This window comes from Amia ocellicauda, chromosome 7 (assembly GCF_036373705.1).
Source record: "Amia ocellicauda isolate fAmiCal2 chromosome 7, fAmiCal2.hap1, whole genome shotgun sequence".
Classification (NCBI taxonomy): domain Eukaryota; kingdom Metazoa; phylum Chordata; class Actinopteri; order Amiiformes; family Amiidae; genus Amia; species Amia ocellicauda.
Window position 1 is genome coordinate 13,212,715 of NC_089856.1, and position 70,601 is coordinate 13,283,315.

Below are 70,601 nucleotides of genomic sequence, written 5' to 3' on the forward strand. Positions count from 1 at the left end.
CATGAAGAGAGAAACAGTACCCTAGCAGTGTAACATTCCTCTTTCCCTCAGTTCCTCTCAGCAGGGAGTTTCATACTCCTGCACGGACAAAGAGGCTTGTTATCAGACCAAGAAAAACATCATAAAGAAATAAATCAAGCCCCAGATTGAGCTGGCCTTCGGTTGTCAGCTTCAGCAGACTACAACCCGCCAGTCGGACTAATCAGAAAAGACACATATGTTCACCTTCCTAAACTAAAAGGGGAACAATTCTTGCTCTGTATTTCACAAACTAACTAGTTTTAATACTTGCAACTATAAAATATAAAATAATAACATATTTTATATGAAATATTAACATGAAAAAGTATTTCAAAATGTATTTCTACACCTGTCACATACTATCACAACTCCTACATTGTACTTCAACTAACCCTAATCACTGATACTAACCAGCCTATTACCATACAAAATAATACATAATCAGTAATATATTATGCAAAACGTTCTGTGCCACATAGACAAAATATCTGCAGGTTCTTTAACATTGTGTAGAGCTTGTAGAGCCACTATACACTCACCTAAAGGATTATTAGGAACACCTGTTCAATTTCTCATTAATGCAATTATCTAACCAACCAATCACATGGCAGTTGCTTCAATGCATTTAGGGGTGTGGTCCTGGTCAAGATAATCTCCTGAACTCCAAACTGAATGTCTGAATGGGAAAGAAAGGTGATTTAAGCAATTTTGAGTGTGGCATGGTTGTTGGTGCCAGACGGGCACAATCTGCTCAGTTACTGGGATTTTCACGCACAACCATTTCTAGGGTTTACAAAGAATGGTGTGAAAAGGGAAAAACATCCAGTATGTGGCAGTCCTGTGGGCGAAAATGCCTTGTTGATGCTAGAGGTCAGAGGAGAATGGGCCGACTGATTCAAGCTGATAGAAGAGCAACTTTGACTGAAATAACCACTCGTTACAACCGAGGTATGCAGCAAAGCATTTGTGAAGCCACAACACGTACAACCTTGAGGCAGATGGGCTACAACAGCAGAAGACCCCACCGGGTACCACTCATCTCCACTACAAATAGGAAAAAGAGGCTACAATTTGCACAAACTCACCAAAATTGGACAGTTGAAGACTGGAAAAATGTTGCCTGGTCTGATGAGTCTCGATTTCTGTTGAGACATTCAGATGGTAGAGTCAGAATTTGGCATAAACAGAATGAGAACATGGATCCATCATGCCTTGTTACCACTGTGCAGGCTGGTGGTGGTGTAATGGTGTGGGGGATGTTTTCTTGGCACACTTTAGGCCCCTTAGTGCCAATTGGGCATCGTTTAAATGCCACGGCCTACCTGAGCATTGTTTCTGACCATGTCCATCCCTTTATGACCACCATGTACCCATCCTCTGATGGCTACTTGCAGCAGGATAATGCACCATGTCACAAAGGTCGAATCATTTCAAATTGGTTTCTTGAACATGACAATGAGTTCACTGTACTAAACTGGCCCCCACAGTCACCAGATCTCAACCCAATAGAGCATCTTTGGGATGTGGTGGAACGGGAGCTTCATGCCCTGGATGTGCATCCCACAAATCTTCATCAACTGCAAGATGCTATCCTATCAATATGGACCAACATTTCTAAAGATTGTTGAATCAATGCCACGTAGAATTAAGGCAGTTCTGAAGGCGAAAGGGGGTCAAACACAGTATTATTATGGTGGTCCTAATAATCCTTTAGGTGAGTGTATACTGAGATGTGTGCATGGTGACAATTGCAATTATCCTAATGCAATCGTGTTCATGAATGTGAGAGGAGTTGAATGTAAGTGTCAGCAAAATAAATACTGCCACTACCACCACTACTATTACTACTGCTCCTGCTACTACTAATGTTCCTGTACTATAAATATCAGCTTTCGCAGCACTCTGTCAGATCCTAACAGGGCCAGAATTACAGCAGATCCAGGCACCGTTATGTTTTGTGCTTGGTGTTGTTTTTTAATAGCAAAACTAAATGAGAGTGAGAGGGGGATTGAGAAAGAGAGGGAGAGAGACAACCTTCCATGATTCACAGAAAACCAATACAAAAACCTCCGATCACACAGATTGTCATTTCTCTTCTTTTTCCGTATAAATTTTATTGTATTTTTTTATTGTACAGCAGATAAAAGTTTCACTTTTTTTCATCATCATATTAATAATAATTACAATAATCATCATCATCATCATAAAAAAAACTCTTGCAAAAAAAGAAAACATTGATTGAAACAACAGAAATAATTCTGTTCAAAATTCAAAAATTCTAATCCAAAAAAAATCAAACAACAACAACAACAACAACAACAACAACAACAACAACAACATAAAACCAGAATAGGAAAATCACACGATCACATTGACTGGACTGACAGGCTGTCTCGGACCCAGTCTGTTGTTCAGAGGCAGACCAGCTTTGACCTGTGCCGCACTTACCCCTACACTTTTCTGGTCAGCTGTCTGCCAGACCCCTCTGTCCCACTCCCACTGTGCTGTCCTGGAATATTATGGGATGCACCTGTTTCAGTTTGGAAATCAAAACACCAAAAGCAGTCGTTTTCTGCCGTATGGCATTGTGTTGTACTGTACTGGGTTTTATTGCACTACACTATCTCTCCTACAGCACTTTCTATTACCAAACTGGGTCAAAGTGCACTTGACTGTACGGTGCCTGAACTGTATGAATATTTGATTACACCGCACTGTACCGAATGGCGCTGCACTGAACTATATGACCTTAACTGTACTGTACTCACCTATGCAATTCTGTATTAAGTCTGTATTACTGTGTTTGTGTCTGTGTTGTACAGATTGTACTCTGCTGTACTGCACTATGTTATAATGTATTGTGTACTGTACTGTTTTAAATTTGTGTTGTGCTATTCTGTATTCAATTTTTATTGCAGTGTGGTGTTGTGCTATACTGTATTAAATATGTATTGCTGTGTGGTGTTGTGCTGTATTTAGTCTGTATTGCTGTGTTGTGTGCTGCTCTGTGGTGTTGTATTTATCCTGTATTGGTGTGTTGTGTTGTGTTGTGTTGTTTGTGTGGTGCTGCTCAGTGACTCTGGAGGTCCAGGAGGGGAGAATCTGACCAGCACTGTGTCCTGCAGGACAGCACAGCACTGCAGCCCAGCCCAGCCCAGCCCAGCAGGACACCCCTTGAAAACCAACAGCGGGGGAAAAAAACAAAGAAAACATCAACAGCTGCTAGTCCTACTACTGCTACAACAACAACAACAGCGGCAACAACAACAACAATAACAACAACAACAACGGCGGCAACAACAAGAAATACTACAACATCTGTCTTCATTAGAAAATATCAAATGTCTTTAAAAAAAAAGTTGGCACTAGAAAAACAGAACAAAAACCCAAAACAGAAAAATAAAACGGCTGGATCCCGAGTTCATGACCCACCGCGTTGTGAGTGCTGCTGGGGAACTCGCACACACTCCATTAGGTACAGTTACAATCTTGTACATACATTGCAATAATAATAATTATAATCACCATTGTCATTATATCATAGTATTTATCTCTATATATATTTGTCTTTTTTTTCTTTTTTTTTACAATACTCTTATTTCTCCCTCTATTTTTCTCTGCTTAAATAAGACTTCAAATAGTTTCTTCAAATTGGCAGTTTGTAACTTGGGACTGGATTCAGCTGTGTCCCCGACATCCCTGTCACTGCTTATGTCACTTCCTGTTCTAACACTGCATGGCTGTAACACTGATCCTCCTCCTGCACTGCCCTGTCACACTGTCAGCTTGTGTGTCACAGCGATGGCCTCTCTGCTGCGCACTGCTTAATAGCAGCAGTGTGGGCTGCTGTGTCAACACCTGATGTTATGTATATGTAAGATAATTAGAACTTGCCAGGCAATTCAAAAGTTGGTCCCCTGTTGTTCATGATGTATTACTCTATTAATCTATTTATTTATTTATTTATGTAAAAACTAAACACATGGGAGACACAATATACCAGGTACGGACACCAATACCCCCCCCAATCGGGACAGGGACACTCATGCTAAAACGGAGTTACTGATATTTGTCTGTACACCCTCCCTATTTCTTTCTCTCTCCTACATGTCTTCCTCTGATTTCTCTCCATCTCTCTCTCTGGATTTGGCTGTCTAAGCAAGGACCCCCCCCCCCAATTTTGTCACATTTTAAGTAGATCGAGGGTGCCTCTGCCCCCCACACTCCTCTCTAAGTGCCCAGTGTGTTTGAACCTGTTTCCCGGACCAGACAGACAGGTAGGTAGGCACGTCACGTCTTGACCTTTCACCGTGTCCCTGTCGTTAGGGGTGCCCGGAGCACACCCGCCTATCCGTACTGTTGGAGGGGATGGTGGCGGGGGGCTGGACGGGCACTGGCAGTGCTGGCGTCAGTGCCCGTGTCCTGGTGGCAGCGTGCTCTTACTCCCTGGTAAAATTGCTGGCATCTGCTGTTGCATTTTCGGGAGTTGGATGCTTCCCATGTTGCTGTTGCTGCTGCTCCAGAGAAGAGTCGTCCATCCCCCCTACCCCAAGAAACTCCCGTCTCCTTCAGCCCTGTTTTAATCATGTCTAATATTTAATCATATTTAATATTTTTGACTTCATTTGTATAGTTCTGAACCAAGTTAATCAGACTAGCGGTGTAGGAATTGGTCCCTGTCACATTCTCCATTAAGGAGGTGCTTCTAACAGCTGAGCCCCCACCCCGCACTGGCTTCTCCTGCTTGTCCAGAGAAGGCTCCCCTGGGTCAGTCTGCAGGTCTGTGGTTCACTGGGCACTGGACTGCAGCATCGCCATTATAATGTCATTGTCGTATTTGTGAGCCCCCTCCTGGGTCAGCAGTCTCCTCCAGTCTCTCCAGTGTGTGGGGGTGGTGACTGGTGAGCCGGAGCCTCTCCTCTCCTCTCTTCCGTGACCATCAGCGATCGTTTGTCACAGTCCGTGCGGGAAGAGGGGAGGCGGCAAATGAAAAAAGAAAAATTCCACAATCTCCAGGCAGGATATAAAAGAAATAAAAGATAATAAATAAACGAAAGACAAAAGCAGGACAGGGAGCTCAGACCCCCTCAGCACTCTTCGTCCTGTGACGCCCTGGGCACAGGTCCACATGTCCCCCAAGACACTGACTGAGCCTGGGTACTGGCATTGAGTGTGCTGACCGCACACCGCCCATAGAGCCCCCTTGTTCCTGTCGAAGCCCATGCAAGCAGCACCCCCTCTCCAGTCCTACCTCCCCCCAGCCCACCCAGCACAGTGTTTATTTATACTGGGCTACACCTGTCAGAGCACCAGTCACCTGTCAGTCAGTCAGTCAGTCAGTGTATCAGTCAATCAGTCAATCAGTCAGTCAGTCAATCAGTCCCAAATGCTGTATCCCAGTAGCCCCTGTATCACGGATATCCTCTCTCTCTTTCTCTCCCTCCTTCCTTTGCTCCTTCTCTCTCTCCCTCTGGAGACAGGGTGGGTGGTTGGTGTCCAGCAGGGGGCAAAGAGTTCTTGTTGTGTCTGGTCTGGGGAGGGTCGTGTCGGGGTCTGGGCTTCGTTGTGGTGGGCGTGGTCACGGGAGGAGGTTAGGACACCCCCCTGCGGGAGTTGGCGCGGCTCAGGCTGGCTGTGCTGGACTTGCGGGAGAGCCCAGGTGTGGACGCGCCGGGGGGGGCCTCGTTGGGGCAGCCGTGCTGGAGCAAGATGTCGGCGCACTCCTGGCTGCCCGCCCGACGCGCCAGCGTCAGCGCTGTCTGACCCTGGGCATCCCGCACCCTCACGTCACTGCCATACTGTGAGGGCATAGACAGAGGGAGAAGGAGGGGGAGGGAGAGAGAGAACAGGAAAGGGTGAGAGGGGCGTTAGAGACAAGGAGAGAAAGATTAAATACAAATTTGGTATTTTAAAAAGAAAAATGTAATATTATTAACAATGCTCTACATTGTCACACTACTTATACCACTAATACCAATCACAGTAACAATAATGCCAACAACATACATGCCCCGCCCCCCCACACCCCTCTAGTGACACCCACCCAGACAAGCAGCTGCGTCATGACCACGTCGGGCAGCTGGCAGGAGACGTGCAACGCGGAGCGGGGGGGTGGGGGCTGCCCGGGCGCTGGGGGTGGCAGGGGGGCATTGATCTCCTCCTTGGTGCCGTGAGCCAAGAGCAGCAGCAGCCCTGGGAGGTCCCTCTCTGTCACTGCAGTGACCAGCCGGGCCCCCAGCCCAGGCCCCACCCCTCCGTCGGTGGTAGGTAGTGGAGCTACAAACAGACGCTGCTCGTACTTTGCCCGGATCCAGGCCTCCCTCTCCTCCCTGAAGAGAGAGAGAGAGAGAGTGAGATGTAGAGAAGGGGGGAAGGGGGAAGGGGGGAGAGGGAGAGGGAGAGAGAGGGAGAGGTGGATTGATAAGTTTATATCTGTTGATGTTTCTGTGCTCACTGTGACAGAGAAAGACAGACAGAAAGAGAGACAGAGAATGACAGACACATGCTTTACTTACATTTCAGTGCCAGATTAAAACAAAATAATAATACTCCCTCAGCCACCCAGGCCCCTTCCCTTTCCCCTCCCCCATTCTGCCTCTGCCCCTCCCTCTTCGTCCTCACCGCGAGGCGTCAGGCGTGGGCTTGGTGCGGCCCTGAGTGCTGCTCTCCCAGATGCTGTTGGCCAGGCTGTTGCCGATGGCCGTCAACACCAGGGTGAGCTCACGGGGCCAGTCGTCCAGGTCCAGCGAGCGCACACGGGACAGGTGGGTGCCCAGGTTGCGGTGGATTCCCGAGCACTCGATGCAGATCAGAGCCCCCAGGTTCAGGCTGGCCCAGGTCGGGTCTAAGAGGGAAGAGAGGGAAGGGAGAGAGAGGGAAGGGGTCAGTGCATTGAGACAGACATCAAAAAGATGGAACACACATGAGGTCAGTGTGTGCAAGGAAAAGTGAGAGAGTAAGAGAGAGACTGTGTTTGTTCAGTGTGAGGGATCAGGATAAGGGGGTGACTCACTGGGCGCCCCACAGTCCACACAGAAGCCGTTGCCCTTGGCGTTGCGAATGGCCTTCAGGGCCACAGCTTCACTCTGGCTGTCCCTCCGCGCCTATAGACAAATACATACAATTAAATCATTTGAATATCAATCACCCTTATCATACTCCTTAATGCTCCATACCTTCTACCCCCAACTCACTGATAGCCCCACCCACCCCTCACTCAGTCGTAACCTTCCAGCTCTACCAGTACCACAAACTCTGTTTGCAGTAGGCCGTGGCAGAAGCCTGGGACTCGCCTTGTTCTTGCTGCTCTCGCAGGACTGCAGGCTGGCCAGGATCTGGCTCTCGATGGCCTGGACCCAGGAGTCGCGTTCCTCTAGGCTGGGTGCCTCGAAGTGCCAGGTCTGCCCCGAGCTGGACACTATCATGAAGTCAAAGTTCTCCTCCTCTGTACGGGGACACGCAGAGGGGGGACATGCAGAGAGGGGGCACATAGGAACACACAGAGGGAGACACAGGAAGAGTCCAGTCAGTCTCAGACCTACAATGCTGTAGTCACTGGATGTAACTGTAACTGATTACTTAGGATGAGGCACTTTGCCCCTAAGGAAACATGCAGTCACATGCATACACACTAGCATTAGAAAAAAAAAAATCCAGACTGTGTTATTGGACTTAGGGGTGTAAAGTACAGGGTGGACAGACAGACAGACAGACAGACAGACAGACAGACAGGCAGCATGCTGAGCCAGTGCCAGCCACTGTTACCTGTCTTGTAAATGCTTCTCAGACTACCAAAGCTCTTTAATTTCCACATTTTGCGCTTGGCTGCAATTGGATGGATATTTTTGGAGTTTCCGGGGGAAGCAAGAGGGAAGAATGAGGGAGGAGAAAAACAATAATCAGAAATACAAGAAGAAAGAAAAAGACAGAGGGAGTGGGGGGGTAAGAGAGAGAGAGAGGATAGGCAGAGCAGAGAAATAAGGAGGTTAGTGAAGCCCCCAAATTTGCAATTCACAAAGGAGAGGAAGAGAGAGAGATAAAGGGAGAATCTTATGTGACCGCAGGCCCTCCTGTGTTTTCATGCCTTCTCCCATCTCTGATCTCTGATTGGCTCCTGCCCCTGTCCTAGGTCTTCCCTGATCGGCTGCTCACCCTCGGCCTGCCCCTGTATCGTGTCGCCCTTCACATTCATGCTCTTCTTCCTGCGGTGCTTCTTCCTGTCAATCATCGGGGAGGGCGGGGCGTGGTCCTTCACCGAGGTGGGGCTGGCCACGCCCTCGGAGGCTGAGTCTGCAGTGAGGGAGCGAGAGAGTGGGAGAACAGAGAGAGGGATTGATGGAGGACAAACAGAGCAGTGTGACAATTGTGGGTTACAGTGGAGTGTTGGGGGGTTTCCATAGTGACCATGTTGGGGGCTGTCGTGGTGACAGTGCACAGTGAGGGGACAGGGGGACGGGTGGAAGGAGCTCTGTTTCCATGGTGACAGACTGTGAAGATGTCGGCTATGCATACCCACGCTCTGCGCTTTGCTGGACAGGGAGGACGGGCAGCGCTGGACACTCCGCTCTGACCGCGGGGACACGCGTCCAGACTGCTCCTCCACAGGGAGCAGGGAGCTGGGGAACAGGCCAGCTAGGAGGATGGAGAGAGAAGGAGAGGTAACTCAGTATGAATACAGCACAGAACTGTACGGCCACACAGCCACAGAGCATTACATCACAACACTACACACTACAGTAGGGCCTGACAGATATATCACCGATAGAGAGAACACCGATATTATCGGCCGATATTGGCCTTTTACAGAAATATCTGTATCGGCACATATTCCACTGATAACACACTGATATATTTTCTCAAACTATTGGCTACATATTTTTAGTATATTACCATAAGATCCTTCCTCAGACTTCAGACAATAAATACACACATTTTTATTTGTTTTTACAGTTGTTATTATAATTATTTACCATTCTTTTTTAACATAGTTATGGTGCTTTAGTTTTCGCTGGAAGCTTTCGACTTCACACTGATTCTCAGCACAGCAGCGCCGCACACACACTACTGAGCGCCGTGGTGAAACAAACACACACACATTGAGAAACATTGGGCTCATAAACCAATAAACATGTGTTTTACTAAAACACTCATAACCAATAGAAAGTGTTTTTGAAAGCTGTGTTGTATTTGAGTATCCATGGTTTTGATTATTGTTTGTTTTCGTCATGACTGAAGATTGCCGTATACTATGGCATATATGCGCATTTTTACTGAAAAGTTAATTAAATCGCTTTTCAAAATTCACAACAGCAATTAAAATAAAGAGAAACAGTAAATGTTTGCTGAAAATGTTGACTGGATATCAGCAAACAAAAACTGTCTACAAATGACAAGCAAGCTCAGATCACAGTAAAACATCTAAAGAAAATCTCAGACAATGTTGGATAAAACTGAAACTATATGATATTTATAAAACTATTTCAAATACTACATCATGTTTTGGCTTGTGAACCTGAGAGAACCTGATGTGTGTAAAATGCTAATATAAGCTAGACCAGCACTTAACACTATCTTATTATTTGTTCTAATGTATAGAACATGCATATTTAAATATTTTTATTTTATTCTCCCTTATTCTAATGTATTTAATTAATTTTTACAGTATTTGATTTGTGGTTGTTATTTATGATGAAAATTAATGTTAAGTTTATTATGTAAAAATGTACAAATGTTGCCTTCAGTGCATATTTCACACAATTTCCCTCTGACAGGGAGAGATTTGAGGGATCCATGTTTGAAATTTTCTTTTGTGCATGTTAACAAACAAAAATCTGCAGGTATATCGGTAATCTGAAATTTCTGCTTCCCAGTTATCGGTATCGGTATCAGACCCAAAAAACCTGTATCGGTCGGGCTCTACACTAGAGCACAACTGTGTGTGAGTGTGTGTATAGTGCAGTGCTAGGGCAGTTGAGGGGGGTCTCTCCTCACCTGAGCTGGCCCCATCCCCCCCCGTTCCCCCCATGTCCCGGACCAGCCCATTGAGGCCGGGGGAGGGGCCGCAGGGGGTGATGGCGCGAGGGGGGCGTTTCCCGGGTACTTTGACCGTCGTGCGCAGCAGGTCAATCTCCTTCCCATGGGCGTTCTGCATGTAGTCCTGCCAGGGAGAGGTCAGAGGTCAGAGGTCACACAAACAAACACACAAAATAAGGTTAGAAGTTAAGGGTCTCATAAGACAGGAGTGGCCTAATGGTCAAAGGTTGAGAGTATGTAAGATGTGTGTGTGTGCATATGTGCTCACGATGTGTCTTTGCCGTGTTATGGTAATGTTCAGTACCAGATCAGGACACCAGGGGGCAATGAAACTGCAACAGAAAGGTGTACTTGTGGAATAACGCACATTTTGGTCTGCGTTGTGTTGTTAGTGCTGTTGTGTCGTGAGCCTATCAGTATTGCATTGAGGCTGCTGTTGTTGCTGTGTAAGTGACCTAGTTTTGTGAGTTTGGCGGTGCCATGGCCGCGTGAGTGTTGTGCGGTGAGTATGAGGTGGTGGCTGCGTGGCGAGTTGTGCGTGTTGTGTAGCCAGGGCACTGCACTCACATGGACGCTGGGGTGGTAGGACAGCAGTCCGTTGTTGGACAGGGTGACGTACTTCTTCTTCCACTCTTTGTTCAGGGAGTTCCCACTGCGCTTCAGCAACACGCTCTACACACACACACACACGTACATATACACACAAACACGGACACACACACAAAAAGATATTGTCATAAGGACAAAACAATATATTGTCCTTATCTATATTGATATATTTGTTTCTTTATTTATTCCTTTGCAAATGAACAAGCAGTTATTGTAGTTGTAGTAGAGAGGCTATTTGAGGGGCTGCTGGAGGGGAAGGAGGGATGACTGTCCGACCTCTGACTGACCCCTGGCTCACCTGCTTGATGGGGATGGCGCGGCCACTGCCGATATCACCCTTGCTGTCTGAACTCCTCTTCTCTGAGTCGCTGCCTCGCCGGTTCTGAGACTGATAGAGCGAAAGAGGGAGGGGGAGAAAGAGAGAGAAAGAATGAGGGAGAGAGGAAATAAGTGATTACTGACAGAAATTGAGAGAGAGACAGAAACACAGATACACAGACAGAGGGACAAAGACAGGTAGAGAGCAAATATAGACCCAGAGACGCACACAGAAATAAACAGACACACACACATCGGAACACAGCTCTTGTTAACCATGCCAATCAAGCCACTTTGAACCTGAACTTCAGAGAGAGAGAGAGAGAGAGAGAGAGAGAGAGAGAGAGAGAGAGAGAGAGAGAGAGAGACTGACCGTGAAGAGGGATGTGCGTCGGCGGGGGGGGCGGTGCAGGGACCCTGGGGTGGAGGACCCCGGCCCTCCCTCGCCTGCCCTCAGCTCACGGTGACTGACCACTGGGGTGGACGGCAGGGAGGAGGAGTAGTCACTGCTTTGACCTCCATTACTGGCCTGAGGAGAGAGAGAGAAAGAAAGAAAGAGAGATAGAGGGAGAGGGGGTAGGGAGAGAGGGAGGTTGGGAGAGAGAGAGGGGGAAATAGGGCAATAGGCAGAGGGAGAGAGGGTAGGGAGAGAGGAAGCGGAAGGGAGGGAGGGATTAGTTCCAATAAGGGAAACAAGTAAGAGATATTGTCATTAACCCTACAAGTGTGTTCAGGTGTGTCTACAGGTGTGTGGCACTGTGTCTACAAGTGTGTGCCGCTGTGTTCAGGTGTGCTTACCTGTCCAGGGAAGGGCCCGGACACGGGCGTGGAGCCACCAGAGTGGCTGGGTGAGTTGGGCAGAGACTTACAGGCCAGAAGGGCATTCTGCTTCTTCACCATGAACATCTTCTGAGCGGCTGGAGAGGGAGAGGAAGAGGGAAAGATAGTGAAAAGAGAGAGCAAGGATAGTCAGCACTGAGAGACTGATGTCACCGGTGGTGATGAAGGGCACCCCCCATCCCTCCCCAGTCCCAGAAATAATACAAAAGTGGACAGCCTTCAATGGCAGCAGGGCCCTCAAACTGTCACAACGCCCCCCCCACTCCAAAATGATATGTGAGGGAAGCGAGGGCACTGAAGAAGAAGCCGCTCACCCTCTGAGAAGACCCTGTCTACATTCAGCCCGTAAGTGGAGCAGGTCTCATAGTACGCACAGCGCCGCACATCGGTACACAGCTGCCTTGCGCGGGCGTCATCAATCACACGCGGGTTCGAGGCGCTGATCTTGTCTGGAGGAGAGAGGAGGGAGAAGAAGGAGAGAGGAAGAAGGAAGGGAGGAGAGCGAGGAGGGATAAGGTTACACTACCTACAACCTAGTACCTAGTAGTGCAGTGTGTAGGTTACACTGTGCTAAGGGACCTCTTTCTCTCTCTCTCTCTCTCTCTCTCTCTCTCACACACACTCACTCTCTCTATCAGGCACAATCTTCTCCGTCACACACTCCCCCTTCCCCCTGCTCACCCTGTGTGCCCACCACTATGACAGGGAGGTCAGTGGAGTTGCGGAAGGTGACCAGCTGACTGTAGTTCTTGTACACCTCCTGGAAGCTGCTCTCGTTCTCCAGGCTGTACACCAGCAGCACCGCGTCCACCCAGCTGCAGAACTGCACACAAAAATGTGAGGGAGAGGCAGTGAAGAGAGAGGGAGGGATAGAGAGAGGGGTACAAGGAAGAGAGGTGTCACAATGCTACTGCTTCTCCTGTACTGTAGCTCCTGTCAGGCAACTCTCACTGTATTGTTGCTCACTATACGTAGCTCAGAGCTGCCTGTTGCAATGTGCCACCTTCTGGACTCCAGTGCAATTGAGTCACACGGGACAACACAGTCAGAACCAACTACTATTACTAATAATAATAATATTGGCTTACCTGGGCATCGGGAAGGCCGGGCTCCTCCCTAATCAGCAACAAGTGACTCTGTCCCTCCACTAATACCTCCTTCTTATACCTGCCCCCTGAGAGAGAGAAAGATGAAGAGAGAGATAAGGGGGTGGGATTGATAGTTTAATTACATTACACTCTGCTACAACTCGGTAGCAGAGTAGTGCAGTGTGTAGAGTGCAGTGTAGTACAGTAGTGCAGTGTGCCGTACCCTCAGCGGACTCCGTTGACAGGTAGCTCCCAGTGATGTATCTGTGCACCAGTGCTGACTTCCCACTGCGCAGACTGCCCAGCACTCCCTGTGCACACACAGAGATAGGTTACTGAATACACTGAGCACACAAACACAGATAGCCACTGTATATTCAAATTCAAATTCAAATTCAAATGGGCTTTATTGGCATGACAAGTTTACACTTGTGTGGCCAAAGCATTTACAGATACAGTAAAAAGAACAGAAAATTACAGAGAGAGAGAGAGAGATGAAGGGAAGGAGGGAGATAGGGATGGAAGGAGGGAGGGATGAGTGTTTCTTACCAGTCTGAGCTCTGGTATGGAGCGATTCAGGGTCCATTCTTGACTGTTCGCACAAGCGGCTGCAAAGAGAGAGAGAGGGGGAGAGGATGGAGAGATTGAGGGGGGTTGTTACTGTATGCTGTCCAGAGCTCAGGGCTGTACCTCAGAGTTTCCCGTCCACCTACTGAACTCAAGAGTTTGTGTGGCACGGCTCATTTTAAACTTTATAACACTGACTCACAGACACACAGGAACAAACAGTGCAGCCCTGCAATCTGAGCTGAACAGTCTTGAGCTGGCATTTTCCCATCAGCCCTAGTGCTGGCACCTTGACACAGTAGCAGGGCTCCCCATATGCACCTGTGCATTGGCACAGATGGTGTCAGGAAGGTGGGCAGAGAGAGAGAGAGAGAGAGGAGAAGAAGGAGAAGGTGTGTAAATGAATGCTGGACCCCTGTGCGGTGCCAGGGACCCTCTGCTGACTGGCATAGAGCCAGCTTCATTACCAGATCAGTGCCTGAGCAGAGGCATACACACACAAACACAAACACACATTCACATATACACACACCCCCCTCCCCCTGGCACAGCAGCGCCGAGACACCAGGACAGAGGGCCGCCAACCTCCTGTCAACAACATGCCAATCTTGTGCCAACCTCGTGCCAACCTCCAGGTGCCCGAGACCTGCTGACATGGCTTCACAGACCTGCCCTGCCCAAGCGCTATCACTCTATCGCTCCATCGCTTTATCACTCTCTCATCTCTCTCTCTCCTTCTATTGACTGTGGAGAGAGAGAGAGAGAGAGAGATTGCATTATTGCTGTTACTATTGAACAGCTGTATCACTGTTGTGTCTTAGTGTGTTGTTTTCATTTCTGTTGGACTATAACCTGTTTGTCTCTGTTTGTAGCTTTGGCAGTACTGCTAATGTGAGTAACGCTAAAATGTAATTTTTAACTGAAATTAATTCAGAGGGAGAGGGAGAGAGATGGAGAGAGGGGGAGAGAGGGAAAGGGAGATTGATAAGTTTATATCTGTTGATGTTTCTGTGCTCACTGTGGTGTCTTATACTCCACTCCGCCTTTGACATTGCCAAAAAAAACCTCCAATCTACAGAAGCAATTATCCACTTTTGCAAATGGAGAGAGAGACAGATAGAGAAGGAAGGATGGAGAAAGATAGAGAGAGAGGGAGAGTACTGTGTGATTGCGTGACTGTAAATAAGAATAGAGACAGAATGGTGGGGGAGGGAGGGGAAGAGAATGGGATGAGAGAGGGAGAGAGGGAGGGAAGAGGGGAAGAGGGCGAGAGGGGAAGGTGATGGGGGGAGCTGTGTGCTCTGTGTTCATATTTGAATAATCCGCGTTGGCAAAACACTCCATTTGTGTCACGGCAATAAAGCGTTTTTTGAATTAAACTGAATTGACTCAAGAGAGAGTGAGAGAAAGTGCAAGAGAGAGAGAGAGAGAGAGAGAGAGATGAGAGATGAGAGATGATGTCTGTAACTTTTCTTTCATTTACACACACACACACACACACACATACAAACACTCATGGACTGGCAAATTAAAATAGAACAAAACAACAAAAAAATTAAGCTACAAATAGCTCAAAATATACATATTGTCTATGCAGTGAGCGACCAAACTGGCAACACTGCCAATACAGTAAAAGAGAGATGAGGCAAGGATGGAGAGATTAAAAAAGGAGGAGAGAAAGAGGGGGGTGTTCAATCAAGAGATAATGACATGGACTAAATCAAGAGAAAGAAAGAGAAAAAGAGAGAAAAACGATTATTGCAGAGAGAGGAAGAGAGGGAGGGGGTGGGATAAGATAGAGAAAAAGAGAGCAGAGACATGGAGTAATTGACGATTGGAGACAGAGACAGAGAGCGAGAGCGAGAAAGAGAGAGAGTGTTTTGTTCATTAGAGGAACAGCCTCTGTAATGCAGTGCAATTTAGTTTGATGCTGTTTAATTCAGGTGGTTTCTGGCCCATGGGTGGGTGGTGAACTGCTGCAGTGGCCAGTCCAGTTCCAAGTGCCCCGACCAGTACAACCCTCCCACACCTGCCTGTAGACATCCCTACTGCTCCCCAGTGCACCCAATCACCACCTTGGAATTCACCAGGCCACACCCCTGCTCCGGCAAACCCACCAATGGGAGTCCCCCCTCACACACTGTTGCCATGCCAACGGCGAGGAAATGCCCCGGCCTCCTGGTTCCATTTGTCCACAGAGCCCAAAGCAGCATGGCAAAAAGGGGGGAGGCCAAAGGGCACTGACAAACACCCATGCCCTTCACACCCTTTCTTTCTGTCTCTCGAATTCAAATTCTTCAAATTCAAATAAAGGGAAAAAATCACAATACCAAAAAAAAAAAAGATATTTTTCTAAATCAACAATCCGTTCCCATCTCCCCTCTTCCCAATGATGGTGTGCTGAAGGCAGGCAGGGGGTCTCTAACCAGTGACTGCCAGACACATTTTGCTGCTAGACTGGAGGTCCGCTCCTCCTCTCCAAGTAGGATGGGGATTTTATTGTGGTCAGACAGGTTCAATTCTGGTGTTTGATTTTAAAATGTAGGCAGGTATATCTTCCATTTGTGTTTGTATCCGGAGCAGGACAACTTCCCTTATCTCACAGTGGAGGCCCAGCCTGTGCTCTCTGGCTGCCCAGGACTTCATGTGTCGATTGTGGCTGCTCTCTTCTGGATTGGAATAATTAATGGGAAAACTCCCAGTTCAGCTCTGCACATACTATTTGAGGTGTTTCTCTCTCTTTCTCTCTCTCTCTCTCTGTCTCACAACTGTGCCAGACCCAAACACCAGTCTATGTTATACATAGACTCCTGCGGTGACACTGTACTGGTCTGTTGTACACAAGGTGACTTTGGTGACTGAAGCCCCCCTCTCTCTCTGTATATAGTGGAGTTACCAGACCCAGGTCCTTCTGGCCAGTCAGTGACTCTGAAGCTATCCAATCCAGTCCAGTCAATGACTCCGCAGCAGGATAGTCCAGTCCAGTCCAGTTCAGTCCAGCCCAGTGCCAAAGCTCACCCCGACTTGTAAATTACTTTGGGAATAAAAGTGTCTAAGCTGCTGATTGTAGAGCACAGAAGGCCTTTAATAACAGAGGGGAGGTAGCAGCAGAGTCAGAGGGAGAGTGCAGCGAGGTTTGCTGTCTCACACACACACACACGCACACACGTATCAGAGCTCGACCTCCACTGACCTTAATAACAGAAGTCACACTGTTACCACACAACACAGACTCAAATGCCTCCTCTGTCTGCCTCTCTCCCTCTTCCTTTCAATCTCCACACACACACACACACAGTCCCCTCTCAGTCAGGCAGGACCGGCAGGAAAGAGAAGAGAGAAGGGGGAGGTGAAAGAGACAGAGAGAGAGGGAGGGAGACCAGCATAAATATCAGGGGGAAGAGGGGAGAGAGAGGAGGAGAGGGGAAATGGAGAAAGATAGGGTGAAGACCAGAGAGAGAGAGAGGGATAGGGAGAGAGTGGTCCAGGGGGAGGATGCTATCTATGTTACAGCCTGACACAGAGCAATTTAATTATGGATAATGTTTATAGAACATTTGTTACAGACCCCAAATCGTCAATAATGCAGGAAACCCACACAGAAACTCACAGGCATTAACACTGCCTAAACTCGCCGTATAGACCCTGTCCTGGTACACACTGTACCAGGCCATATACCCTGAATACAGAGACACACACACACAGGTACACACAGATACAAACAGATACAGACACACACACAAACAGATATGCACATACACGCACACACACTGTGTTTCAGTTCCAAGGCCGGCTCTGAGTCACACTCAGCCGAGGCACGACACACAAACTCCCCGAATGCAGAATAGAGAGAGAGAGAGAAAGAGAGAGAGAAGGAGGGAGAGATGAAAAGAAAATGGAATGCAGAGCAGGAGAGGGAGAGATGACTGCTTCAGGCTTTTATCTCAAGAAAAACCTGCCAACCCCCCTCTCACTTTGTCCCTGCATCTCCATCTCTCCATCTCTCTCTCTCTCTCCCTATTCCACCCTCTCCCCATCTCACCTTCTCCTCCATCTCTCCATCTCTCCCTCACATACTCTTTCCCTCCATCTCTCTCTTCCCCCCCCCCTCCATCTCTCTCTCTCTCTTTCCCACCTCCTCCCACCCGAGCATCATTCACTCTTCAGCAGGGTCCTCTCACAGCACTCACTGTCACCATGACAACCTCTCATCCAGCAACAGCCACTCCAGCACACAGAACCACACACTGCACTCCCTCTCCCTCTCTCCTTCTCTCTCTCCCTCTCTCTCTCTCTCTTTCTCCGTCATTCTCCAGTCAGCTCTGTTCCTGTCCAGCAGTTTCTCCATTTTCATTGCTGGAGATACGGACAAAGGACTCTTTTTTTGGAGAGTTGTAAAAAGTAAAGGGGCTTTATTTATCATTTGTCAGTTAGCCAGCACTGTACATCCATAGCAACTTCACAGAGATCAATAGGCAAGCTGTGTGTTGACATCCACAACTTTATAGTGCTGGACTGGACTGTCCTGCTGCAGAGTCACTGACTGGACTGGACTGACCTGTTGTAGAGTCACTGACTGGACTGGACTCATCTGAAGGTTCAGTCCAGTACAGTCCAATGCAGTGAGTTAGAGGCTGGGTTTAAGATTAGGATTAAGGTTAGAGCCCGGACAGGGTTAGGTTTAGGCTCAGTCATTTAGGATTTGACTTCTGTTGTATTGTTGTTTTTGTTTAATTTTCTAACACGCAGTCATACAGACTACATTTTGACAGTATCAGCATCGTCCCCCGTCGCCCCCTCAGAGCCACAGCAGAGCAGGCGAGCTGCTGGCTTCAATTATTAATTCAGCACTTATTCCTGACAAGTTACTCAGCAGTTTAAGCAGATTTAACCAGAGGTGCATCACGGTCCACCGCGGCGAGGACGGCGTCCCCTATTTTAAAACAATAAGCACTATTTCTGTCTCCCCCCTGCCCCCCTTCCTTCCTGGAGGCAACGTTTCAAGTTTTAAAGCCTGAAAAAGAAAAACTATCAATGTGCCCACGAAATCAAAAAGGGAGAGAGGGAGAGAGGGAGAGGGGCACACATTTTAATGACAATGACAGAGGCTGCTGCAAGGCACTCTCTCTACACTTCTAAGATGGGATCAGGAGACTGTGTGTGTATGTGTGTGAGTGTTTGAGAGTGTCTGTGTGTGTGTCAGTGTCTGTGCACTTGGACTCACTTTTCCCAGTATCACAGAATCTCTGTGACGGACAGATTGTTGGGGACACCTGACCTGAGGAAGCAGGCTGTGAACTCTGACCTCTCACCCCCATCCCCCCAGACAGCTCCTGGCACACTCCACTGAGCTCTTTCACACAACCTCATTGAAGTCATTAGTAGCCCTGGGCAGTTGCAGCTGCTAAAAACTTATCCAGAGCCCTTGTTTGCAGAAGAAATTTAACACAACACTGTGTGATATTTCTCAGGCTTGAGAAAAGGTTGATCACTCGCTGTCTTGTGCCTCTGAAATCTGCAGGAACTGGCCCCGAGTGAACTGGACACATATAAAAGAAACTCTTCCCAGTCCCTGCTCTGTGATTCACATTGACGCAAACTGGACTGAGGCCTACAAAATAACAACTTCAACAACGGCAACGACAAAGACACCGATACAATTAAATGAAACACGTAACTCAAAAATGACTGTAAAGCGAGCAGTCGTGACAGGAATGTTTTACGAATCGACGTGCGGTGTCTGGAGGGAGGAGAGGAATGGATGGATCACCCGGCAGCAGACCGAGGGAGCGAAGGAGGGAGAATGAGTGAACAGAGAGAAAGGCAGACAGGCAGGCAGGCAGGGTCCTTTCAGAGCAGAGGTTCAAAGAGGGGGTGGTATGAGAGGGAGGCGACATCCAAATCCTAAGAAAAGGGTCCAGGAGATGATAAGTTGTGGGGGGGGCTGTCAGGGGTATGATGATATGATGAGATGGGATGGTGTTTTGGAGGTGGGGGGTCATGCTTACCTTCCTCTTCGCTGGACTCCCTCTGCACGTAGCCATGGAGGGGGGGCCCTGGGGGGGTGGTAGGGGCCGGTGTGCTCTTGGTGAAAATCCCACTGATGAACTTGAGCATTTTACGGTCGCGGGTGGCGGAGGCAGGGCGCTGAGGGTGGTGGAGGGTGGCAGAGCTGGCTGGAGGCAGCAGGGAGCCGGGGGGGAGGGGTGCGTCAGGGCCCCCCCGGCGTAGGTCCTGGGAGAGAGAGTGCAGATCGCTGTTGTCCAGGGTGCGGCTCTTGCCCGTGCGAGGGGGCTTGGGCTGTAGGCTGCCGGGGGCGGGCAGAGAGGCCGAGCTGGTCTTCAGACGCTCCCCCCGGGGGCTGCCCCCACCCCCCCGTGCCCCCATCCCTCCACCTACCACCACACCCCTTGGCTTTGGCTTCCACTCATTTTCTGGCCAGGACAGGCGAGAGGGGGCAGTGGCGGCTGCTGCTGCTACTGCTGCTGGGGGAGGGGCTCCCTTTAGCCCCTTGTCCTTGCGTTCCAGTGTTCTCGTGGTGGTAGCTGTGGGATCCTTCCCTTCCCTGCGACCCACTCCCACTCCCTGCCCCCGCAGCAGTGCTCCTGGACGCGCCCCCCCGACCCGCACTGGGATCTGGCAGCGGGAAGGCGTCCTTGGAGGCTCTGATGCCACCTCCCTCACTCCCACCCCTTCTCTTCCTCCTCCTCCTCCCCGGGACGGCTCTGACTCCCAGGATGTGTCTTCCCCAGATGCAGTGCTGTCCCCTTCCGCCAGCCCACCAACACACCCCCTGCCAACATCCAGCCCCCAGTCCTCCTCCTCTAGCTGCTTGTCCGGGGGTCTGTCCCAGATGGCCGTCTGGTCTTTCCCCCCTCCTTCCCTGGGCTTGGGGCGCCCCTGTTGTGCTGCACCACCCCAGTCCTTACTGCGCGGGGAATATCTGTGCAAGGCAGCTCTCTCCGTCTCCCTCTCCCTCTGTCTCGGCCTGCTGTCTGGCTTCGCTTTGTCCCTTTTCCTCTGCTTATGCCTCTCCTCTGACTCCTCTATCTCTGTGTCCTCCTCTTCCTCTTCCTCCTCAGGCTGGGCATGGGGGGGCCTGCCCTCCAGCCCCTCTGTCCCCGGCCCGGGGCTGCCAAGTTGGGAGGTCCTGGTTCCATCGTCGGGCACAGCCTCGACCTTCACCAGGGTGAGGGAGATGAGGTAGGTGGTGCGGCGCTGCAGTGTGGCGGCTCGACTCATGGGCTCCAGATTCAGGGGACACACCATAGACGTCTGCCGCTGGGGTAGGGTGGCCAGACCAGAGCACAGGGTTAGAGCGGTCGGGCTGTAGGCCTCTGCAGAGCTAGGTAGAGTGGTTGGGCTGTAGACTGCTGGAGCCAGGCTGGACCATAGACGTCTGCAACTGCTTAAAGAGGCTAGGACCACGGACAGCAACAGTCCAGGGTGGAGCGGTCACTCTGTAGATGGTGTAGGGTAGAGGTAGAGTGGCCCAACCATAGAAAGTGAATGTCAAGGTAGAGTGGCTGTAGGCGAGTACTCCAAGGTAATCTGGTTTGAATGCAGACAGATCAATCTAGGCAAAGAGGGTGGTCACCAAAGACCACAGACGGCTAGAGCTGGGGTTGGACGGATGGACCATAGTCAGTGATGAATTTAGTGGAGGTAAGGGGTGACTCAGGGGATGGTGGGACAGGCGATGTGTGGGAAGAGTGCCAGCTGGAAGACTGGGAACAGCGCATGGGCTCTCTGCCTCAGGGGTCAAAGGTCACCACAAACCAGACAAGGATTTCCTCCAGGAAGTGTCCGGGTATCATTATATGTCCGTATCGAAAGTCCAGTGGGTCACACACACACGCGCACACACACGGAAAAAAACACGGAGGAATAGAACTAAATCAATACAGCAGAACAAGCAAGGAAACAAGGCAACAGAGAGAGAGTGGGAGAGAGAGAGAGAGAAAAAAATGGAGGGAGCATGAATACCTGCCCCCTCCTTTCCCTCTCCTCCTCCTCCTCTTCTGTTTTTCCCAGGAAAGAGAAAAAGAAAAAGGAAAAAAAAAGGGGAGCGCTTTAAACAGGAGAGGCGCTGCTATCCTTCTCCTCCTCCTGCCAGCCTGCCCTTCCCTTCATTCCTGCCCTCCTCCTGTCTGTGTCTCCCTCTCTCTCGCTCTCTCGTTCACGGCGTGGGGTGCATCCTCTCCCCCTCTCTATTGCCTCACTCCCCTGTCTCTCCTCTCTCCGCACACTGTATTGTAGCTCCTTGCAGGATGGGCCGGGACCATAGTCAGGACTCTGTAAACGCAAGCGGCCGCAGACTGGAAACTGTATTGATTTGTTTGTTTATTTATGTATTCATTTAATGTTATTTATTTATTTCACTTCTGCATTGTCTTCAGTCTCCCACACCTCAGCGGCAAAGGGTTGTTTGGTATTTATGCTTCCTCCCAGAGAGTCAGAATCAACAGCCAAAATCTTTGTTTATTATTTATTTGTTTCGTTTTGCTTTGCCACCCTGGCCGTCTCCGGTTTCTGACGATCTTTTTAAGTTTTTTTTCTTCTTCTACCTCTCCTTTCACATTTTTCCTCTTTGCTCCAGCATCTATCACCCCCCCCCCCACCCCCCCACCTCTTCCGCTCCCCCTTCCCTACCTCTGGGCTTCTCTCGCTGTCTTTGTGCCTCTCTTGCCCGCCTGCCTGCCCGCCTGCCTGCCTGCCTGCCTGCCTGCCTGCCTGCCTGCCTGCCTGCCTGCCTGCCTGAGTTGTAATCCACCAGAGAACGAGCTGCGAACGAATGAGACGAAAGGTGCAGGGAAACGAATTAAAAAAAAGAATCCAGACTGAAACAACGCAGCCCCTGCCAGGAACAGCCCTACTGCCTCGCAGAACGAGTCCCCGCCGTTCAGTAGGATGTTTGCGTGTTTGAATTAAAAAAAAGACAAATAACAGTAACAATCAACAAGCACAACAATCCTGTTCTTCTCCTCCTTCTCCTCCTCCTCTTGTTGTTCCTTTCCTTCTTTTCTTGTGTATTTTGTTTTTATTCCCAGTGCAGGTCGGGGCTCAGCCAAATCCCAGTGTGAACGGAAGGAATCAGTGATCAATGGATCAGTCACAGCTAGCGTAAGAGACACAGCCGCCCTCTCTCTCTCTCTCTCTCTCTCTCTCTCCCTCTCTTGCGCGCGCGATTGCTCTCTCTCTCCCTCTCTCTCGCTCTCTCTCTTTTTCTGTAGGATGGGGAAGTGAGAGCAGCTTGGGAAAGATGCAGGAGGAGGAGGAGGAGGAGGAGAGAAGTGAGGGCCGTCACCAGAAAAAAGGAGAAGAAGAAGAAAAAGGAGGAGGAGGAGGAGGTAGGGGACAGTGGAAGCGACAGACTGAAGGAAAACAGGAAAGATGCACAGCCCCAGACTCTTGTTGCGCACTCGATATCTCCAGTGTCAGTGTGAGGGAATTAGCAAGTCAATATGAACAGACTGTCAGCAAGACTGGGTTGGCTACCCCCCCCCACCACATCCATTCCTCCCAAGCCCTCCCTCCTTCCTTCTACACACACTCTCCCCACTGATAATAACACTGCCTCTTAGATCCTTGCATGCACACACACATGCAAACACAGACACAGATATGGACACGGACACGGATTCAGATCTGGACACACACACACACACACACACACACACCCTCCCCCCTCCTCTCCTCTGCTCAGCTATGGAAGGAGCAAGAAGCCAACAAGCCAGGGGAAACAAGAGAGAGATGAAATCAAAGGGGAAGGCAGATCAGTATGTTGCTGCCAGACTCTCTCCCCACTCTCTCTGCCTTTCTACCTCTCCCTCTACCTCTCCCTCTCTCTGTGAGTGTGTGACTCTCCTGCTCTCTCTGTAGCTTACATCCTACCCAACAGGGCACAGGAAAAGAAAAAAGAAACACTCCTCCTTCTCTCTCTCTCTCTCCCTCTCTCTCTCTCCGTCTTGCTCTCACGAGGCAGTCTCCAGGCAGTCCTGCTCTCTCTCTCTCTCTCTCTCTCTCTCTCTCTCTCTCTCACTGGCTTGGGAGGACAGGGAGGAGAAAAGGGGGAGGGAGGGAGGCAGGGAAGGAGAGAGAGAAAGGGGAGGGTGGCAGTGATGCACAGAAGGACAGAGAGGGAAGCCCCCCTGCGTGACATGGAAAGAGAGAGAGAGAGAGAGAGAGGGAACAGTGTGTACATGAAATGACATGAACAAAAGCAGAGGCAAGGAGAGAGAGAGATAGAGAGGTGAGAGAAAGGGAGAGAGGAGGGAGGGGGGGGTGCGTCCTCTCCTTCTCCACACCAGCAGCCTCAGTCAGTGACAGCCACACATCTCCTGGCTCAGTGCGAATCCGACAGGCTGCTGTTACCAGGGCAATGGGATCCTCAACACGCTGTCAGCTCACACGTCCTCCCCTGCTCTTCCCTCCGTTCTCTCTCTATGCACCTCTGCCTCTCTTTCTCCCTCTTTCTCTCTATCCCTTCCTCTCCTCAACCTCCCATTATCCACCTCATCTCCTCCTCCTCCCCCCTCTCTCTCTCTCTCTTTCTCTCTCATTAGTGTTAGAGATAGTTCCAAGAACAGACATGGCCCGAGTTGCAGAGTGAGTGGCATCACAGTTATAGTTACAGTGTGAGCTGTAGTCACGGTTACCGGCTGCGTGTCGTGTGTTCCAGCAGCTGTTCTCAGCGCTGACGGGATTATCCCGCTACGGACACCCCCAGAAAACTGGGAACATGCCCGCCCCCCGGCTGCGATTACCCACTCTCTCCCACACACACAGATACACACACACAGTCAATCGTTACACACTCTGATACACATACACAGACACATCAATACACATACACTTATACAAATACAAAGACACACCGATACACATACACTTCCACCCCCCCAGTCATCTCTCCATTCTCCATCCCCCCTTCATCTCTCCAATCACACTAGCAAGGGCATCTCTCTCTTTCTCTCTCTCTCTCTCTCTCTCTACTGCTTTTAGTTTTATTTTTCTTTCCAGTCGTTCTGTTGCTTTTTTGAAGATGGGTTCCGGGGGCGTTCGACATCCTACCCCCCCACTCTCTCTCTCTCTCTCTCTCTCTCTCTTTCTCTCACTCAGAAACACGTCTCAAAGGCGACCTACTTATCCCGCACTCATCTCTTTCCTTTCCTTTTCTTTTTTCAATTCTGTTTGTTTTATTTCTGCCTGGTTGCCCTGTTCCTTCCTGCATCTGAATCTCAGAGTTGGATCCAAAAAAGCTTGCCTTAACTTTCAAGAGACAGTATTACGGAGTTAGAATCAATACAAGTGCAGCGTATATTTATTATAGAAAGAAAATGTGAAGGAATTAGACTAGGGCACTATTTGGCAGATGAACTGAGAATCACTGGCTTCTACGGCCACCACTACGATTACAACTACAGTACTCCTACTGCTGCTGCTGCTAATAATGACAGTGGTTGGTGACTGTGACAGCGCAGGGTCTGTCTGCACAATAACAAAGGGATTCCAGAAGTATTCCGGCAGCATTCCCCACATTCCCAGCATTCCCCACATTCTGACGTCTTCCGTACATTTCCAGGGGACGAAGAACAAAAATGGAAGCTGCACCGAGGTGTATCAGTGGGATGTCAGTGTATCAGTCAGTCAGTCCGTCAGTGTATCAGTCAGTTATTCAGTCAGTGCGTTAGAGCTGAGAGATGGAGGGAGTGAGGGAAGGAGGAGAGAAAACGAGGAGAGGGAGGGAGGCTGCAGTAATTAGGTCATCTTTCGTTACAGGATTAGTCTCGTAAATAATGAGCTGAGGGCTCCCAGTGCGGGGGCTGGGGGTTGGGGGGGTGCGCCTGTGCACGGCGAATCGTGATTAGACACAGGGCTTCACAACACTCAACCCCCCCTGCAATAAACACTGTGCACAGACCAGACCCACTCTCACTCGCTGCTCCTGGTGCCTGGCTATTAATATTATTAATAATACTGTATCCAAAGAAGTATCTCCCATATCTTGGATATCAAACACACTTTCAATAGTAATCGAATTTGGTATCATCATTCTCACACTTGGCAAAGCATGCTGGGAAGGGTTGGTGGGAATGGTTATACTGACTGATACACTGGCACTGCAGAGCACGAAAAGTAAACAAAGACATAAGAAATACAGGCTGTTTGACCTCTGACACTGCCCTCACACCCCAGGCGTCTGGCGGAGTGTAACTGACGAGCTATTAATATCCCATATGGGGGGGGCAGCGTGACAGAGCGGGGAGTGGGGGGGGGTTGGGTTGAGGCCTGAAGCTGGCTACAGCCCCTCATTTGCAATTCAAATAGCATGACAGCACTGGACATGCAGACACACGATGGGAGAGCACTGGCTGTACAGGAGAGTGGTCTAGGACTGGGAGGGAGGAAGAAAGAGGGAGATACAGAGAGAGAGAGAGAGAGAGAGAGAGAGCTTTAAAGCTATTTAACTTTTAACTTTTATATCTTATTGTAATTATTCTATTATCTTTACTGTATCTGCAAATGCTTTGGGACCACTGGTGTAAACTTGTCATGCCAATAAAGTTAATTTTGAATTTGAATTTGAATTTGAGAGATCTAGAGAGGAAGGAAGAACAAGACAAACAGACTAAGGTGGGGGGAGGAAAAGGTAAAGAGCAAGAGAGAGAGAGTGAGAGAGAGAGAGCGAGGGAGGGCTGGAAGTGAAGGGGGGCAGCGGGAAGGAGCAGGAAGTGGTTTGAGGGAGGCTGCTCTGAGTGGTAGACAGGAAGCAGCACCACACAGCAGGCACATGGGCGGGCTGTCGCCACGGCAACCCACACAGCCCGGCAACGGCAACTGCGGTCGCAGCAACGATTAGGTGATGTGATATATAGCGCCTTTCAGCGCGGCCAAAGATTACTTTGTAAAGTTGTTTCACAGAGTTAAGAATATTAGAAAATATTCAACGTATTAATTTATTTATTTATTTTCACAAATTAACAGTATCTGAGAATACTCACAAAGAGTTGAAAGATAAATAAAACAATATATTAAATAATGAATAATAATGATAAAAATGTAAGCCCTCTCTTGTCACAATGCACACAGGGGTACACATGCCCCACGTCCAGGGGAAGGATCAGACCTTAACTACAGGTTCACTACAGATTTGAGAACAAGTGCTGCTGTCTCCGGCCTCAGCGCCTTTGTGAAACTGCAGCTCTGCCCACAAGCCAGACTGTGACAGGATGTGAGGGGTCGGGCCTGTTGCGCTGACAAACACCTCACGCTAACAACATAAAGGTCTGATTTGCAAAGTACCATTGCATGACTACTCTCCCAGTGTCGCTGGGCTGGGATCCAGGGAGGATTAGGGGAGCGTTTGCCTACCCACTGTTTGTGAGTCGAATTGACACCCATCTGAGTTGGTCTCTCGCTGACACGGGATCTGAGTGGGGGACTGAGGGAACAGTCTGCCTGGAGCCTCTCCTTCACTGCTCACAGCCCCCTACCTGCACAACAGGCTTAGCACATTCCACACAGCCCAGCCTCCCCAGGGCAGATGGGGGACTGTGGGAAATTGAATTTTTTTTATTGTTATTATTGCACTGCACAGTGTAGGTCTGCGTATGATGGGGACTACATCAAGGCCCAGGTGTCTTCCGGTGGAGAGGAATTGTGTGTCCCACTAGTTTAGGGTGTCACTCATGTGCCCCCGTTTTAGTATGGGGTCTACAGCTGGGCTGGGTGACTCTGCCCTCAAGGGGTTAATGGGCCCCTCCTGTCAATTAGTGACTGGTTGATGATTCCAATCAATTAAGCAATTAGGACCCTGAGGTGCAATTAAAAATCAGAAATCGCTGTGGACCTCCAGGACTAGAACAACGCAAGACAATCTAATCCAGTACAACACAACACAACACAACACAATCTAATCCAGTACCCACCAGTTTCAGATGCTGGGTGTAGAGCGCCCAAGTTTCACATCCATACAGTGGAGGACATACACACTGCCTGATAGACAGAAACTTTGGTATGAAGGAGCAGATTGTTGTTATTAAAGACTCTTTCTTAATCGTCCCAAAGAGGAAGAGGCTTGTTTGATTCTATACTGGATGTCCTGGTTGATGGTATAGTCCAGTACAGCACAAAGCAACACAACGCAATCTAATTCACTACAGCACAACACAACACATCATAATAAAGTACAGCTCCACATAACACAACCAAATCCAACATAACACAACACAAATCCAGTACAGCACAGCAGAACACACAATACAATGTGCTAGCTAGTAAATAAAGCTGCAGGATGTGGAGCAGGTGGCCTTAAAACAGGTGGAAAGGTGAGCGGCATAACTGACGAAGCACTACACCCCAGAATGCAATGCAACTCAGCACAACAGAAACCTCAGACATGTCACTGACCATCGCTGAGTGCCTGAGACAATCACAGGTCTTGCACGGATAAATACAGAAAGTTTCCTGTGTCAATCCAAAGTGCAAGAATCACAGCTACCGATACCATAGAGACATGTGAACATCAATCCCTGATATACATACAGCTGGTTTCTTTTTCCTCACTGCATTTAGAGAACGCACTGCATTGTACTGCACTGTGCTGTACTGTGCCTAGAACTGGATTGTGCTGTGTTATAGTTTAATTTATTGCCCTGTATTGTGTTGCGCTGTTCATGTTGTATTACACTGTATTGTAATGCATTGCACTATAAGGCATCGCATGCTATTGTAGGCCTACATGTCTGTATATTTTTGTTGGTGCCTGTGTGCACGTCTCTCTCGCACTCTCTTGGTGCTCAGACACGTACAGGAAACACACAAGTCAGATATCATCGTGTCTCAGGACCTTGCGTGGCCGCAGTCTCTCCAGCTCACCACTGACACGCACAGCTGCCAGGGCTCAGTCTGCAGCCACAACATGTACCACACACGGGGGTTTTGATTTTTGCTATAAAACACTGACAAATACATAAGATCAATAAAGTTTAATTTTCCCATGAGTTGCGGATTGAGAGTGATACAGATGAAGGCGGGCAGTAGTACAGACCGGGGTAAGACCACACACAGTAACGTGCAGGTGGGGTAAAACGTTGTTTGAAGGGGAAAGAGAGACGGCCCTGATTCCTGACAAACAACGGTAAAAACAACAACAATAACAAAGTTATTGACAGTGACAGTAACAGTGACAGCTAGGAGATGGAGTCTCAGTCCCAGTTCTAAATACACTAAAAATAGGCATTTCTCCAGCATTTACGTAGCGTCTTGATATCAGAAGCTGTCTGCTGTGCTCTGTCCCCCAGGGAGCCCAGGCGCTGGGGTCTGTCACAGTGCCGTCAGTCTCAAGATACAGCTGTGCCTTTCAACGTGATCTGATCAACACAGAGCCCCATCAATTACAATAATAATAATAATAATAATAATAATAATAATAATAATACTCTATATGTGACAATGTACTGTTCTCTTTCAGGATCTTTAATATGTTATATATAATTTGGTTCAGACAATTACTAACTTCCAACAGCTTTTGTGCTAGATAGACGAAGGTTCATACAGTAATTCTACATCAAACAGCAGTTGCTTGTGTTTTGTTTATTTATTTGTTTGTTTGTTTTTTTACCTGATAATCATCAGTAATTATCAATTTATAACCGACGAAAAATGCCACACAGACCAATGGGATTGTGATAACATTATACTACATGGCTCCAAGCAAAGTTCAGGCTGCAACACTGGTGTCCCTCCAACAGTGAAGTGTAGTGTACACACAATACACATACAATACATCTATACATACAACATACACAATACACACTTAACATTCATATATACACTACATGGCCAAAGTTCCAAACTGCCTCTGGAGGCAACACCAGCACAAGTACTGTTGTCGGGAGCTTCATTAAATGGGTTTCCGTGGCCGAGCAGCCGCACACAAGCCTAAGATCACCATGCGCAATGTCAAGCGTCGGCTGGAGTGGTGTAAAGCTCGCCGCCATTGGACTCTGAAGCAGTGGAAATGTGTTCTCTGGAGTAATTAATTAAGCTTCACCATCTGGCAGTCCGAATCTGGGTTTGACGGATGCCAGGAGAACACTACCTGCCCGAATGCATAGTGCCAACTGTAAAGTTTGGTGGAGGAGGAATAATGGTCTGGGGCTGCTTTTCATGGTTAGGGCCTCTTAGTTCCGCTGAAGGGAACTCATAATTCTACAGCATACAATGACATTCTAGATGATTTTGCACTTCCGACTGTGGCAACAGTTTGGGGAAGGCACTTTCCTGATTCAGCATGACAATGCCTGCGTGCACAAAGTGAGGTCCATACAGAAATGGTTTGTCGAGATTGGTGTGGAAGAACTTGACTGGCCTGCACAGAGCCCTGACCTCAACCCCATCAGACACCTTTGGCATGAACTGGAACGCCGACTGTGAGCTGGGCCTGATCGCCCAACATCAGTGTCCGACCTCATTAATGTTCTTGTGGCTGAATGGAAGCAAATCCCCACAGCAATGTTCCAACATCTAGTGGGAAGCCTTCCCAGAAACGTTGAGGCTGTTAAAGCAGTAAAGGGGGGACCAACTCCATATTAATGCCCATGATTTTGGAATGACACGTGTCCTTCTGGTCATGTAGTGTACATTGATACATACAATACACATACACACTCATACACACATATCGCTAGAGATTTTAATCTCCATTTATCATTATTATTTCCGTTTGGACAATCACAACAATCAGTGGTGTAACCTGTAACCTATGTAACCCTGCATCCTTTGACCCTGCAGCCTATGAGGAACACAAATACAGCATGGAAGTCTCTGGAGCCCTGCATTGTCACCAGGTAAAAGGTGCTCTCTCTCTCTATCTCTCTCTCTCTCTCTCTCTCTCTGAAAAAACTTGTTGCTATGGAGACACTTCCTTCCTGAGCTCCACCGCTCTCTCTCTGAGCTCCTTTCGAAAAGCTCTCTGTGAGACAGCAAAAGACAGACAGACAGACAGACAGAGAGAGAGAGAGATGCCCTCCATTTCCCAACACAGCCTGTTAAAGTCAGTCAGTCAGTCAGTCAGTCAATCCATCTGTCCATTCGTCTGTCTGTCAGTCAGTCAGTGTGTCAGTCAGGGGTCTAACCGAGGGGGCATTAACTTCTGTCACTCAGTCAATCAGTCAGTCAGTGTGTCTGGCATTCAGAAAGTCTGTGTGTTTGTCAGTCAGTGTCTCCGACAGTCAGTCAGTGAGGTGGTTAGTCAGTGTTGTTTGCGCTCACACGCAGTTCTCTGTTTCATATCTGCAGTCAGGCAAATTCACCGCAAAAAACGCATATCCTGCTACTGTAGTAATCCGCCTGTTTTTTTGGCAACGTCGCCATGCTGTCAATCAGCAAGCTTTGACGTTGAACTATTTTTTTAAAGCATGGATGTGCAATTGCAAACTTAAAACACTTGTATTTCTGTTATTATGATCATGATACCACAAATCTTAAACATCTTCTGCAGTAAAGGTCAGGGTTTTGCTGTTTGAGCTATACGTCAAGAAGCAAAAAGAAGCGACAGTCAATGATGCACTGTCCCTCCCTCTTCCTCTTCCTCTCCCTGTCTCTCTCTGTCAGGACTCAAGACATGGCCGTCTATACGTGGATCCATCTCAGCCGACTCTCACTCACACGGCCTGCTTAATCAAAGTGCGAAGAATGGAGGATTAATTCAAACAGAAAAAAAAAGATGAAAGGGGAGAAAGGAAGAAAAAAGAACAGAAAAGCACCCGAGAGATACCGACAAACCGAAAATAACTCCATCCTGTTGCTGCTCGGAAATTTGAAAGTCCGTGGGTTGCTCGCTGCACAAGCATGGGAGCCCTTAGAGAAATAGCGTGCTCCCCAACCCCCCACTGTGATTATTATGATGCTTATTATTAATGCAACAAATGTAACAAACATTAGCATAACATAACATGACGGCACCTGTGTTTAATGAAGTGCAGAACCGTGCACTTCAGAGAGTTGCAACCCCGATTGCACAGACAGACAGAAAAGTGCTGCCACTGGTACACCGCTTGCAGACCCCGACAGCCTTTGGGGGGTCGGCTGTCGGGGTCTGCAAGCGGTGTACCAGTGGCAGCACTTTTCCACTTCTCTGTCTCGCACCTGTTCCGACCAGAGCAGAGGAGAGCGGTGCATAGGACACACGCACACACAGAAGCTTACTTTGCACGCTGAGCAGGTAGAGTTTGAGGCCGCTGCGCAGTTGCGGGTCCGACACCCGCTCCAGCTGCTTGAACAGCTTGTTGATGTTGTTCTTCACGCCCTCGTGCCGCCTGACCTCCGCGCGGATGGCGCTGGAGTGCGCGAGCTTGGTCCCACTGCTGCTCATCTTCTCACGAGGACCGACCTGGGGCCCTGACACCCATCCCTCTCGCCCTCTCCACCCCCCTCTCTCTGCTTCAATCTACAGCTTTACACTTCCAAACGTCTTTGAAGTTGAGCATGAATAGGTGTGTGTGTATATATATATGAAAATATATAAGTAGGGTTGCAAATCGACCTCCTCCCCCCAGAAAAGAAACAGGTTAATTAAATAACGTACTCCGTGAGTTCAAAAAAGTTTCTCAGCATTTTCTTTTCTGTCAGTTTCCTCTCTGTATCTGTGACTCCACTTCCTGATTTTTAAGTAATGAAAAAAAAATTTCTCTCTCTCTCAGACAAGATCTCACACCTGATTGGGGCGCTGACGTCACAGTGGGTTCCTCGGAACGCGGGTTAGGTGGAAGTCGAATTTGGAACGTCGGGCTCCGCTGTGGGAGTCGGTTTTGGGGGCCCCGCTGGTTGGAAAAAGAACTAACTCGGGTCTGGCGCTGACGTGTTGATTCAGATTCAGGGTGTGTGGCATCAACACCCTGAAATGCATACATCAGTTAAAGGAAAGGCTGCTGTATTTAACGCTGTGCAATCATTAAGGAGAGCTGTGCAACGGAACACTACAGGAGACGAGTTAGGCTTGCCAGACGTGTTTTCGATGTCCACAAACGGAAAGGGGTTTAACCACAATATCAATATTATTTTAGAATCAGCAGGTAACGCCAGCAGGTGAAAAATGATTAACTAGAAGTGGAAAGAAGAGAAAAATTAACTCACTTTATATATATATATATATATATATATATATATATATATATATATATATATACACTCACCTAAAGGATTATTAGGAACACCTGTTCAATTTCTCATTAATGCAATTATCTAACCAACCAATCACATGGCAGTTGCTTCAATGCATTTAGGGGTGTGGTCCTGGTCAAGACAATCTCCTGAACTCCAAACTGAATGTCTGAATGGGAAAGAAAGGTGATTTAAGCAATTTTGAGCGTGGCATGGTTGTTGGTGCCAGACGGGCCGGTCTGAGTATTTCACAATCTGCTCAGTTACTGGGATTTTCACGCACAACCATTTCTAGGGTTTACAAAGAATGGTGTGAAAAGGGAAAAACATCCAGTATGCGGCAGTCCTGTGGGCGAAAATGCCTTGTTGATGCTAGAGGTCAGAGGAGAATGGGCCGACTGATTCAAGCTGATAGAAGAGCAACTTTGACTGAAATAACCACTCGTTACAACCGAGGTATGCAGCAAAGCATTTGTGAAGCCACAACACGTACAACCTTGAGGCAGATGGGCTACAACAGCAGAAGACCCCACCGGGTACCACTCATCTCCACTACAAATAGGAAAAAGAGGCTACAATTTGCACAAGCTCACCAAAATTGGACAGTTGAAGACTGGAAAAATGTTGCCTGGTCTGATGAGTCTCGATTTCTGTTGAGACATTCAGATGGTAGAGTCAGAATTTGGCGTAAACAGAATGAGAACATGGATCCATCATGCCTTGTTACCACTGTGCAGGCTGCTGGTGGTGGTGTAATGGTGTGGGGGATGTTTTCTTGGCACACTTTAGGCCTCTTAGTGCCAATTGGGCATCGTTTAAATGCCACGGCCTACCTGAGCATTGTTTCTGACCATGTCCATCCCTTTATGACCACCATGTACCCATCCTCTGATGGCTACTTCCAGCAGGATAATGCACCATGTCACAAAGGTCCAATCATTTCAAATTGGTTTCTTGAACATGACAATGAGTTCACTGTACTAAACTGGCCCCCACAGTCACCAGATCTCAACCCAATAGAGCATCTTTGGGATGTGGTGGAACGGGAGCTTCGTGCCCTGGATGTGCATCCCACAAATCTCCATCAACTGCAAGATGCTATCCTATCAATATGGGCCAACATTTCTAAAGAATGCTTTCAGCACCTTGTTGAATCAATGTCACGTAGAATTAAGGCAGTTCTGAAGGCGAAAGGGGGTCAAACACAGTATTAGTATGGTGTTCCTAATAATCCTTTAGGTGAGTGTATATATATATATATATATATATATATATATATATATATATATATATATATATATATATATATATATATATTTCTCTTAATATCAAGGGTTATGTATGGCTTTACCGCCATCAGTATTTTGCCAATTATTATTATTATTATTATTATTATTATTATTATTATTATTATTATTATTAGGTAGCAACGAGTTTGGGAACTGCCTATTGACACATGTATTTTGCCACAGATCAACAGGGAAGCCACGGGGCCCTGCACTGCTGTATTGCCGGCAGAGAGAGGCTTTGCACTGTGACTGACGTGTCCGATAACGCGTCGCATCTCTTCCTATTCTGAACCGGAGCGCTCGAGGAAATGTCACACGAGTGGGCGAACACGGCGCTCTGTCGCCCCCTGGTGGACGTGATGCGGAACTGCGTCTCGAACAATGAAAGGGTTCGAGCTTCGCAACGCTTTGTCGAATCAGATTCTCTTTGCTAGATTTGATTGGGTATTCGATTTGCGTTCTGTGTCCAGGCAATTCAGACAAGGTGTTAGGAAGTAAACCGAAAATATCAAAATTGTTTATAAAATAGCAGCATACTTTACATTATAGACAATCTGAATATCCCGTGTGTTCACCAGAAGCATGATTTCATTTTCGTTATATATATGTCAAAGGGTTTAAGCCTGGTTAGTGAAAGTAAAAATGTTACAGAAACCGCGGACGACACAAAGACGCGGGTAAAGGTGTCTGCTTGGAATAACAAGCAAAGATGGAAAAAATATGCATCCGAGAACAAACAAAAATATGTGGCGTCACTGAAAAAGTGAAAATGTTAAAATGAACAGATCAAAGCTGGACAAAGGAAGTTGTCAAATAGACCTCAAGAGATGAAAAAAGACATAGAAGACAACCACACAAAAGATGAGAAGATTAAATAATAAAGTTCGCATTCGTGTGATGGAAAAGAGAAGAGGAAGATTGAAACAAGTGGACACATCTTGAGGAGGCTTTCATCAAGCAGTGAACTGATGATGAAGATGACGATATATACTGTATATACATATCATCACCCTATATCGACCCACTGGATTAAGGCCTTCTCAAGATGTTTCCACTTGCTTCAATCTACACCTTCTCTTTTCCAACACATGCCTGCAAACTTTATTATTTAATTTTCCCATTTTTATGTGGTCTTCCTACAGTTCTTATATACAAATAATAAAATGAATGAATGTGCTTAATGCACAAAAAGGGTTTCGTGTAAATCCCTTGTGCAGGTGTGTAGAAAGAACCCACAATGCACTATATGTATGTATGTGTTTTAAATGATTGATTTGCATCTATATATTTTTCATATATCATGTTTCTATTTTTCTCCTTCGACATGCAGGTCCCATTAAACCAGCGTGTTCACGAATTTTCAATGTGACCTTATCACACTCAGACACCAGTGCAGCCCCAGGCCCATCAAACCCACAACCTCCCGCCCATCGCTATGATTGACGCTCCACGCCCACCCAATGAGCATGAGAAGTAGCGGATTCAACCAAAGCTGACGCGAGAGTCTCCTAACCCCCGCAGCATGTTACAGCCAATCGTAGCCCTTCACACTTATAAATGACACCTCTCTTATCCAATCAGCCTGGCTCTCACCCCACTTCCTTTGTGACGATCTGACCACAGCGCCACGGACCAATCAGAGTGCGGAAAGCTCCCGGACGTGGAGGTGGTGCAGGTGCTGGTGTTGGGGGGGGATGTAGGACGATGACGACATCGATGTCGCCTAGAAGGAAATCCCGTTTTTAGATTTAAAGAGACAGCGCCTCGCTCTTGGACGGCCGGGGTTGAGCGCTCGAACCGAAGCTAAAATAGATACAATCGAGCCAACAAGTTCTGCTGCGTTATTATCCAGACTAGTGCCAAGATGGTGTGCGGCGGATTTACGTGTTCAAAGAACGCCTTGTGTTCGCTGAACGTGGTATACGTGGTGAGTTTGAATTACTATAAGGGTCTGTTCTTTGCCTGCCCGTGTGTGTGTTGTTGTATTCGGCATCAGTGTCCGCTGCACAACACGGCCAGCTCTTTGTCTACACGGAGATCATACACAGCCTTGTGCTTTTACTCCGTCCTGCAATATAATATACAGAGAGGCGGCCGAAAGGGAGCGACATTCCCTATACGGATAATGATACAATGTAATGTCTTTTCAAAGCGGTTTCGTTGTTGTTATTTTGTGATGAGCAAATGTTGTCCTTGTTGTAAATCTTTTTTTTTTTTTTATCTTCGCACTGCGTGGTTGGGTGTTGATGATTACGAGTTTGATGGCGGTTTATTATGCATTTCCCCACCACACACTTGAATGGGACAGGCCGCAGCCCTACTGTTCCCCTTGTGTTTTTGTAACCCTGTGTCAGACGGGGGTGACGTCATAATGGATGCGAGACCTGGGGGAAGAGCAGGGGTCCAGACACCCCATGTCCAGACCAAGCCCCGTTACCCACACCACTAATTGTGCAATTGTGCGGTTTTTCGTGGTGGTCTCGCATTAGAAAGACTGAAGTACGTGTGTGTGTATAGTATTGTGTATTTCGCCCAAGTTGTGTATGAACACCGTCTGGCTCCGATTACTTTGTTTTTTTACCACCTTTGCTTGACTCGTAAGGGTTGATCACGCACAGGAAGTACAGATAACGGTGTCGTGTCTGATTCGCCACGCCGGTGCTGTCAGTGTCTTAGCTGGGCCAGCTGTCACTCAGTCACTCAGTCACAAAGCTCCTTGTGTGATGGTACCTCTGCTTCTAGACTTTGCAGTTCATATGACTGCACACACTATCGGTCATCTTGGATTAGTCACCCAAAGTAATAACAACACTGTCGTGCGTTTAATAGGTAATGATGGAAGTGCATGACGTGTCTGTGCATGATCATGGCCTGTTTGAAAGACCTGGCTTACCTGTACTTTGACAGGTCTGCTTTTCACAGACCCAAGCACGTGTAACAGAGTCCAGGGGTCGCTTGGTGCTAGTTAATAATGAACTGCGGCCCCTTTTCTTTTGTCTGTAATGAGTGTGTGTCAGAGAGAGTTTTATTGTTAAACTTTAACCCCCATCCACCTCCATCACACCACAATGTAACACAATGAATCCTAACATCGGGCCCCAGATACAGTTTCCAGTTTATTTGTTTGTTTTGGGTAGGTTTTGTAGGCACAGAGGTGTGAGGCTAAGATGATAGTCAGTGAGTGAGTGTGTGTGTCAATTAAGATTTCTGCCATCATGACTTTTCCATTTTTATGTCGTATTAATGACCCATTTACTTCTTTCTTTTTGTTTTTGCTTTGAATGTGTGGAGTAGGTTGTGATTAACATGGATTCCTACTTTGAAGTGTCACGATTTTATTGCATTAAAACATGCAATGTGAAAGCCGAGAGAGGATCTGAATACTTCTGCAAGGTGCTATATATATACCATAATTTCTAGATTCTCGCATCCGGTCTGTGAAACTGTAGTGCTGACTAGGCATTCACAGATGATGGCTCTGCAGAACACCACCCCATTTTGGAATAAGTGAGGGATTTCCATTTGTCTCTTTGTTTTTTTTTGTTTTTCCTTAGTTCTCTTTTAGGGCATTTCCAGATCAGATGACCCAAGTGTTGTGAATTGTCAGCAGGTCTTGATCAGGAACACGTGAAGCACCAGGTCAAATAAACCAAACATGTCAGGTGACCAGTCCAGTGTACTGTACTGCACCTGTACCCTTTAAACCAGGAGTTGTGTACCCCATATTGTACGCACTGCCCCCTGACTCCCGTGACTGCACACACCCTGGTTCAGAGACACAATATGAAAGCTGAGGATTTGTTTCTGTTTCTGTTTATATTATTATTATGATTCTTGAAATATAGACACTGTTTCAAATCCTCATTCCTTAATCCTTTGTCTGCTCAAGTCCTTTATGTCACTCAGCATGTTCTCTCTGTGTCTGAGTCCCGTTTTTCAGAAAAAGAGGAGCGGGCCTGAGAGAGTCGGTGCTTGTGTGCATGTGTGTGCGAGTGCTGGTGTTTGTCCAAGGTGCTTTCTGTTCACGCCTGTTCTCCATCCCTGCTTGTGCCCTTGGGTCCCTGTGGCCCTTGCTGTTCCCAGTGTGTGGCACGGAGAGCGCAGATAGTTGTGCTGGTGTAGACCATGCCGGTGATTCCAGTTGTTCTTGAGGTGCCCTGCCACTACACTGCGCCAGGACGGAAGCACAGGAAGAGGAAGAAGAAGAGGAGGAGGAGGAGCAGAAGCAGAAGTTGAACAAACTGAAAACGGAACAGGGCAGCTAAACAATGAGACTTTCAGATCTTTAAGTGGCTTCTCCTACAGTTCTGCATCTTTCTCTCTCTCTCTCATAGCTCTCTCCCCATCACCATAGAGTTCTACTGTCTCTTTCTCACCCGGTGTCTATTATAATGTATATGCAGTGAGAGTATATTGTGTGTGTGTGCGTGTCTTTGTGTGTTTATTGTATGGTGTATCGTACTACACTGGAGAGTAAGACACAGTCTCTCTTTCTCTCCGTCAAATGCAAATTCAAAACAAGCTTTATTACAGGTGTTGCCCAAGCGTTTACGGACACAGTAAAGAAAGTAAACGGAAAGTAAAAAATATATTTTTTAATACCTCTCTCCCTCTCCCTCCATCTCTTAGCTGGTGGGTCTGCTCCTGATCGGCGTGGCAGCCTGGGGGAAGGGCTTTGGCATCGTGTCCAGCATCCACATCATCGGGGGCGTGATCGCAGTGGGCGTGTTCCTGCTGCTCATCGCCATCGTTGGCCTAATCGGGGCCCTTAACCACCACCAGGTCATGCTGTTCTTTGTATCCTTCACCTGGGCAGTGGGCCGAGGGAACTGCAGAGGAGTCACTGTCTCATGGGCGGGGAAGGGGTTGGGGTGGTTTGTTCAGTGGGGGACTGCAGCGGAAAGGCTGTGTGTGTGTCCATTTTTTCGTTTATTTTTTCTTTCCTTAACCCCTCCCAGTACATGGTAATCCTTTTCCTCGTCTTCCTCATTCAGTTTGGGGTGTCCTGCTCCTGCCTGGCCATTAACCGCGAGCAGCAGGTTGGTCAGCAGCCGCCCGTCATCCTGTTGCACTCTGTCACTCAGCGTGTGTGTGCAAGTGTGCACGCCGCTATGTCAGATCACAGTTTGTGTGTGTGTGTGTGTGTGTGTGTGTGTATGCGCGCGTGCGCCACTATGTCGGGTCACTGTGTGTGTGCGTGTGCCACTCTGTCGGTCACAGTGCAGTGTCTGTGTGCGTGTCTCTCTGTTGGTCACAGTGCAATGTGTGTTGTGTGCAGGAGAAGCTGCTGAACGCCTCATGGGGTTTGATGGGTAACGAGACGCGCCGGGACCTGGAGACGCGGCTGAACTGCTGTGGGCTGCTGAACGTGACCCGCAGCCGCGCGCAGTTCAACAGCGACGTGTTTACCTGCAACGCGGTGAGACCTGGGGACACTGGGTATATTGTTGTGATACCCAAGTAGATGTACACACAGGCCAATTTTAGGAGAAGTGGCGGGCCATTAGCAAGGGCACATAATGAATAAATAAATGATCAGCTTTCAACATAAGTTAGAGTTTCTATCTTTTAACCATTTATAAATCAATTAACATTCTCGCCTATTTTTGTGACTGATGCAGATTTATTGGTCTGGCATATTAAACACAAAGGTTTTGCATTGAAATGAGGCATAATACAAAATATGATCCTCAGTCCAATGTGGATTTAAAGATCGGGTGTCTCTGTCCTCTGTGCAACGTTCACTCCCACTCGCAGTTATTTGTGGCCCCATTTTCATAACCGATGGGGAAAAAAAATGGGTGTCGCCTTAACTTAAGAACTTTAGATCCAGGGGTCTGTTGCATAAACCTAGACTAAGTCTTTGTCTTAGTATAATAAGTTCTTATACAATAGACACTCAGTTAAAACGGTTGCATAAAACACTTTCCTTTGACTGGTCTTAGTCAATCCACAAAGCATTCTGAGAAGACACTTGAAGAAAAAAAAAAAAAAAAAACACGGTGGATGCTTCTCTAAAATGATGACGATCCCATTTCACAGTAACTGAAAATCTGTGATCATTATGGGAATATAATGCAGAAAAATCTATACTCTTGGGAATATTTTCTGAAACTTGCACTGAGGCACTCAAACACAAAGCATGTGATAAAATTACAAAAAAGTTAACCGCATCAACCTGCTGTGTGCACGGTCTGTATAAGATGTACAGATATGCTAAAACAAATATTTAAGAGGAAACCTCAGTATACTGGAGGAGGACCACCCTCAAAACATACACGGCGCACAGGATTATTTGGGGAGGAGTCTTTTTTGGGGGATTGCCAGTGGGCGGGACAGCTAAGTATGTCAGCCAATGGGAGGCTCTGCCTGTCAGAATCAGTGACAGTGCCATAGTCTCAGGCAATCAATGAACAGATAGACTTTGGCATACAAATGAAGACAGACTTGCACTGTCAAATTAAGACTATGCAACCGACCCCAGGAGGTTACTCACTCACTCACTCAGTCATAGGTTATTAATAGGTAGCGCATCACTGTGTGTGAATTTGATTATAAAGATCTATACATGTTTTTTTTTGGTGAGGTGAGCTAGTGGGCCACCTACTGAGTATCACTGGTATATTGGGTACATTGGATATACATACTGGTTATACTGGAATACTGGGTACACACAGTACATACCAGACTTTTTCACATTTTGTTGTTACAACCTGAATTTTTGATGGATTCAAATGGGATTTGATTTACAAAACCTGCTCTACACTTTGAAGAGGTGAGATAATTGTTATTGGGAAACAACAGTTAATTAAAAAAAAAAAAAAAGTATTCGTTAGATAAGTCAATACTTTGTAGAACCACCTTTGGCAGCAGTTAAAGCTGTGAGTCTTTTGGAGTAAGTCTCTACCAGGTTTGTACATCTGGATTGTGCAATATTCTTCTTAGTTAAATTGTTCAAGCTCGGTCACGTTGGATGGGGATCGTAGGTGGACACCAATCTCCAAGTCTTGTCAAAGATTCACAATCAGATTGAAGTCTGGGTTTTTACTGGTAGGACATTCACTTTCTTGTTCTTAAGCCACTCCAGTGTCAATGTGGGTGTGTGCTTTGGGTCATTGTCCTCCTGAAAGGTTAATCTCTTGCAGCAGGTGTCTGCCTTATTTAGCTTCACTCAGTTTGCCCTCTACGCTGATAAGCTTCCCAGTCCCGGCTGCTGGAAAGCATCACCATAACATGATGCTGCCACCGCCACCCTAAAGAGATGGGTGTATTTCATCTGAAGTTATGTAACCACTTTTGGACTCCATTCAATGTATTCTGTGAATCCTGAAGGCAGTTGGTTACACCTGATCTTATTTAGGAGTGTTATATAAAATGGGGTGAATACTTCTCATAGCCACTGTATATTAGATTCACTGTGTATACTGGGTGTGATTCACTGGGTATACCCCCCACCTCTCTGTCTCTGTCTGTAGACCTGTAAGAAGACTGGAGCCTGTCCCAGCTGTGGGGAGTTGATGCTACAACACTCCACAGAGGCCCTGCAGATCCTGGGGGGCGTCGGCCTGTTCTTCAGCTTCACGGAGGTCAGTCCGTCACTCATACCCCGTTTCCACTGTCCACGCTTAGGTGCTCCTTGGACTGTCAATTTTTGTGATATCTAACAGATAGGGTGACCAGATTTTTAGAGTAGAAGTGAAGTAGAAACGGGGACAAATTACATCACTTTTTTTTTTTTTTTTAAGTTTCCACATATCTAGTTTCCTTTTTTTTTTTTTTTTTTTGAGCAGCGCATTTACAAAAATAATGTGTGTATGACTCCCTGTTGTCCATGTATTATTGCTGTGGGAGAATTAAGCTGAATTGCATTATTAAAACCCCCACATAAACTTAAGCAATTACAGTAAGTGTTGCTATTCACATCTATAACATTGTGTGCTGTATCAACTTATTTCCTATGGGTTCCTTTAAAAAATATACCTTGTCCTGAGACTGTTATCAATGGATTAGATAGTGGTTATATTAATTAATTGTATTAATTATTCAATGTAGTGATTTATTTATGCTGTCTGTAACTTTAAGAAACATCTGCCTGTCATTTGTCAAATTTGCGTTGGTTTCTCAGGCAACTGGAAGTCTCTGTGTGCACAAACCATCTATACTAGCATCTAAACCTGGCCAGTGGAAACAGGGCATGAGTCAGTCGTGCTTGAATTGAAGGAGGATTGTTTTTGTTCTGTTTCTGAACGTTTTGTCTCCACCTGTTTCAGATCCTGGGTGTGTGGCTGGCTGTGCGCTACAGGAACCAGAAAGATCCCAGAGCCAACCCCAGTGCCTTCCTATAGTGACACACACACACACACACACACACACACACACACACACACATACACACATACACACACACATTTCAATCACTCTATAGAAAAAAATACAAGGTACAAAGACTGAGAGCAGTAGGCCCAAACATGTAAGCACACACTCGCACTCTCAAGTTCACAGTTGTGCTCTCACATGTGCACACACACACACACACACTTGCTCACTGTTAGAGACGCACTCTCAGACACATGCGTGCACTCCTACTCACACACTGTCACTTACTGTTAGACACATGCAGACATGCGCACAATCTGTTAGACAGGGACACACTTGCACACTGTCACTCACTGTTAGACACACAGACACATGCACACAATATGTTAGACGTACACACCCTCACTGTTAGACATGCACACACACTGCCACTTTCACACTCGCATACTGTCACACCGTTAAACGTGTGCACACACACACACACACACAATGCCGGGTCCCTGCCCTGCTGGTTTTCCCTCATGTATGACAGGACGGCTCTTTCCTAGAAGTGAGGAGTTCGCACACTGGCCGCCTCTGCCCGTGCTGCTTCGGTGGGTGGGTGGGGGGGGGGTTGTCTGAGGTAGCGCGGGGGGGGTGCATTCACCCTGTGTGTCAACAGCCAAGTGAGGACAGCTTGGCAGGGACAAGGAGAGGGAGAGGGAAATAGATACACACTGAGACAGCCACCCTTCTATTCCACCCCACATTGTGTCAAAATGAAGGCTCGTCACTGATTATCCTGCAGCAATCCAGTCCAGTCAGTGACTCTACAGCAGTAGCCCCAGTATACAGTCCAGTCCAGTTAGTGACTCTGCAGAAGTAGCCCCAGTCTCCAGTCTAGTTGCACATGCTGTAATTCACCTGCTGTCTTTGAATGTGGAGCGACTGTGCTGGACCAGGATGACAACGGCTGAATGCTGGGACTTGTCCAGAACGCACAGCCCCCCAGAAGAGAAATGCACGATTCTGCAGAGCCCAGTGCCACGACGGGGGGAGGAATGCGTAGAAAAAGAGAACACTATCTAAGGAAAATCAAATCAGATGGCCTTCGAAGGGTTAGAGAATCCAGGAATCCTGCGGACTCAGATCTTCTGTCTCTGGCTGCGATAGACTAACCTGCCATCTCCAGACCCCTTATCCTTCTTATTGTCATTATGAATATTATTGTTGTTATCATGATTGTGGCTATTTTTATTTTTATTGTTTTTGCCAAATTTTGGGTCACACCCTTTCTCAAGATGGATTTTTTTTTTTTTTTTGTCTGAAATATAAATGTGCTAAAGTGTTTTTTCTGTTGTTATTATTTGAGAAAATGTATTCTAATTCAGAGAATCAAGTTCTAGAATTAAACAGCTTCCTCTTGGAGTTGGTTTAATCTCATACCCATTAGCTGCTTAATTGAGTCAATTAGCGAGGTTTCATAGGTCCCCGTTCCCCCAGTATGCAGTGATTGAAGACTCAGAGACAGACTTGTCACCTGCAGGAATCACTTACTCCCTTTCCACTGTCCACGCTGAGGTGCACCTCGGCCTGACCGTGCCGTACTGTACACCTAACCATGGCTGCCTGTGTTTGCATTGCATTTTGGTTGTGAATGTGAGACACCAAAGGTCAAACCGCTTTCAAGCAAAACATACTTTTACATACAAAACACACAGGGTTTGTTAGCATCTTTAACCTTTTTGTATTGTATTTTTAGTTTATTTTGTCACAGTGCACTGTATTGCAATGCAGTCCTTTCTCCAGCAGGCATTCTGTGATCCAACCATTTTTAAATGTCTTACTGCTCCAAGCAACTGATCCTGTGTGGCACTGTACGACTGTATATTAATAACTGCTCTAATTTAATCTTCCCAAGGTAAATACATATTCTGTCTTGAGAAAAATCACCTCTCTTGCATTGAGAGCGGCCACCATTATTGCAGTTACAATTTCAAAACGCAATGGCGTTATATCTGGCTGCGTAAGGGGACATAATGGTACATCCCCCAGAACAGTTAGAGCCTTGGTGGGTGTGAATTACATTGGAAATGCCTGTGTACATTGGGCCACATTGGAAATGCCTGGACTCAAACGGACAGGCCGAGGTGCACCTAAACTTGGCCAATGGAGATGGGGCACCTCTTTCGCTCTCCCTCCAGGAACGGAGTGGGCCACAACAGACTGAACCAGCCCTGAATTGACACACAGTTCTGGGTACAATCTCTGCCCACCAGCACAGCTGTGCTTCACACCATCACACAAAAATACTTCTTCTTCATGTGTCTTTCCACACACACAACATGTCAACCCCCTCCCCCCCAAAAAATATTCCAGATCAAAAGACACAGTCGACAAAAGTCACCATCCACACATATCAGTCCAAGCCTCTGAGAACCCCCCCTTCAAATGCTGGTGAGGAAACAAAAAATGACAATAGTAAGAGAATAACTAAATAAAATGTTTTTTATTTGTTATGGTTTATTAGTTTACAAATATATATACTGGTATTTATGTAATATATATTAAAATACTAATGATAAGTATAATGCCCACCAGTCATTCTTACTCCCTGAACAGCTGGTTGGCTTAGGGTGACGGCAGCAACTGTGTGCATGTATGTGTGCGACTGTATGTGTCTGTGCGAGTGCGACTGTGTACAGTCCACAATGTCACAATGGTCCCAATTCCGAGCCCCCCCCCCCCGACTCACTTCCACAAACAGCTCAGCTCCACACACTCACCCCCCCACCAGAAAGGCACCTTGTACAGAGACAGCATCATCATTTAGCTAGCACCGAAGAGTCTGAAAATTAAAATGACCGTCCTCTCATCAACTATTTACTGGGGATGTGGGGAGCTTACAAAAAAGCGATGTGTCCAACACACAAGATGACTCCCTGTCCCCTCAAACCCACCACGCCCCGTGCACTCAGCCCTCCTGGAAGTAGGGGTGCTCCAGAGCCTTCAGAGCAGAGATCCTCGCCAGGGGGTTAAAGTTCAACATCTCCTGTGGGAACAGCAAAGATACAGGGTGTTTAGACATGCACACAAATTTACACCCCCTTTCACAATTTTAACATTTTTGTTAAAATGCACTCAAATAGATCTTACCATTTATCTACACATTCTACCCCACAACTTTCAAGTGGAAAAAAATATTATAGAAACCTGTAGAAACATTGTACCCTTCAGTAAAACCCCATCTCTACAAATGAGTAATTGTATATAAAAATAAGGTGAAGTCACCCAGGATAGTTTGCCACCCCCCATAATAGAGAGAGAGAGACTGTTAGAAAGAAACATGGACAGGTACACAGGACTAGACAGGCAGTTAGACTTATATTAGGCAGAACTAGACAGACAACGCTACGTTGTGGCCCTTCGCCCTCCTCACCAGCAGCAGGTTCGCCCCCTCCTGGCTGATCTCGGGCACGCAATTGTTGATGGGCTTGGGGGGGCGGGGCTTGAAGGCCTGGCGTTTCAGTGTCACATCTGTGGGCCACATCTCCTCCGGCGGCAAGCCAATCACACTGCACAAGGGAGGGGGAGGGCGGGGAGAAGAGAGAAAATGTCAGCCATTTTAAAGCGTGAAGTATCAACTACCCAATCACGGTACAAAGAAAAAAAAGTGTCCACCAATCAATCAGTTACTGAGGAATCCTATCAGGTGATCACAATTGTGGTGCAGGTCACAGTTTATTTTATTTTTAATGCAATTTGTTTATGCCACACGAAAACAGATTAGTGTCTCAGTCACTCACTCAAATATCTTCCCCAGCTGGTCCACCTCAGAGTTGCCATCAAACAATGGCCTAGAGAAGGAGGGGGAGGGGGAGAGAGAGATCAAACAAGGGAAAGATTTTAGACAGGCTTTCCACACACTCATGTTACAGGATGACTGCAAAATGACACTGTTCAACCCACAGGGAGTGTTCAGGGCCCTGGATTAACCTTGCAGCTGTGACAGTTGACATGGCACATGAGAGATAAGATGCAGGGCTCTCTGGCCTCTTTATCTCAGTGCCACACAGAGCCTGTGAAGAGGAGGACCGCAGTGCCACAGCAAACCACAGGGTGGCAGCGGTCAGCCATGGCTCAGTATCGCAGCACACTACAACGCCCCTTTTCCACTGGCACATCCGACCCGAAGCCTGAACCAAGCGGGAACCAAACCGAGCTGGCCTGGTTCGGGTCGGGTGTCTTCCACTGCACTACACGAGCCGAGGTCAATGACGACACGCGCTGCGGACGTTGAGAGTTGTGTGCCTGACACTGAAAGACAGGCGTATTTTTCGGATGACAATAGAGGATCTTGAAAGTGTAGTTGTTCTCGGAATTGTTTTAATTATTTTTGGCAAATGGAAGTGAAAAACCAATGACGCGCCGACTAGAAAAAATTAACTCCTCCCCCTGGCCAGTACTAGGCAAGGAGTAGAGCCAGCTAAAATTACCAGTGGGTGATGTGCCACACCGCTCCGGGCTGGTTCCGGGTCGGGTCGGGTATGCCAGTGGAAAAGGGGTACAAAACAGCCCGACACAAACTCTAGTGATCCCTGAGAGCACAGCCTCCCTGGAGCCCCCAGACACACAGACTCTCCCCTCTCATCCGCTCCCTTTCCACCTCTGCCTCCATCTACCTCTCCTTCCCACTCCCTCTCTCTCTCCCACCTCCTCCCCTTCCAACCCCAGACACCTCTCCCTCTCTCCTCCAACCCGGCCCCAGCTCCTCCTCCCCAGACTCACTTGCGGCGGAACATCTCGGCGAAGATGCAGCCGGAGCTCCAGATGTCAACGGGCGTGGCGTAGGAGCAGTGCAGCAGCACCTCAGGGGCACGATACCACAGCGTCACCACCTGGGGGGGCGACAGAGAGGACAAGAGGGGGTGAGGATGCAGATAAGGACAGTGTTTGCATGTACCATTTTCGAGCACCCACTGGGTTTACACATGCATGTATACTCTGTGTGTGCGAGCAGTGCAGGCGTGCTCTCACCACGGGTGTGAGTGCCATGTGGCAGCTATAGATGCGCGCCAGGCCGAAGTCCGCGAGCTTCACCTGCCCGCGGCTCGTCACCAGGATGTTCTCGGGCTTCAGGTCGCGGTGCAGCACACGGTTCGAGTGCAGGAAGGCCAGCCCACACAGCAGCTGCTTCATCAGGTCCTGCAGGGAGGGGCAGAGATCAACAGTGCGTGTGTGAAAGAGCACTGGAATATGGGGGCAGTACAGAGAGTGAGTGAGTGAGTGAGTGAGTGAGTGTGTGTGTGTGTGTGTGTGTGTGTGTGCAGCGAGTGTGACGGTGGGTGGGGGGGTTGCAGGTGTACCTGGATGTGGTCAGCAGGAAGGCCGGGTGGGGGGGCCTTGTCCAGGTAGGTCTTGAGGTCCTGGTCCACGTGCTCAAACACCAGCGTCACCTTTGTCTCCTGGTCCGTCCGCAGCGTGGCGCACACATCCATCAGCCTGGGGTCAAGGGTCAAGGGTCAAAACACCTCCATACTACTCAACTACAAGCAAAGCTCCTAGACTGACACTGCTCATCTAGAGGGAGGGAGGGAGAGAGAGTATGATGAAAAGAGGGAGGGATGGAGCAAGGAACGGAGACAGAGAATAAACGAGAGTGCAAGTGCTCTAGAGAAAGGACCAAGTGAGGGAGGGGGGCCAAACACAGTGAGGGGAATTAAGAGAAGGACAGAATGAAGGATGGAGGGAGTGGATTTGAGAGAGAGAGAGAGAGAGAGGGAGAGAGAGGATGGATGAAGTGAGAAGGTATAAAGACAGAGGGGGAGAGAGACGGGCAGAGTGATCATTGGTGCCGCTTGCGCCGGGCCTCACTTGACGATGTTGGGGTGGTCGAACTGCTCCAGCCGCTTGAGCAGGGCCACCTCCCTGACGGTGGACAGCGGGAGTCCATCCTGGTCTGTCTGCACTCGCACGCTCTTCAGGGCCACGAACTGACCACTCTGCCGGTCGCGTGCCTTGTACACCGTCCCGTACGCCCCGCCCCCGATCTCCGCCACCGGCTCGTACTGCACCACACCCTCATGAGCCATCTGCAGCAGACAGAGACAAATAAATGGACACAATTAGAATTTCAATTACTTAAATTAGACACTCTCACACAAAGACTTCCCTCCCACAGCATAGGCGCCTGAGACCAGTCTATGGCCCCACTCACTCTCTCACTCTCTCCAGCTACAGGACTCTGAAAGAATTCTCCCGGGAGGAGGAGGGGGCGAGGAATCTGACCTCAAATCCAGCTAGACAGGAACTCAGTCAACACTGCATTCCTGAGGACAGAGAGACAGCCACTGACACCCTGCCGGGACAGAGAAACAGAGAGAATGAGAGGAGGGCACATACATTCAGAGCAGCAGTACAGGAGAGTCCAGTCCAGTCAGTGACAGTCCAGTAACTGTAACTCACGTCTTATTTAATCGACCAGTCTCTTTGGCTGAACACCTCAGCTAAAACTGATTACTGTTACCAATTATAATTACATATACAGAAAAAGCAATGATTTAAGCTTGAATCTGGATTCGATTAAGTCTCTTTAGGTTGAAAGACTCTTTAGCAAAAACTCCTATGGAGAATGTTGGGGAAGATTGTGTAAGCTTATTCTGTTCTAATGAATGCCTCTAATTTATTTGTATTTATTTGACATGCGCCTGGAGAATAATACTAACAGGACTTTACCCGATACGTGGGTTGTCATTACAAACTGCTTATATATAGGCCACAGATAATTTGTCTAAATAAAGTAGTTATTTAATAAAATAAACATTGAGTGGGGGATCAGGGGAGGGAGACCACATGGTGATTAAGAACACGTCTTCGCAACAGTCAAGACTACCATTTCACAAAAGCATTATTGACACTGGGGCCAGTTTTTTCGGGAGGGCTGGCAGATGTTACCAGACACACAGACACACAGACAGACAGACAGGCCTAAGTGTGAGAAGGAAGAACAAGGTCCGAGAGAGAATCGCTGGGCGAGGCAGTAAGTGCAGAATTGGCAGAGAAAAAAATACGGCGTTGACGTACAACGGGAAACTGGAACCGATAGCTCGATTAATGTGTTGGTGTTCAACGAACGATTTTTTTGTATAATCAAAGTAGAATAGTATGTATAAGTTTATACGTCCCAAGCTCTAGGTCTGCAGTTTAATCAATATATCCCTGACAATGGCATGGCTTTATTTATTGTGTCATTCTGTCAGATTAATTCATTACCCCCCACCTCCCCATACTTCTTCCTCCTCGCCCTAACTATTGCCTTCCTTTGGGTTAAAAAGTCGCTGCTCTGGGAGAAGAAGAGGAAAGGAGGAAAAGATCAGAGACGCCGACCGAGCGGAAGCGCTTCCCGCAACACGTGGTGCACAGAGCGCGAGCGGTCTCTTTGTTAATTATCCCCGAAAGCTTAATTACAGCCGGGGAAAGTGGGCTACAGGATGTGGCTAAAATGCCTGGGCACAGTGTCTGACCAACCCACGGGATCCGGGAGAGTCCGTAGCCTGGTCGCGATTGTTTCTGGTATAATCAAGTCGCTTATTTATTTGTGCATTCGATTATTTAGGAGACTGTGCAACCATGTTGCCCCAGCGCTCACTCGGGAAACAGACACAGGCAGTGACTCGCAGGAGCTGATATGAAATGAAAACGAGACAAGAACAAACTTCTCAGTTCATCACAAGTGCTCTCTCCCTTTCTCTCTCTCGTTCCCTCTTCCTCAGCAGCCTTTCTTCTCGCGTGTTTTTCTACGTAAAAGACGATTGCTAATCAACTATAAAAACTGTCAAATATGTGTAGCTAACACTTCGTTTCTCCCCGCTCTCTATAGCAAAACATGGCGTTATTCAGACAAGACGCTTTTCACTCAAGCTTATCCGCTACACATATCATAGGACTTGTTTTTTCCTATATCTGACCAAGAGCAACCCCCGAACCGAGTTCAATAAAACTCTCGTCACTTACCACGTTGCTCCTCGTCGCGACAAGTTAAATCATTTTCACAACAATGATCCGCCGTGCGTTTATATGTTAGCATCCGGGTCTTTTTAGCATGCTTTCTCTTTTATATTATTATTATTATTATTACAAAAAGACTTTGGTTAAAAGTTTGGCCCGACTTCACTTTTTGCAAAACACCCCCACAGAACCATTGACTGAGCAATCCCGCACCAGCTTCCTGTCCACCAACACGAAGGAACGCCCCGTTACCCGTCTAAACCAATCGGATTTTAGAATAAGGGGCGTACGCCCGCCCACCGACCAAGGCACCGCCCACGTGTGAGCTATTCAATATATATATATATATATGGTACTTCGACCTGGCTTTTCACTCAAAGTACTTATTTGTATTATTATTAATTTATTATAATTATTAGGAGTAGAAGTAGTATAATGCATGAAAATACAAGTTACGCAACATGTTCCTGTACTCTCAAACTGAATATTCTGCGGCATACATGAAAAGTACCACAGCCGTAAACAGCGAGATATCCAGTGTCACTAACAGACATATATCATGCACATCGTGCGGGTTTACATGCATGTACAGATGATCAATGTGCGCTGCTTCAGTGCAGACTGCAGCTCTTCCGGCCCTGGCGCGCGTCTCAGCACGCCCCTCCCCCGCGGGCGCGAGCCGCGCTGTGATTGGCGGACAGCTCTGTTGCTAGGCTCGCGCGCTGCTCTGCCGCGAGAACCTCCTGCATTCCGGAGTTTGGGCCAGACTGGGCGCCACACTCACTGTGCTGCTGTGTGCACCGTGGTACCCTGTCATGCTGTGCAATATCCTGTATCTGTACCACACAGCACAGTGAGCAAAGTGTCAATACACCTGCACTACAATAAAATAAATACTGCAATGCACTGAAACACACAATCAGCACACTGTAATGCATATACATACAGAGCTGCATATTGGCTGTAGCAACTAACTCTGCTAACTAACGCTAACACAAAAAATTACACCAAACTGTAATATAGGTTAGCACCATTAGTCTGACACAGCAGCATTACCCTGGAGCCAGGCAGCCCAGCGTGAAACAGGACAGGCCCTTCTGAATGACACAGCCCAGTCTGGCCCAGTCCTGCAGGGGCTGCCGTGCCTTCTCGCCCTGCTTGGCTTATCTAAGCTTTGACTTGGCTGTTCAAAATTAATCGCTGACCACAACCTCTTTCTTCTCAGGTCTCACTCAGCTTCCAGTCACAACCTGCCAATCACACCTGCGTTGTGTTGGCACCCTCAACCTCCCCCAACCGGTTCCAATCCAGTCTTGTCAGGAGCACCATAAAGCCCATCAGAGTGCAGTGTAATTAGATTGTTTTTATTTTTGTTACAAAGAGAGCAGGAATACAGGTGTGCCTCTGTGGCCCGAGTCCCCCTGCGCTCCGTTTTACAAGCTGTGTAAGTTTTACTGCAGCAGGAAGACAAGCAGTTTCCCTCTGGATTTGATGTTAAAATCACACTGCCATGCTCACAACCCAGGCTCCTAATCGAGTCGAGGGTGTTACAACTGTTAATAAGCAGAGGTGGAGGGGGTAGGCAGCTTGTAAAACCTGACACGGCACATCGGGAGAGCGACAGGCTGCCCCAAAGCGCCAACTAACACAGACAGGGAGAGGGGAGGTTATCAATGAATGCTGGCCGTGGGTGTCGGATGGTTTGCATGTCTGAGAGGAGGCTTCTGGGGGGGGGGATAGAATGAGACAGGGGTTGGGAGGGGTAAGACAAGGAAGTAAGGCCAGGGGTAGAGTGATGGAGGGGGTGGGTTAAGCAAGAGGATTGCATTCAAAATAGCTTTTGATCTTGTATTTGATTTTATTTATTGATTGATTGGTATCCAGTCTCAGAAGCCCTGGGTGGAAGGGCTGGAGCAGCAGCTATCTTTGAGGGGGGAAGACCCCACTGACACACAGACAGGCAGCCACACACACACACACAGGGAGACTGACAAACGGGAATTTCCAGAGGAATTTTATTTTGTTCCCTCTCTCGTTGGTATCTAATTACAGCCCTGTGTGTGTGTCTGTGTGGTTGAATCCAGAGCTGTGATTAAGACGGAGGGGGGGAGGGGTAATTAGGAACACATGTGAAGAGTCTCAGACCATGGGGGGTGGAGGAGAGGAGGGCAAGGCCATGAAGGAAAGGAGTTTTCAAATCCCTTTCCTTTTTAATTTATATTTTCCCCAAAGCTGTCCCATTAATACATGGTGTTTGTACAGCATCAGGCTTTTCAGACAAAGGAGCAGCACAGAGAGCAAATAAACTAGAAAGTAATTTTAACCTTATTTATTATTATTATTATTATTATTATTATTATTATTATTATTATTATTATTATTATCTTATTATGAATAATAATAACAATAATAATTATTATTATCTTATTCGCAGGTGCCTCATTACCCAGCGATGATTTGCAAGCTGTCACAAAATAAAAACATTACACAAAGACACTTTTAGAAAAGAGCAAAGAGTACAGGATATAATATCTATATATTCTGTGACAGCTGTAAGAAGCCCTGGGAAAGGGTGGCAGGTGCTAAACAATAAACAAATCCTAATTTAAATACATTAGACTAAAGCCAAGCAGTAAATACAGGGACAGACCAAATCAGGCCATCGACCTGCCGGCGAAACACGCATTACAAACCCGTACCCTGTCATGGTTTGATTTATAAGTAGTAGGCAGTGGCTTCTGGGAATAAATTAAAACGCAGTAGGATACAGGTTTGTACTTTTGTGATTTGCAGGGAGGTCAAAGTTTGGATTTGGTCTGCCCCATAGTCAGGCCTCAGTTAAAGAATTAAGCAGAGCTGTAGTGGAAGGTACAGCAGTGGGAGCAGAGCAGGGGTAATTAATAACCAATAGAGGCGCAGTGACAGTTATGCACAGCCCATGTCATTTTCAAGGCAATGTTTATGACTTCCTCCTGAATAATGGCCCACAAAATATAACCATGAACATTTCTGACATACAAAATAACCTCCCCTCAAAATATGCTGTTCCTCAGACCATTGATATCAAGCTGTGAAGGATCCTGTGATTCGATTTTTTCAGGCAGTTTCCATTTTTTTATAGATATTTATTTGATTTCTTGTTTGTTTATTAACAATATGACAGACTTAGTTTCTAAAGACACTTGCTCCACAGTCCTGAACAGTAAGATACAATATCTCAGTTATTTTATATTAGCTACAGCATTTCTTGCCAAATATAATAACACTCACTATGTTTAATAATAATAATGGTACTGCTACTACGACTAATAATTATAACAGTAATAATAACTAAGATTAAAATATCTGTAGATTCTTTGACTTTGCATATGACTACTTTTTGCATAACAATGGTAATGTGCAGGTTAATTTCAGTGAAAGCTCGTTATTGAAGCAGTATAATTTAGGTTAGGATTAGTATGAGTGATTGTATGTAAAATTAAGTTAGTTGTGGTATAGTAGCAGGTATGTTCATGATATTATGTAAGTTAGTATAAGTAGATGCATATTATGATTAATAACATTAGTAGCAGCAGTAGTATATTGAATTATTGTCATCATTTAATTATAATAATAATTATTAGTAGTAGCAGTACTGATCATACTGTGAAATAGCCAACAAGAGTAATTAAGCTTTTTCTGCATCATAACCCCTATATAATAAGCAAATACAAGCTTCCTTAATAAGGAAAAGATAACACTAGAAAGCCAAACAGTGTCATATGGGAACAAGAAATGTCCGGACCATGGGCCCAATATGTGGCTGTGACACTTTTGTCCCCTACAGGATTGTAGTGTGGTGCACTTTGGTAAAAATATAGTAAGGCATACTGTGGTGTAGCATGGTAAACATGTGATAAAGCACCATAGCACAAATATGGTAATATGTGGTAAAGTGATAACATTGTGATAGAAATGTAGTAAAATCATATAAAAAAATGTAAAAACATGGTAAAATACGAACACCACCCTGTCTCATACAAACACTCTCCCCTGCCCCCTATGAACACCCATCTGTTCCCTACTACGAACCCCCCTGTTCTGGCCAGTAGAATTGCAGATTGGGTGTGTGGTTCTGGTTCCTGATTTACAGGTTTTAGTCATTGTGCCTCAAGTTCCAGTTTTAGTGTGTAAATATTTTGGGAAGAAATGTAAGGCCCAGGATGGTTCAGCAGCCACTATTGTCTGTATACACACACACACACACTCACATAGCTACATACTTAGTGTACATGTTCTCTGGGTGGCTGTCCAGTTTTCGGCCTGCCCATCTTGCCCTGTCCTGGCAGTCTGGCTGTGCTGGCCGTATTGGCTGGGAGAGGCTTCAGCAAGTCTCCCTGCCTGAGGAGGCCATCTGTCCCCCAGCTCCCCCCCACCTCTTGCTGCAGCCGGAACAGTGGGCAATGGAGGCAGAGCTGCCCGGCCCAGTTGGTAGAGACTGCCTTGTAATTCAGACTCGGATGCCTGAGTGGCTATGTTACGCCTCCTTTTATCCAAACACACACACACAAACACACACACACACACACACAGACATACACACTACACATACACCACTCCCACACAGACACACACAACAAACAAACACACACACACTCACATACACACATACAGTGTTTCTCAGTGTATCATCGTCTCTCAGTGTTTCAGTGTCTCTCAGTGTCTCAGTGTTTCAGTGTCACAGTGTGTCACTGTGTCAGTGTCTGAGTGTCTTAGTGTGTCAGTGTGTCAGTGTCTCTGTGTCTCAGTGTCTGATTGCTTCTCTCTGTTAATAATTCAATCTCCCAAAGGCCTCATCTGTAAGGCTCAGTGTTCAGTGATTAGTTTGGCCTTTGCTCCCTGTCTCTCTGACACCTCTCTCATTACTCTCTCTCTCTCTCTCTCTCTCTCTCTCTCTCTCTCTCTCTCTCTCTCTCTCTCTCTCTCTCTCCCTCTCTCACTCTGGCCCTGGAGGTCACTGACACACTCTCCTCTGCTTGGAAAGCCTCTCTTTTATTATTATGAAGTTCTCGTTCTTCTCCTGCCTCCTCTTCTTTGCATTTTTTTTTCATTTTGTGATTTAAAGGGAGAGGGGAGATGGAGGGATGTATTGAATCCTATCTCATCTTCTGCTCCAGGTTGAGAGAGGCAGCTACAGACGCTTATAATTAAATGAGTCTAATTGGCATTACCCTGAACAGACATCTGAATTTTATTTGGTTTATTATAGCCTAATATGACTACTGCTACTACTACTACTAATAATAATAAAAGTACATTCATTATTATTATTATTAGTAGTATTGTTATTATGTCTTAGCAGGCACTCTTATCCAGGGTGAATTACAATTTACACAATAAACATTTTAAAGCATTACAAAAGCGCTAACAATGCATCAGTATGGGAGCATAAGGAAGCAGAGTTTAATAAAGTGCAGAAATGCAAGAGTGCTCAGCAACCCAGGAGATCAAGCTGCTGTATTACAGGTACAATCTGAATAAACGTCAGTCAGTGTATCAGTCAGTCCCTCAGTGTAGAAGTCGCTCTACCACTCAGACCTGTTTCTTTGTTCCAAAAAAATCAAAGTCAATAAAAAAAGTGATAGTATTGTTTTTTATAGATACACAGATAGCTAGTTCGTATTTCAACTTTTCCCCACGGCCGTTTGCTGGACTATAAAACGGGAAAGCAGCTAAGGATTTATGGGAGAGCTCGTTTCAGCACCTCGGACAGCGCTAGTGGCCACTGCCGGGGAACCAGCTGCCCCATTAAACCACGCAGCGCGGCAGAGCGCATCATTCCTGGAACCAGTGACAAGGCGTCTGGCGTCATACTGACGTTTAAAGAGCTGTTTTAGTTCATGTATTTGTTTGATTGTTTATTTCAAGTTTCCAAAACAACAGTGCGACACTGTGTGAGTGTAAGTGAGCGTGTGTATATTTGTATATGTGCGAGTTGGCATGTGTGTGAGTGAGTGTGCGTTTGTGCGTGTCTGTGTGTGTATGTGTGAGAGTGTGTGTGTGTGTGTGGTGACACGTTTTTGTAGCTTTTACATTGTGGGTGTAGGATACTGTCTTTCTTACCCGCACAGATAGATGTGTTCATTCTCACTTATTTACCACTGTGTATCTCGGAGCGCATCTAAAGTAACTGAAGTAGGTGCCGGCTCGCAATGGAACGAAACGGCATCGATTTTCAAACCAGCACAGAACGGGAGAGGGGGGGGGGCGAGAGCAGCGGGCGATGGCGAACGGATTGAAGCCAGTGTCAAATATGCTGACGCAGGAGAGGGAGAGAGAGAGAGAGAGAGAGAGCGGGGGGGGGGGGGGGGGGGTGAGTATGTGGTGTGTCTGTAAAAGTGAGAGATGGAGAGACAGAGAGGGGGATAGCGACAAAGAGAAACATGACATTAAGATTCAGAGTGAGAAAAGAGATGAACTAGAGAGAGCGAAAGAGAAAGAGAGGGGGACAAAAATAGAGAGAAAGAGAGGAGGTCCATTTGGTCCATTCGGAATGTAATGCCTCATATTAACCCTCCACAAGCACGGAATGAAATATTGATTCATGAGTTAATTGATTAATTAATAATTTACTAATTATCCAAGGGGGAGTTTTTAACGAACTCCCCGCGGGATTTGTGAGACAACTTCCTACCTCGTTATGTTGTTTTATCCTCGGGAGGAAGAGAAAAGGAGAAGTGCGGAGGAGCGCAAGCCAGGAAAACGAGGGAGAAGAAAACAGACGGGTACGTTTTTTGTTCTGTCTCTTGGCTTTGGTGAGGATGATATCAGAGTCAGACACAGGCTGGACTGTACAGTGACTGAACGGATTGCACACACACACACACACACACTACTCTAGCACCGGCACAGAGAGACACACACACGCAGACAGACTGAGACCAGAGTCTACATCACTGGAAACGGACACAAAGGCCTAACTAATGGAGTAGCTAAACTTTTTTCAGCGGGTAAATAAATGTCAAATTTCGTGAATTAACTTTTCCAGTGGTCTTCAAGCAGGGATTTGTATTCAGTTTTACACGAATTTCAGACTCGGACATGAGATGCAATACGATGCACACACCAGTTTAGTTTTATGATCATCGGCATGAACACGTGATACTAGGATATTCCTCTACTGAGATGTGTTACCCGCCCGTATACAAATATCTATTGGTAAATCGCTGATAGATGATATTAATAATAATACTAGCCAGCAGCGAGTCAGACTGTCATTCAGACAGCCGTCAGTCAGTCATCTTAAAACTGCAATAACACGTTTGCTATGGAGAGTCATATGCAGGTTGAAGACAAAAATGTGCCCCACAAACTCTGACTCACAAAACAAGTTTTTCTCAAATCTACATCTAAATGCTGAATATGAATGTTTAATATAATTGTTTAAAACGAAATCTGAAATCTAGGGGGTTGTAAACTCAAATTTTAGCTAACCTGCAATGATTTCCGCCTATTGTCGGCCCTCTCAGGCCAATGGAGGCGTAGTATGCGGCCGAGTTGACCATGTCTTCACACTACACTATAGTCTACTGTACGGTACCAAGGTGTCGTACGTGAGAAAATGCATCCCTGGCCCATATAGTCCCCACTTACTTACCACCACATCTCTGGTCTATGTTGGTTAGCTTTCAAAGCAGTGGCGCAGCTTGACCATCTAACCGTCTGCAACACGTTGCCTACCAATCATCAACTTAAGGACGTACTTTACGCATGCCCGAAACTCGCCCAATTTGAGTACAGACGCACATATAGTGTGTAAAGACGTGTGTGTGTGTGTTTAGGTGTATGTCACAGGCACGGTCTTCAGCTCCTGTTCGTATTTCCCGGTGTACAGGGGCTCGACCACGTGTGCGCACGTCACTCGGAGCTCGGCACCACGGAGAGCGGCGTCCGGCAATGCGCAGCGGATCGGCGGAGCTCCGGCACGGCGAGCGCGACAGAGGGAGGCAAAAGAGCACCACATTCCGGGGAGAGCGAAATAATATAGACATATATTTATACATCCATTAACCGAGCAGCTACCAGCACCTGTAAACGCCTAAATTAGCATGCTGTACCGGAAGAAGAGGCCACATTCGCCCATTGTCAAAGTCATCCATTTCAATCAGGGAACGCCGCCGCTTCCAGCAGCACCCTTATTTTTGTTGTGATCCGTATTGTTTTAAATTGTCATTTTTTTGACTAAATTCTTCATCGTCAGTTTTTTTCGGTCTCCTTTAACAGCTGCGTGCAGATGGAAACCAGTGCATCATGCTTCTCTGCTAAAGGATATTGCTGAAGGTTTTTTTTTTTTTTTTTTTTTCCTTGGGTGCAACATCTTTTCCCGTTGCATGTTGTGCAGGATCATTGCAGGAGAGAAGAGAGAGAGAGAGAGAGGGGGAGAGAGAGGGGGGGGGTTGGAATCAGGATGGATACGCGATGGAAAAAAGAGATGTGTTTTCAAACCCATTTTCGCAGTCGTATCCGATACAATGTAACGCGATGCACAGCAGCCGGATTCTAGATTCCATTTCTTGGGGAGGTGAAATGGACAGTTACTATTACTGCTACTACTGCTACTACTACTACGAATACTAAGCATAACAATAATGATGATAATAACAATGATTCATAAGAATTTAACAACGAGAGAAGCGGGATGCTGCTGAGGAGTCAACCCACAAATTGAGACCCGATTTGAATTGCGTCCGGATCCACCAGTTCCTCCAATTTGTAATAATAATAATCATCATCATTATTATTATTATTATTATTATTATTATTATTATTATTATTATTATTATTATTAATAATAATAATAATTTGTCCTCGTCTCTTGTCCCTATGGATCTTAACACTGGAGAGTGATAGAAAGATATGGCTTATTGGAACTCGTATTGATAACGTGGTGTCTTTTATTTTATTTCATGTATTTATTAATTTATTTTTATTTTCTGTCTGTGGTATTCGCTCTCTCTTCCCCCCTCTCTCTCTCTCTCTCTCTCTCTCTCTCTCTCTCTCTCTCTCTCTCTCTCTCTCTCTCTCGTTTTTGCTTCTTAGTGCAGAACATTTAACAGGCAATAGATTCTTAAAATATGTGTCATAAGAACCTTGTTCACAATAATAATAGTAATAACAATAATCATTATTATATGAATAATAATAAACAAGGCTCTGCATATTATTTGACATAATATACAATATACTTAACTACCGTGTCGTATCATACCATATAATGTAAATCTGACTCTTAAAATATTAATCAGATAGTTGTTGATACAGCTTGGTGTCTGCCGGGGGGGGGGTGGGGGGTATTGGTTCCAGGCGTTTACGTTAACATTGTGCACAATACCATTACAATGTATTTATTTCTGGTTTCGGATTGGAGACCGGTAAGATATACGATAGGGGGTTCTGGCCGGGTGTGAGACACAGCTTGTATCTGCAGTTCAGACATCAGCACATGCCCCGTACCTTCCACAGAAGCCACAGACCCTCGGGAAACGTGTCCTGTTATTAATAATACTACTACGAATTATAATCGGTTTTAATGGTCCGCAGCCCCGCTTTTATTGTTTTGTTTTCTTTATTTAGTGTCTTGGTGTTTGTTTGTGTATGTCTACACTGATGTCAGTGTGCATAGGCGTTTTGTTCCATTTATTTTAACCATAACCCCCCACCCCCACCCCTTAATTCCCTACCCCCCATACCCCTTCTCACACACACACACACATACACCATTTGTTATTTCTAGGTGTCTCATCAATTCTCCAGATTCCATATACTACTACTACTACTACTACTACTACTACTACTACTACTATTAATAATAATAATAATAATAATAATAATAATAATAATAATAATAATAATAATAATATACAGAAGCACAGTTCCTGTAGCCGGACTGTCATGCTCCCAGTTGCTCCAGTCCCCTCCAATACCTACCCAACGGTACATTTTACTCTCTAAGTCGCATCCCCCAAACACGCATGTAAATGATGTTTAAGTACCGGATCCGCATGTTTTTCAACGAGCTCAAAGTTCTGGTTTTGATGCGGTCCGGTTCCAGACGGGCGGAGCCGGACATCGACGTAGATCGGCGGACCAGCATGCGAGGGCTCGGGGTGGGCGGCTGCGGGTGGCCGCCGTTCACCGACTGCTCTTCGAGGGACGACGAGGAGGAGTACTACGGCACAGACCCCCGGCCCCGGAGCCTGGCCTTCGAGGAGAAGGATGGCAAACTGCAGGGCGGCCTGGACGGGGTGTCTCTCTCCAGCAGCACCGAGAGCGGGATGAGGACGCCGCAGTGCCGGATCTGCTTTCAGGGACCCGAGCAGGTCAGTGCTTTTGACAAATCCTAACCGCCACCAAAAGATCCATCCCATTATCTTGCCTCTCTGCGACGCGCACGATGGCCAGCTCATATATTTATTTATCTCTGTATTTATTTGCTAATTGCATTGGGGATGTGTGGCGGTAGAGATGTACATAGTCTAAGCAGATTTTTTGAATTAAACCCATGTCTGTGTGTATTACTGTTGTTCTTCTAATGGTGTGTTGGTGTTTTTCACACGCGTGTCTGTGTTTCAGTAGGTGTAAATGGCAGTGCTATTGTGCTACAGGAAGAAGAGACGAGACTATTGCTCTCTCTCTCTCTCTCTCGTCTTTTTCTGCTCCGACACGTTAGCAAATCACTACCATACCCCCCCATAATTATTATTATTCATAGGCCTATTATTATTACTTGTATTATTGTTTAATTATATAGCAATAGTTATAAAACAGGTAGATCTGCAACCCGTTGTGTGTTATTGTCAATTCGGGCAGCTACAGCAGCAGCAGTGGCAGCAGTGGCTAGTATAAGCAAACATCTGGCGGTGGACTTCTGCACGTTCGTCTGTCGTCGTCCCCCCACCCCGCAAAACTGCCAGACTTCAATTATTCCAAAGCCCCCCCTCCACAGACACACACCCGGCGTTTCCCTGTCCCCCCACGACCATACAACGAGATCCGAACTCGTTAGCGCACGCTGGCTGTCCGGCCTAAGTGCTGTTTAAGCGCCGGTTTATGCGCGCAGACTGAATCGCGTCCATCCTTTATCGATACACCTGTCGATATCACACTGTGCCGGGGCTCGTTACTCTTCCTCGTTTTGCGCGGGAAAGATGATAGGGCAGCATTTTTTTTTTTGGGGGGGGGGGGGGGGGGGTAGATAGACAATCATTGGAAGGCAGGAGTGAGGGTGTGAAGCTATACGGAGCAGCCACTTTCCAGTGCCATTTTGGGGTGCTGGTCTGGCTCCTGTCACCTTGCCACTCCAGCAGCACAGTTTGTTTTAGTGTGACAGTGTGTAAGCGTGCAAGAGTATGTGTAACAGTGTGTAACATGACGCCCCCTACAGCAGTGACACCGTGGCCACTGGACCAGTTTACAGGAAACAGTTTACAGGTAACCACACGTTGTTCTGTAGTGAAGTGTAGTGTAGTACATTGTAGTGCATTGTAGTGCAGTGCATAGTGTAGTGTAGCTACAAGGAGGTCATGGCTCTAGAACTTTGAGGTGAAAGGCACTATATACATCTTAATGGTGTGTAAGGGGCGTGGTTCTGGGGTGGCTTGAGACAGAAACCCTGCAGAAGTGCTGACCCCTGAGCCCTCACTGTCACTGTCTCTGGAGACTCAGGATCTGTCAGGCACAATTCTGTCATCTGGCATACATATTTATACCATATATTGAGTTTAATCTTTTTCAGACTCCAAATTATATTTGTATTACTTGTGAATATATAATGTTTTTTCTAGACACATTTTCTTTCACCGCATGTGTGGTGCAATGTTTTCACAACGTTCCCCTAGAGTCTGCAAATTTCGTGTCACCAACAACCTCACATTGTCCTGTGGTCACTTCTTTACAATGTTGCCAGAACGTTGTTTACTTTGCCAGGGTCAACGCCCCACATGCCTGCCTGCCTGCCTGCACTCCCCCAGAACCAGGCCTGCCCTCTACCCCTGCCTCCCAACCACCAATTTCCTGGGAATGGGGTCGGTCGCACACTGACACTCATCCCATGGCATCTTATCCTGGTGATTTGATGGTTACCTATAAACTCTGCCAGGCTGTGTGCCCCCCACTGTGGCAGCGGGAGCTCCCGTCCATCTCCGGTCCTTAGGTGTCTTCAATCCATGGCTAAAGGTCACATTTGCCCTGCCTGTTCAGGCCAGTGAGAGATTGGCCTGGACTGAACACCAGGAGACCGTGCTGTACTGTACTGTGCTCTAGCCTCCAGGACCAGGGCTGTAAGATAACTGTACAGTACAGCAGGGTCTCCAGCGCAGTCTCCTGGCTGGACTTAATTAAACATTATACCCTTAATTAAACAATTTTCTTCTTTGGTAATTCAGTAATTTTGTAACCACTTTACATAACTCTTGGGTTTTGAAATTCCTCTGTTGCCGTATATCACTGAAGACCATTGGTTAATTTCAGGTCTTGCTCTCCTCTGGCTGTGTTGGCATCTCCTAATGGGCATCCAGCAGATGATGCTGATATCCCTCTGGCTCCATGCAGCTGGCATCATCTGTCTTGCAGCTCTGTCTCCTTATTATACTTATATTTTATATATATATATATATATATATATATATATATATATTGACTCCTGTTTATTTTCCCATTTATCCCAATCTAGCAAGTCAGTATTTCCTGTGGGATCTGTACAATCGTTGTTTAGTTTATTTATGATTTTATGTTTTGTTTTGTTGTGTTTTGTTTTCTTCAGACAAGAGCCAAAGGGAATGTTTGAGAGTGTGTCAGAGGCATTCAGCTGTCAGTGCTGTCAGTCAGTCAGTCAGTCAGTCAGTCCGTGCGTCAGTCAGTCAGTGAGTCTGTATGTCAGACCGAAAGAGTCATTCTGTTAGTGTATCAGTCAGTGTGTTAGTGTATCGGTTAGTGTGTTAGTGTATCAGTCAGTCAATGTGTTAGTGTATTAGTCAGTAGTACAGTATTTCAGTCACAAGTCCGCCTGCAGAGTAACCATCGGGTCAGAAGCCCAGCTTTTAAACAGCAGTCACCAGACTGGGCAGAGTGACTGGGATCATTAGAGTTAATGGCCCCTGTTATTATTATTATTATTTCACTAATTGCACAGGGAGTGCACAGCCGGCCTGACCTTTCTGTCTCCGGGGGGGGGGCAGTGAGTGTGTGTGCATGCAGAAGCAGTGTTACTGTGACTGTGTGTGTTAGTGTTACTGTGTGTTTCTTTAAGACTGTAAGTATGCCATTGCATTAGTGTTCCAGTACTAAAGTACTACACTACACTGTACTGAACTGTACCAGGCTGTATGGCACTTAGCACACTGTAGGGTAGTGCACTGTACTGTACTGTATTTTACCGCCCTGTAGTGTAGTGCACTGTACTGTACTGACTTGTATTTTACCACACTGTAAGGTAGTGCACTGTACTGTACTGTATTTTACCACACTATAGGGTATTACACTGTACTGTACTGTATTTTACCACACTGTAGTGTAGTGCACTGTACTGTACTATATATTTACCGCACTGTAAGGTAGTGCACTGTACTGTATTGTATTTTACCACACTGTGGGGTAGTACACTGTACTGTACTGTATTTTACTGCACTGTAGTGTAGTGCGCTGTACTGTATTTTACCGCAATGTAGTGTAGTGCACTATACTGTACTGTACTGTAGTGATCTGTAGCACATTATTTTGCACTGGCATTAACTATATGCTTCAAGTCTGGGCCTGGGCTTGGGTTAGCTCTCCCAGTAAACTAACTCTGCCATCAGGGTTTGGGTCATGGTTCTGCTGGGCCAGCTGTGTGGGAGACGACCCAGATCAGACTGAGATTCACATCGTAGTGAAAGCTAGGTGTTGGGGTTCCCTCCATGCGTGTGGACCATATTGTATTGCTGTACAGTGCAGAGCTTTCCAGGTGCACAATAAATAGGCCACCTCTCTTCCTGAACACCCTGTGTGTCTAGTGGTGGCATTCAGTTTATTCTCTGTATTTTTTCCTGATGGTGTATCTTACCCTAAGGGTGTCTTGCATTCTTCACTATAATAGATGTTGTCTTTGAGAAGACTGATTCTTCCGATCGGCCCCTCTATAAGTGCCACACAGTGACCCTGCCTCACAGAGCTGTGCAGGCTTTCGCAGTGTGCCGTCTTGTTGTTCTCTCACACTGCTACAGAGGTGGAGCTGGGCTTATCTCTCTCTGTCTGGCATTATTAGCAGGCTAATCCCTCCAGCTGCTGCTGTCAGTCCTAAATGCTCATAATTTCTGTTTGTGTCGTCTGGGCCCATTTTGTTATTATGGTGGAGAGTGTTTATGTTTACAGTACAGTACAGCAGGGTCTCCAGCCCTGGTCCTGGAGAGACACAGCACAGAGTTCTAATTCTGACCCAGTTCTCAATAACAGAACTGAATCGATATACTGGTCTATTTATTCTAGGGCTGTTAAGCTCCATGTCCAGGGTCTGAGAAGTCTGCTACAGAGCACTCCTCAAACACAGCAGACTTTCCGAACCCAAGACATTAAATAAAGTTCCTGATCACATGAAAATCACATTGCTCGCTGTTTCAGATGATGACCTGAACAGACAAAAACATGATCGATACATAGATCTCTCTCTTCCTCTCTCTCTCTCTCTCTCTATATATATATATATATATATATATATATATATATATATATAGAGAGAGATATAGATGGAGAGAGAGATCTATGTATCTATCTATCTCTCTATCTCTCTATCTATCTATCTATCTATCTATCTATCTATCTATCTATCTATCTATCTATCTATCTCTCTCTCTCATTTCAGACAGTTTTGAGCTGGAGGTCTTAGCCAAGTGAGAAGCAGTTTGTCCAGTTCTGCTGCCCCAGAGCTTGTGTTATGAGGGAAGCAATGCACCCTGGGTAGAATTCCTGTAGAGACGTAAAAAAGGAAAAATAATAATTAACCCTTTTTCCTCTGTCCTCAAGCACCCCCACCGCCAAGAAGAGGTAGTCAGCTCAGACAACTGCCCCCTCTGGGTCTGTCCTCTCCTCCCCCCTTCCCTCTCATCCTCCTCCACTCTTCCCTCTGGGATTTTGCCTGTGGCATGTACCACTTCAAATCTTCCCTAGGGGTCCACAATCAACTACAGTTAACTATAGGAATGCAGAGATACAGCCCTAAACTCTGCCCCCCCCGATTCCTTGTCCCCTCCCCTTAAACACACACCATCCCCTCCTCCTCTCCTCCTTTCTCCCCAATCGCTTTCAGAGAAACCAGTAGATTGGCCTACTGTCCCTCTCGCTCACTCTCTCTTTCTCTCTCACTCTCTCTCTCAATCTTGCCGACTGAGAGCGCCGTGCAGAGAGCGAGAGCAAGAGAGGATAGAGAGAATGGGGGAGGGGAAAGCAGAGAGACAGGAGAGAGACAAAGAGAGGGGGCGAGAGAGAGAGGGAGGGAGGGAGGGAGGGGGAATCGGAGGGCCCTCAAACAAAGACAAATAGAGAGGCAGACAGGAAATATAAAACATGCCTTTCTGTGGTGTTTTATTCCTGACGGACTGTCCCTCTACTGGGCTGTCACACACGTGCCTGCACAGCACACGTCTTAACCCACTGTGTGTGTGTGTGTGTGTGTGAGAGAGAGAGAGTGAGTCAGTGTGTCACTGCATATGGACCCCAGTGTGCCGGCTGCACAGAGAGCTGTGCACAAGAGCGCATTGGAGGAAATCCCTGGGCTCCTCTCTCTCCCTCCGGCCCTCACCTTAGGGGCCTATTTTCCACATTTAGTAATGGAATTTACTTATGTGTATAGTAGCTGGTGTAATATACAGCTCTGGAAAAAAATAAGAAACCACTGCAAAATTATCAGTTTCTCTGGTTTTACTATTTATAGGTATGTGTTTGGGTAAAACGAACATTTTTGTTTTGTTCTATAAACTGCTGATAAGATTTCTCCCAAATTCCAAATAAAACTCTGAATGGAATGGAATTGCAGTGGTCTCTTAATTTTTTCCAGAGCTGTACATACAACTTCCTCACTGACTGACCGAGACACTGACTGACTGACTGACTGATTCACTGACTGACACACTGACTCTCCAGACCAGTCAAAGCTTAACTTAACCTGTCTTTCTGTCTTGTTCCTTCTATCTTTCTTTCTTTACTTGACTTTCTGCTTCTGTCCAGACGGCTAGTGTCTGTACTGGTGTCAGTGTGTCTGCCATGCTGGTTGGCCAGTTACCTCCATGACTGCCAGTGCCCTGAGATACTGATGTTAATTAACTGAGTGCATGGCCGGCTGGCGTGCTCACAGGGCATTGCGTCAACATTTGTTTGGGATTTAATGTGTGTGTGTGTGCATGCAAGTGTGTGTGTATATACATGTGAGTTTGTGTGTGAGAATGTGTGTGTGTGTGCATGAGTATATGCATGTTTGCAACAGTGCATGTATCTATGCATATGTGTGATTGTGTGTGTGCATGTATGTGAATATTTGTGTGCGTGCGTGTATATGTGTGAGTGTGTAAGTTAATGTTTGTGTGCGTGTGTCTGTACATGTATGTATGTACGTGTACGTGTGTGTGTGATTGTCTGTGTGTGCATGTTTGCATTTATGTAAATGTTTGTATGTGTGTGTAACAGGGCTCATTGTGTGGGAGATTGTTACGATGACATAATCTTTCTCTGAATGAAGTCGTGTACACATCTCCCTTGTCAGAAGGGCTGCTCTGCTGGTGTCACGGGTGTGTCACTCTGCTGGTGGAGCTGTGGGGTGCAGAGCAACTCTGGGTGGGGGCTCTGACTACACTGGCTACACATGTGTGTGTGTGTGTGTGTGTGTGTGGTGGGTCTCCCTGTCTCTTGATTCTTTTGTTGAATCACAGTCAATTAGAACCTGTAGAACAGCATAAAAGATCAGTCATCTTGTTCTGCTTCTGAAGGATTATTTTAGAGACGCACACTTATGTTTGTACTGAACCAGAGTAGGATTTGAAAGTGTTGGAGGGACAGCTGTTCCTGGTTCACCTTCAACCTCCTGGAAAGCTGGAAACCAGAATCAAAAACCAAAAACTTTTTTCCCAAAAGCTTTTTTAAAGGAGGTGGATTTAAATGTTTACTGTGGGTGGGGGGCTTGGTAGTGCTCTGTGTTGGTATTGGGGGGTCAGAAAACACACACCCTCCTGTCTCTGTCTCTCCCTCGCCACAGGACCTCTGTGATCTGGCATTCGGAGAGGATTGTAGCATTGTGTGTTCTGACACATAATAAGCAACCAAACCCAGTAAATGAAGCCCAGGCAGGCAGGGCAGCGATCGCTGCTCACACAGGCTGCAGCTCGCTGGCACTGGACTCCGTATCTAGAGCAGCAGGTGCCTGTGTGCTGCCAGGCAGTTTTGGGGTGGCATCTTTCCATCATGCCCACAGAGCAAGGAAGATTATCCCTGGCATGGCATTAAAAAAGTGAGAGAGAGAGAGAGAGAGCGAGAGAGAGGGAGAGAGGTGGGGAGTATAAATCCCCCAAGCTAAATGCTTAATGTTCTCTGCGGTGCTGGGAGGACAAAAAAACAAATAAACAACCAAACAATAAAAACAATTACATAAACACATGCAATCTCTCACACAAGAATGTGCTTCTGCTTCTTCCACTTCCCCTTCCCCTTCCTCTTCCTCTTATTAAGATGGAGCCCATAAATAGTGACAGACTGGGCAGTAGAACGGACCCTGAGACAGACATGCATTTCAGAGACAATGGCTTTATTTTGGAAATCTCTCTCTCTGTCTCTCTAAATGTGTATGTGTATATATATAAATATATATACAGAAGGGAGGGCAGGGGGGTGTTGAATGGCAGCACTATGTGTGTATGCCCCCCAGCTGGAGTGTGTCGTGTTCTGCGTATGTCCCCTAGCACTCCGGAATGCCTCCCTCAGCCTTGGACACTCTGCACTGTCCTCTGTTCCAAGAGGGACATAGAGAGACAGGGCTGGACATCAATATACAGGACAGGCACACTTGTATTGTCCACATGGAAGGACTGTCTGCCTGCCAGTAATGGACAGAGCTGTAGCAGACAGTCAGGCAGGCAGGCGTTGATAATCTTGGGTGCTGACTCACCCAATACCCCCCTCACCTCCCCACTCTCCTCACCTCCTCCCCTCCTTTCCCCAAGAGGCCCCTGGCTATTGGGAATCCATGCAATCGTCTACATAAAGAGAGAGAGAGAGAGAGAGAGAGAGAGAGAGAGGGAGAGGTAGAAGCAGAGAGAGAAAGAGGGTGAGAGGGGATTTTATTAATGCCCCCCACCACCATTCGTCTCTGTGAGCAGTGAGAGCACACACACACACACACAGATTCAACACACATTGACACATACACACACAGAGTCATGCTCCATTCATCTTTCCCTCTCTCTGTCTTTGACCATGTTATTTTGCATCTTTCCTGCAGGGGGAGCTGCTCAGTCACAATTTTCTCTCTCTCCCTCCCTCATCCTCTCTTTTTCTCAGCACTGACAGCATAATGCCTTTTCTTTCTCTCAGTCCTGACCGTATTCCTCCTATCTCTTTCTCTCTCAGTTCTGACAATTATTGAGCTCCCTCTTCTCAGTGTGTACTGACCATGCATGTGTGTGTTTCCTTTGTGTCTTCTGAAGGGGGAGCTGTTGAGCCCGTGCCGCTGTGACGGCTCCGTGCGCTGCACACACCAGCCCTGCCTCATTCGCTGGATCAGCGAGCGTGGCTCCTGGAGCTGTGAGCTCTGCTACTTCAAGTACCAGGTTCTGGCCATCAGCACCAAGAACCCCCTGCAGGTAAGAGTTGGCACTGCACCCTCACCATCCTCACCACACTGGACAAGCTTACTGACACACTGACACTGGTTGTATTGGAAACTGCATACTACCATACTACACATACTATATACCAACATTTCAGTAGTATGCAGTATGCATATTGGATGTAGTATATTAATTTGTAGTATGGTAAAAGTACCCGGATTACTTTTTACATTCGGAAAAAAATATGCAGTATACAACTAGAGCTCACTACAATGAATACTGCATCCCATCATGCTTCACATGTCTGTCACATGAGGTCACATGACATATATAGTACACTGAATCATTAATCTTCATACTGCGTACTGTACTACTTACTGGTAAGAAAATCAATATGTAGCAGTATGTACTTATGCAGTATGTAGTAGGGTAGTATGCAGTTTCAAATACAGCCACACACTGATATCTAACAACTGATAGACTATGGCAAGCCAAATTGTCTGTTAGAGATATCTTGAAATACAATTTAAGATATCTTAAATTGAACTGCAGATATCTCAAATTAACTCAATTTCAAGATATCTCAATTTCAATTAGAGATATCGAACTGAATTTGATATATGTCAAATTGAATTCGAGACATCTCAAATAGAGTTGTGAAGAACTGCATTTCTTTCACTGTTTGTCTGTGTAAACAAGGCCACTGTCTCATGGTCTCAAGGTACTGTACTAGAGATACCTAGAAGAACAGAGTCTGTTAAGAACCAGTTTTCACCAGGGATTTGGGCTTGATGCATCATACAAGCCCCTCTTATATTAAACATTACGTATGCCTTAATTTGTCCCAGGTTTAGCCATGTATGGGTCTTCCTGCCTAGTTGTCAGGCAGAAACCGAGCTCTGATCATCACGGGACAGACTTGAGATACCCCACATTAATTAAATTTGAGATATGTCAAATAGGACAGGAAGTCAATTTGAGATGTATGAAATTCAATTTGATATATTTAAAATACAATTTGAGATCTCAAATTGAATTTGAGATATCTTGTAATGGAGTTAGTTTCAGATATCTGCTATTCAGTTTTAGATATCTTAAATTGTATTTCGAGATATCTCTAAAAGAAAATGTGGCTTGCTATAGATGCATTGATACACTGCACTGCACAACACTATACTACACTGTTATGCTCTATACTGCACTTAACTACACTGTACTGCACTGGACTACAGTATACTCTACTGCACTATACTGCACTTCACTACACTCTACTGTAACGGCCGGGTGTGGTGACATCAGTGCAGCTCCTGTCCTCAATGCCACTGCCAGCCTGCACTCAGCATGTATGACCCTCTGACTTTTTAAATGCCCCCTACTGCACAGGGATGGTTGCCATGGACCCCAGGGCTCCTGCATGCAGAGACTGCATTTTTTCAGTTAGGGACCCTGAATAAATTAACGGTCCCCTGTGCCCCCTCAGGGCACCGCAGAGTCACCCCCACCCCTCAGTGCAGTGCTGGCTTTATTGCCTTTTACAGAGGTGTCAC

General features: G+C 46.8%; 4 protein-coding genes across 7 annotated transcripts in view; 2 read left to right on the top strand and 2 right to left on the bottom strand.

Moving 5' to 3' along the window:
• Window positions 1–2,120: 2,120 nt before the first annotated feature.
• Window positions 2,121–32,141, bottom strand: agap2 (ArfGAP with GTPase domain, ankyrin repeat and PH domain 2). Of its 3 annotated transcripts, none has more exons than XM_066708509.1 (19): window positions 31,689–32,141; window positions 13,458–13,516; window positions 13,132–13,219; window positions 12,909–12,994; window positions 12,502–12,643; window positions 12,135–12,269; window positions 11,779–11,897; window positions 11,354–11,509; window positions 10,961–11,050; window positions 10,621–10,725; window positions 10,012–10,177; window positions 8,533–8,652; window positions 8,173–8,310; window positions 7,786–7,845; window positions 7,314–7,465; window positions 7,034–7,124; window positions 6,643–6,865; window positions 6,065–6,350; window positions 2,121–5,819 (listed from the first exon to the last, which is right to left on the bottom strand). In XM_066708509.1, the coding sequence occupies exons 1-19, from the start codon at window positions 31,852–31,854 to the stop codon at window positions 5,613–5,615; spliced, it is 2,589 nt and encodes an 862-aa protein (XP_066564606.1). In that variant the 5' UTR covers window positions 31,855–32,141; the 3' UTR covers window positions 2,121–5,612. The 3 variants fall into 3 exon arrangements, with proteins under 3 accessions (XP_066564606.1, XP_066564607.1, XP_066564608.1); XM_066708510.1 differs by lacking the exon at window positions 31,689–32,141 and adding an exon at window positions 19,484–19,668; XM_066708511.1 differs by lacking the exon at window positions 7,786–7,845 and having other exon boundaries at window positions 2,122–5,819.
• A 3,480-nt stretch (window positions 32,142–35,621) lies between these two features.
• On the top strand, window positions 35,622–43,669 carry tspan31 (tetraspanin 31). Its single transcript, XM_066708514.1, has 6 exons — window positions 35,622–35,858; window positions 38,561–38,728; window positions 38,890–38,970; window positions 39,210–39,350; window positions 41,407–41,517; window positions 42,202–43,669. The coding sequence occupies exons 1-6, from the start codon at window positions 35,796–35,798 to the stop codon at window positions 42,274–42,276; spliced, it is 639 nt and encodes a 212-aa protein (XP_066564611.1). The 5' UTR covers window positions 35,622–35,795; the 3' UTR covers window positions 42,277–43,669.
• Window positions 43,670–44,720: 1,051 nt separating this feature from the next.
• Window positions 44,721–50,437, bottom strand: cdk4 (cyclin dependent kinase 4). 2 transcript variants are annotated; one of them, XM_066708513.1, is made up of 9 exons: window positions 50,240–50,437; window positions 48,515–48,584; window positions 48,101–48,318; window positions 47,593–47,728; window positions 47,264–47,431; window positions 47,015–47,124; window positions 46,033–46,083; window positions 45,666–45,801; window positions 44,721–45,278 (listed from the first exon to the last, which is right to left on the bottom strand). In XM_066708513.1, exons 3-9 carry the CDS (start codon window positions 48,316–48,318, stop codon window positions 45,201–45,203), a joined length of 897 nt encoding a protein of 298 aa, XP_066564610.1. In that variant the 5' UTR covers window positions 48,515–48,584; window positions 50,240–50,437; the 3' UTR covers window positions 44,721–45,200. The 2 variants fall into 2 exon arrangements, with proteins under 2 accessions (XP_066564610.1, XP_066564609.1); XM_066708512.1 differs by having other exon boundaries at window positions 48,444–48,584.
• Window positions 50,438–60,082: 9,645 nt separating this feature from the next.
• Window positions 60,083–70,601, top strand: part of marchf9 (membrane-associated ring finger (C3HC4) 9) — an 11,947-nt gene continuing 1,428 nt past the window's right edge. Inside the window, exons 1-2 of the mRNA XM_066708515.1 lie at window positions 60,083–60,591; window positions 68,932–69,087. Coding sequence (XP_066564612.1) covers window positions 60,250–60,591; window positions 68,932–69,087 — 498 coding nt within the window. The 5' untranslated portion in view covers window positions 60,083–60,249. The remainder of the gene's footprint in view (window positions 60,592–68,931; window positions 69,088–70,601) is intronic.

Bases quoted from the DNA above. Each gene is read 5' to 3' on its own strand.
- cdk4 (XM_066708513.1), bottom strand. From the start codon at position 48,318: ATGGCTCATGAGGGTGTGGTGCAGTACGAGCCGGTGGCGGAGATCGGG. The intron at 47,125-47,263 runs GTGAGAGCACGC...TCGCCCCCCCAG, and splicing joins ACATGGCACTCACACCCGTG to GTGGTGACGCTGTGGTATCG. The intron at 46,084-47,014 runs GTGAGTCTGGGG...CTCCTTCTCTAG, and splicing joins GCCGAGATGTTCCGCCGCAA to GCCATTGTTTGATGGCAACT.
- agap2 (XM_066708509.1), bottom strand. From the start codon at position 31,854: ATGAGCAGCAGTGGGACCAAGCTCGCGCACTCCAGCGCCATCCGCGCG. The intron at 13,517-31,688 runs GTAAGCTTCTGT...CTCTCTTTGCAG, and splicing joins CTACCTGCTCAGCGTGCAAA to CCGCTTGTGCGAACAGTCAA. The intron at 5,820-6,064 runs GTGGGTGTCACT...ATGCCCTCACAG, and splicing joins TGACGCAGCTGCTTGTCTGG to TATGGCAGTGACGTGAGGGT.
- tspan31 (XM_066708514.1), top strand. From the start codon at position 35,796: ATGGTGTGCGGCGGATTTACGTGTTCAAAGAACGCCTTGTGTTCGCTG. The intron at 39,351-41,406 runs GTGAGACCTGGG...CTCTGTCTGTAG, and splicing joins ACGTGTTTACCTGCAACGCG to ACCTGTAAGAAGACTGGAGC. The intron at 41,518-42,201 runs GTCAGTCCGTCA...CACCTGTTTCAG, and splicing joins TGTTCTTCAGCTTCACGGAG to ATCCTGGGTGTGTGGCTGGC.